Genomic DNA, 72,089 nt, shown 5'->3' on the forward strand with positions numbered 1-72,089 from the left:
AACAACAACGTCGTACGAGGTCTTGAAAGCAGAGAATCGAAGTTAACTAGATTGAATGAAAACACAATTAAAGCAGCTTGGCCTCTAAACTCAGCTAGCAACAGCAGATCATGTAATTGGATTCCAAAGGCCAAATCAACTTGCGCTAATTAAAGGGAGCATAAAGATTGGTAGTTAAGCAGGCATGCATTTTAAAATTAATTAAAGGCCATGCATGAACTGAACGAAACCGAATATCGAGAAACAAACAGAAAAGTCGATTGTAATTATGAGTTTTCTCGAACTGCTCAAGTTGGTATCAATAAATTCTAATTTCATAGTACAAACAAGCTGTCGTGCATGGTTGCTCAAATTTCTTGAAAACCAAAACAGGTTCTGTCGGTGTTTTTTTTTTTTTTCGATTTTTGGGCACAGGGAAAATGGCATATGGAGGGCTAGTTTTAAAATTTCCGAGCTGCATTCCTCAGTCGTACCATATATTGTCATGTTAAATTCATTCTTTTAATTAAGCGGCTTAGTTTATTTTTACAAATAAAATGAAATTAATTGATATAGAAGATAAAAATTAAATAAAATATCGTTAAAATATTTTTTTTAATATTATTTTTATTTTAATATTTAAAAAAATTAAATTATTTATTTAATTTTATGTGAGAGTTTAAAAAAATTATAATAATTAAATAAGATGATATGAAAAAGATACAATACACGTAACTCATACATTTAATCACAATAATCAAGCGAAATATATAAGATTAGTGCTACACGTATATATAATATTATATATATAATTATATAAGTAAATTTATAAATATAGATAATAATTTCCTTATGCTTAAGGCTATTTCCTCAATTTATAATTAAATACGTACACCATATTATATGTATATATATTATATACATGCACCCTAAAGCCATACAACTTGTAGCAACGTGAATTGAGTACAAAACTGAGCCAGAGATGGAGCCTGAATCATAATTTGAGAGTAGGTAGCCATTTTCAATGGCCTATAGTACTATTATCTCAATTTGACAGTATATAAATTTTTTTGCCAGAAGTTAATGAAATTTGTACATAAAACTGTATGAATGAAGGCATGACTCATTAATGCAGGTGATCTGCACGCATGCATCATGCATGGGTAGTATATATATTTCCCTTTTTTTTTATTTATTTTTATTTATTTTTGTTTGCCAGCCATGCAGCATCATGATCACTTAAGTACGTATTAATTAGTGGTACTCAATAAGACATGTAAAAAATGGTATAATTTATCATGTTAGTCACGCAGTCTCCTAATTAGCCCTACAAAAGAATTATATATAAACTATACATATCCCCCGGCCCCTAGTCCACTTGATGCTTTGATGAGCCTCTCATCGTATAAAATATTAAATGGGACAGATCAGCATATTAAATGGGACAGATCATCAGTAACATATATACCAAAACAATTAATAATTATTAAATTGTAGCCTTTAGCACATATACATACATATATATATATTATATATAATTGCATCAGCCAAACTTTAACAGTAGTCCTTTTCTGAGAAGAGTAATTGGATAGACATTATGTCATAGGGTTCTTCCTATACTCCCACGCATGAACGGGGCCACCAATCAACAAAGATTCTAAAGAGTAGAGAAAAAGAAAAGGGGAAGCTATAAAGAAGAAGAAGAAGAAGAAAGAAGATCAGTCCCTCATTAATATACACTTTCACTTTATTTATTTTTATTTTTAATTATCCAAACCATCATCATATATAAGAGATATTGTTCTAATATTTAGACCAAGCTAGGTAGGAGGGAAACCTTTTTTTTTGGGGGGGGGGGCCGGGGGGATCTGGAAACCCACAAGTTACAACTTTTGGTTCCCACTAATTACAACTGTTTAATTTCTTTCTTTCTTTCTTTCTAATCAACTGGTCTTCTTTGTTCCTTATTAATAAATATTGGATCGTATTTTCATGATTTCACAGCTTAATTACTAGTACTTAGCTAGTTGATTGGTACAGATCGATCGAACAAAGCATGCACTAATATATAATCTCCCTAGCTAGCTAACCAATCGAACGGTCATGCTGATGAATGCACATCGTACTGAGGAGAAAAAAGAATATCGGATATTTTCTGAGCGGAAGTGGCAGATGGTACCTTTCAGCTTGGCGTTCACATGGCTACGGGGGATTTTGGGACCCTCCGCCTCCATTCATGCATAGACATTGTCCACTTGGAAAGTGTGACATATTAACTGTAAACCCTAGAAAGAAAAAAAAAATGAATAATTAATGGCTAGAGATCAACATATTAATTATATGATCATGTACATATGAAAGGTTTCGATCATTTTCCCTGATCTTGTTCGGATTACACAAATTTTATTTGGGAATTTATAAAGAACGTTCAACCTTATAATTAACAAAAAAGTACGTACATGCAGTCTGTCTTTTTTTTTTTTTTTTAATTTTATGTTTGTTTTGCATGGGCACCGTGGCTTCATCTTATTCAAAGACCAAAAGCCTATGAAAAAGATTAAGTGCTACTATAAATTTACTTTACAAAAAATGTTTATGATTAATTAAAAAATAATACTTATAAGTTCTATCAAAGATAATTAAGAACCCCAACCACATGAAACTGATCAGTAATACTCTGTCCAAAAGATGTTGGAATTTCCTTAATAATAATAAGAGGCTAGGTTCGCTGCCATGTCATCATGCTATTTTGATTTAAAATAATTTAGAGCTAATATATAAATATATATATAATATATTCTCCATCACTTAGAGCTATTTTAATTAATTATAGGAGAGAAGTGCATTTCACATGCATGCATGGTGATGAGGACAATCCTAGCTAGCTGCTACATCAGGCTCTGCTTGGCCGACGAGAAATTTATTTGCAACGATGTTGAATATAAGTCACAAATATTATATTATTTGTATTAAGAATTAGATCGACCGATCGCAAGAAAAGTATTTTCAAGAAAAAAAAGTGATCCCTGATCAACACAAACAAGTAATTTTTTTACCAGAGCTAGCATTGCAATTGGAACAATATTATTATTAATTTTCAAAAAATGTATGTCTTATACAATTTCTAATTATTATTTTCTAGTTTATAAATGGTTCAGATTTTACTTCTCAATATTTGTATATATATGTTATGTTCAGATTTATATTCTAAAATTAATATTATAACTAATTGATCATTTACTTCATTATATCTCAACTCAATTAACTCATCAAGTCCTTAAATTAATATACATACACATACACAAACACACACACACACACACACACAGATCTAGATCATTTTCCAGTAACAAATTAATCTGACTTTTCAAACGGTAACCAAAATTTCTGAAAAATTTCATCCCGAAATATTTCCTATCCATCAATCTCTGAAAAGAAAACGAGAGCTAGAGAGATAGAGAGAGAGAGAGAGAGAGAGAGAGAGAGAGAGAGAGATAGATAGAGAGAACAATAATAGGAATCGTTACTTTCAGAGTACACTTAATACATGATCTAGCCTCAAATTCAAGCATCATGTCTCAATCCAAAAATTCAATCTAATTCGACATACACACAACAAACTGATCAAGTGTGTGTGTGTGTGTGTGTATATATATATATGATCGAACATGGAAACTTGAATGAGAAGCATGCAGATATATATAGTACTGATCGATCATGTTGGTGCTGATCGATGAATCTTATATATATAAATATATATATATATATATATATATATTAAAAAAAATTAGTGCATATATGCAAGTATATATCTTGGTAAGTTGCCATTTATAGCTTTGATGGTACGACTCTTAAGTGTGTTGGGGGGGGACCTTAAAGAGTTGCTATATAGTTTGGTACAAATAATAGATGGGAAGAACCTCATGAGTCATGAGGGGTCAGATCTCTTTTTTCAAGGGGTCCATACCCATCACGCACTGGTTCTCTTCGATCTCTCTTATCCCATTTCGCTTTATCCGTGTGGTCATTTATCACCAATTATTAAAGCTAATATTCTTCCTAAGGTGCAAAATAAGCTTTGGATCCTTAACCCATATATATATACCCCAACCTTCATATATAACTACTAATAACTAGCTAGTCTAGCGCTATACCCCCGGCCTCCTAATTTCCCAGTTTGTTATTTCAAGTTATTTTAGGTGGGTGTTGTTATATTATATTTATATATAGGGGGCTAGCCTAGGTGTCTTGTTGGTATTGGTTACGTGAAACCTAACGGGAAATCTGGATCGATCCCATCTTAATTATTGTTCTAATTATTTGACCTAATGAAGCAATTCACATGCATATATTATATCTCTAATGCGAATGAATGACTAATGAACGTGCATTGCGTCTAAAATATATCTTCCGTGTCTTGGACTTTAATTCATAGTTGTTGTCATGCATTGGTAAAAGGGAAAGAAAAGAAAATGCCCGGGAAATCAAAGTCAAGACCATGCATGCATGTTGTTTATTTTGTAATTGTCACCTAAAACACTAGGAGTCTCAGCTAATTTGATGGGTACTTGAGTTAAAATAATTTGGAGCTAAACGTCGTGTTAATTAATGCAGATCGACATAAATATCATCATAATTCATATATATATATATATATATATTTACGTGAGAGAGAGAGAGAGAGAGAGAGAGAGAGAGGAAAATTAAAGATAAATAATTTAGCCATTTAAGAAACACTACTCAAATTATCTTTCAGTCATGTGTGTGTGTGTTAAGAAAAACAAGTCGATCGAGTTTACAACTGAAACTTCTTTAAATCATAATATATGTAAGGCTTTGATGATCTCTTTAATTTCTCAAAAATGTGAGATCTTATTCAATGAAGTTAAATTTCTAAAAAACATATATATAGGGCATGTGTCTATATATATATAGTCTATATACCAAGTTTCAAAGCACATTGTAATTTGTAAGTTATCGGCCAGGAAGGGCGAGCATGCAATATTATTGATTAATCTTTGATCTTTTAACAAGTGCGTGCTGCAATGGAGGGTTTGAGAGGGATGCATTAATATTGAGTACCCCTAGTCCAACTAAAAAGGCAATTTCCGTCTTTGGGTTCATGTTATGGCCACAACTCTTACCCTAAATATCCTAGCTTCTACTTGTGAATTTATGTATTTCAGATTGATCTCTTGCTTTAATTAATACGATTGATCCAAAAGGCATGAACCCAGAAAGTACCATACTGGACAAAGGATCCACCAACTATTTTGTATTTAACTTATAATTAGCTCCCCTTGGAGTATGAGTAATGTTACGTACAGTTATGAAATGTGTAAGTGTCATACAGTCGTTTTGAAAAAGAGTAAGGTCTACTATTAAAAAATTAATTTCTTTTTATGTGAGTCCCGTATTTATTCACTTTTTTTAAAGTGACTGCACGACGCTTGCACACTCACGACTTCATGTCTCATTTCTCTTAGAGTATATATGTTTATAACTAAAATAAAAGTCAGAGTCAATGTTTTTGGACTAGACTATTAATTCTGGAAAGGAAATTCATGCATCAAGAAGTTTGACTCCACGAAATCTTGATCTGGTAGCTAGAGTGATGACAAAGGTGATTCGGATATATGATCATTCGGATTTGACAAATCTTATGTTGATTTGACAAATTCATCAAGGCATATCAACATAAATATGGTAAGAAACAGTAAAGATTCCTCGAGTTAAGGCAATATTGTGCTCGTGTTAGTATTTTGATTATAGTTTTGGCTAGAAAAAGTCTAAACCCAGGCACCGCTCGGGCCTGCCCGCGGACGACATCCGACGTGGAGAGAAACACACCGTTTTATTACTCCAAAATGGTTCGTTTAGAAACTTGTGAAATAGGATATTTGGCTTCTTCAAACGATGTGTTTTACATTTTATGATCTTGTTTCTGCCCCCTGCTCAACGGCTCTCCCAAGCACTCTCTCTGTGCGACTGAAGCTTCTTATCCCAACCCTAACGTTTCTCTCCCATGCTCGATGTCTCTCCCAGGCACTCTCTCTATGCGACTTCATCCCTCACATCCCAACCCTAACAACGACTTCATCCCTCACATCCCAACTGAACTGTGACTTCATCCATCTTCATCGCAAGCCTAACTCTCTTTTTGCGACATGACCTTGGTACCAGGTATCCAATGTTATTCTACTTTTGTTCCTTTCAAAAATTGTTGGTCCTTGATTATTTTCTATGGCCTATTAGCGCTGTATTAAAGTTAGCGTTGCTTTGGGAATTGCAGGATGGCTTAGTCCATGGGTGGGGTCTTGACTTTGCTCTTAGAAAATGTGTAAACGTGAGTTGCTTGCCTCCATTCTTTGCTTCACCCCCTTTTACTCTTTAATAATTAACAATACACAAATGCAATACTTTACTAATAATATATGTTATTTGAAAACAGCCTGCCCATGAGAAGATTTGAGTTGTGTAGATTCACAATAGATTGTTCATCAAAATGTTCCCTCACTTGGTTACCAGGTAAAAGGAAAATCATTGGCTACTGTTTATATTCTCAATTATTATAAAGAAATTAAGAATTATGAATGAGAAACTACTTTAGACATAATAATCTCAGTTACAGCACTCAGTAGCTCCTGAATTTTTTGTGAATTGTGATTAATATCAACCAATGTGGAGTCCAAATATGTTTCTGTTGCAAATTTTGGTACCACTAGGCATTAGTGTCTCCTTTAGATGATAAACCATTTGTAGCACCAAGCTCCCCCTGAAATGACAGTTTTCCAAAAATATGGGACATGAGCTTATATCAGTAAAATTATCTGCAAAGATGTTTAAATCAGAGCTATCACTTCTAAGGTCATGTGGGGGATGTTTCAAAGATTTAAAAAATACTTTTAAGAGGGAATTGATGTCCTCACAAGTGATTTTAACAAAATATTTTGGTACTGAATTATGTGAGATTGTTCACAAGTTACTTTTCTTCTTAAATGTGTTAGATTCTAAACAAATTATTTTTTCAAGTTAATAAAAATTACCAACTATAGTTTTCTAATATTAGCAAAATTGGCATTTTGAAATTCTGGTTAGTCATTAAGTTAGAATTTACTTTTGGGAATTTCATTCATCAATTGACTATTTACATCTATTATCCATTTTCATATAAAATGGTAAATAGCATCAGTTTGGTTTTGGATGGCTTACATGTCTTATATGAACTGGATGTCCAAACAACTAGAAATTCAGAATACTATGGAGCACTCATCCACCACCTTTCTTTAGTTCACAATAAGTTTAATGGCATGTGTAATATTTCTTTCTTGCCATGTTTGTTGAGTATATTACTAGCAACTACCTTATTTTTTAAAAGTTTATATCTTCACTAGTTGTCAAGGTTATGGTTTTATAACCAATGTAAGTACAACAGAGCATAAATTATAAAAAATTTGATATGGATTGTCTACTGTACAACTAAAAGGTAAACACAATTAATAGTGTTTAATTGTTTATGTTTACATATTAAAGTTTTATTCAAGATTTTGACATCAAACATACTTGATTATTTATGTATAATCAGGGGTTACCATACTACAAATATTTCAAATGAGCAGATAGTGGTCAATACAAAGAGCAAACCCTTGTAAAGAGAGAAGTAGAAGTATTAAGGAAAGAGAAAGAACTTCAAAAGAGAGAAGAAGAGATTGGGAAGAGGGAGTTGGCACCACACAATGATCAAGCCCAACTTCGCAGTCAAAAAGCCGACATGCGGCATGCACGCACACTATTTCGTGTGTATTAGCTATTATCCATAGTTATTTACTTGTATTTGATACGCTCAAAGTGATGAAGACTTTGTATTTGTATTTTATACAAACTTAACATTTGTAAGTCGAGACTTTAATATTACGTATTTGAGAATTTAACCTGATTTTTATTGGATCTTCAACCCGAGACTTTATTGTGAATTGTATTTGATCTTCGATTGATTGAAGTAGTGTTTCGGGTTAAAATAATTGGTTAGAATATTTGATAGGACTAAATTGCATGTTTATGAATTTACTTTTTTTCACCTGGATAGATAGAGCAGTATCAAACTCAGCATCACATAAACTCATAAACTAATACTAATAACATTCAATCAAAACCACATAAATTAAGTACTTGGATACAAAGTCAAATTTACATAAATAGAGTATTTGGATACAAAATGTGGGCTCAAATACTAGGATACAAAACCTGAGCTTGGGTACAAAACGTGGGCTCAAATCACCACTAATACATAACATACTCCAACATATCACCACCAACATATAAATTCCAACAAATCACCCCTAACACACAAATGCCAACAAACCACCTCAAACACAAATTCTATCAAATCACCACCATCAACACACTACTCCAATAATGGATCTCAAAGTCTTGCTACAAGAAGTTACTTGGCTGCATTCCATCTGTAGTCTCCGGTTGTATTCCATCTATTCCTAGTTGCATCTGTGAATATAATAATAGATAAAATAAGACCAACATAAAAAACATACAAATATAATAAAATAAAGCACATTAACTACTTTACCATCCAATGATCACTTGGTTGCTCCATGGATATAGGCTGGCACTTAGAAGTGACACAAAAGGTGGTAATCACACAAGAGGCACTGGACCGTAGGAACTTGGCATGTAGTTTGAAAAGTTTGGATAAAATGATCTCGATATGTCCTAACATATAGCAACATAATGTTAATCAACCCAAATGGGCAATGACTACACATAAAATAAACACATGCCAACTATTGAAAGAGGTGTACAATATCTAGGTTGATGGATTAATGATAGGAGCTGTCATGCGGGATGCGTCTTATTTCTCTTTCTCCATCTACCCCAACAATGAGGGTGGTTGTCAAGAATGAAAGCAAGATGCACGCACCTACAATATTATATTAAAATGACTTTCAATAGTTCTCGTGCAAGCAGCAGATCAAGGTTTGAATCTTGTAAGAGGTTTAGATTTCTTCAAGAAAAATTATATTGTTTTGTAGATAGTTTATTTCTTACAAGAAATTCGAATATTAGTATATATTACTAGAGATATTATTACAAGTTGTCATCAAAATATAAAAATATTTTGGTTATCTATCTGCATGAGATAGGTCGTCTAGCATTGATATATATACAGATATTATTTTTCATGTGTTTACTGTAATTAATGTTGCAATTAATATTTTTTTTTCTATTGCACATATATGGCATCCATAAGTCAATATATCCCTTTAGGACTTAAGCATCATAATTTATTCTATGCTTTTGAAATTAAAAATTTATTCTATAACAAAAGTCAATATGCGCACTATCGAATGGACTATTGATCCTTTAATCAGTCTATTAACAAATATTTTGGCTTAGCTTAAGTTTTTTAATACTTTGTTTTCCATTTTCCATCTTAAGATTTTATGCCAAAATTTACAACCAAAATAGGACACTTGAAAAGCTATATTCTCATCCCATTTCAAAAAAAATGGACAAATCACGCATATATAACCATACAAATGCCACTGAACTAAGAACAAATGGAACCAAAATTTTGTTTTGCCTTCTAGGAAATTTCACAAATATCATGAGAGCAAATCACGAGTTCTAAGCCTCTAAGCCTCTTACCAGTCCCAAAGTCATAGAAAAATAAACATAAGAAAAAACTTTTAAGCCTCTTACCAAGTTCAATGTCGAAATGTGGGTAGGTGGGTTGTTGCAACTGATCAACGACGGAGCACTATGCTGTGGAAGAGAACGAAATTGGGTTGCGTTGTGTTTCATTTTTTGGATTGAAGCTTCTTCGTACCAATATCGCTTGAATGAAAAGATCTGAAAAAGCGAGAATAAGAAGAAAATACCGCTTAAATGAAAAATCTCAGATTTTGGATTAAAAAACTCCGCTTGATTGAAAAAGCTAGCTTAAATAAATGAAAACGCTTCTTCTTACTGCTTTTTCAAATCTTTTCTTTATTTTCTTCGTTTTGTTTTTAAATATACTTGATGTAATGCCCCCAATTTTTCTAACTATTGGAGATGTTTTCATTGACATTGCAAAATGATAACATAACAATAACAAGAAAAGAACTATGAGAAAACCTTTATAGATAAATAGAGTTTAAAATTCTAAATTTCACTCGAACTGTTCGTTCATAAAAAAAAATGCCACAAACTAGAATTCAAACTATTCCATAACACTTATTCCACCACAATCTTAATCTAACTCTTCCACATATCATCTAAGCTCCCTTTTGTCTTGCTCTTTTTTGACATCAATAAAATAAAATTTTACAGGTGGGATGGTATGTCCACGGCTCGGTAAGTATAATTCATTAAGCTAGGTGTAACATATGAGCCTCATTAAATAAACCAATACATCAAATAAATAATAACCAATAACATTATTAATACACCAAAAAAATAAAATGCTTATACTATGTAATTCTAAAATAAAACTTTCTTCGTAGGGAAACCACCCCTTCAAATGTAGATATCATTCTCATAATCTCTTATTCCTTTGGGAATTACACATTCATCATTCAGTATAGTTATCATTCCCCTTTCTATATAGGGTCTACACATTCTCATTGTCTTTCAGTGTAGTTATCCTCCCTTCACATTCCTCATTTAACGGGTCTATACCTTCTCGAAATCCTTCAGTATAGTTATCTTCCCAAATAAAAAGTAGTAAGAGAAACATGTTATCATACAACTCATATAACATTTGGTGTAACTATAATATACATAAAGTTTCTACAATTATATCATGACTAGTGACATAAAAGTTTAGGCTCAAGTTACACATTTCATGATATAACAATTTATTTGAAGATGCTCTAATATTTCTATATGATGCATAATAAATTTTATGTACAATACATGCTTTTAATTCAGAAAAATTCGGAATCTCTAATAAAAATGCAAGATTAATTAAACCAACTTACCTCGTGATTCCAAAATACTACTTGTCACAGTTGTACTACTCAAAACCTAAATGATATAGAGTAAATATAAAAACATACTCACCTTAAAGTCCATCTCAATATAATACTGATTACATATAAAAAAACAGGCATTAAAATAATGCTAACTGGACATCAATCATCTTCATAACAATATTCAGAACATGCCTTATTACTAATATCATAAATTTAAAACCATTTAAAAATCTATCCTACTGTACTTAACATTTCGATTTACGGAAAAGTTAGAAAAAGATGGCATAATAAGGATACTTGTGTCTTGATAGTAATATGATATACTAGAAAATACGTTCATGTATATTCAGAGTGCACATTTTGCACTATAAAAACTACCTCATTGCTTTATAAGAATTATATTCCCCATATCTTATTTCTAAACAAATTAACATCCAAAATCACCTACAATAATGATTTTCATCAAATTTGTTTTCTTTTATCAAAACTAAAATAGTTACATAAAAATAAAGAACCTATGTATGTATAAAAGAAAAAAAAATTATAATATGCACTAAAGTAAGGAAAATTCAAATACAAACGTGATGACTCAATGAAAAATTATTGAAATCACAGAGAAATTTTAAGAAAAAGTAACACCATGATAAATAAAAATAAAAATCACGTTTAGAAGAAAAAACATAATGAGTACAAGATAATGAACTTATAGAAATCCATCAAGTTGTAGGAAGATTCAAGAGATAAAATATTCTGAGAGAGAAGTGGTAGGGATTTTGAAATCCTCTTGGATGAAAACTTCGGAGTTTTTATAAGGGTAAAACCACTCACTTGAGAAGGAAGTCGATGGCCAGAAATTAAGAGAGCTACGTTATGGATCTAAACGACAGATGATTTCTCTTAATGAACATTTATGAGAGGAAAACAAGAGAAGTTGTAAGCTGTGCAATGTGAAATGAGAAATTGAAAAGATGTGGCTGAACTTAAAATGAAAAACAGAGGAAGAAGAAAGGAACAACTACTGTGCGTAAGAAGGGAAATAAAGACAAAAGCCCTAAGTGAATGGTGAGTTTCACTTAAATGACTTTATATATTTATATTTTTTTTTATTACAAAAACAAAAGGTGCTGGGAGGTGCTAGGCCAACAAAAGGGCTGGGTACTACAATTGTTGACGTGGCATTTTGCCACGTCAGCTGTGTTCGCGAGCAAGCACAGATTTGTGCCTGTCTATAGCACTATTGTGGGTATCATAATCACGCATAAGACTCCAGTTTGGAAAGCGGTTTTAGACGTACACATCGTAATCACAATTATGTTATGCCTGATTAACATTTCGATCCTAAAATCAACCATTTTCCCCTTCAAAATGTCAATTTACATTGCTTTTGCCTTTTATGGAAAGAGAAATAATTTGTACAAGCCCTATATAGACAAGTCCTACAAAGTCTCTTTGCATAAAAATGGAACCCCACCTCAAAAAGTGTAAAAACAAAAAAACCTCTTTTTTTTTGTGGGACCCACATTTTTACAAAAGGCCTGTGTGTGACTTATCTTTTTGGGACTTGTACTTAATATTACTCTTATAAAAATATGTCTTTTTTATTGGTGAATTTATGGAAATATTTCAGTTTCACGTTTAGAGATGATTTTGATTTTGATTCCGGCTAGATTTTTGGTGGGAATATTCTTATTTTATTATGTATTTTATTTTTATGCAATAATTATAATTTTTCCTTTCTCAGAAAAAATTCTCGTAATCTCATATTTACTTAGCTATTTCAGTCTCGCTTTTGGGCTTTAAAACTTGATTTCAAATTTTATCAATAAACTTTACTCTTAGGCTGCATTTGGAAGTTGAAATAAGTTGAGTTGAGTCGTAAATAATAGTATTTCGTGGGTCTCATTGAGACGAGTTTAAATTTTTTAGGTTGAAATGAATTTAATTTTTTAGATTGAAATGTATAAAGTAGATTGGAATGAATTTAACTATTTTATAGAAAATTGAAAAAGTAGTGATCCCATCAATAATTAGTTTGAGATGAATTGATCAATTTGGTTCAACAACCAAACATAGCATGAGAATCTTCTCCTTATTTTGCATATTTTCCCAATATCAATTCTTAATTCTTTTTTTTAGAAAGAGGACGGTACCTCTAGAATTTATTAAAACCCTCACGTATAACGGAGGAAAACCGTGGTTACAAGAACACTATACTTAATGAAACAAATCATAAGTGGAAGCATACAGATTGACTAATAGGAAAGAAATATCCCAAGGGAAACAAACTAGCCCCATCGCCCAAATAAAAACAAAGACAAGAAAAATAGAGACATGCCATAACAATTTACACTTTACAGATATATCGAGAACCAGCTTTGTCCATCTTCAGTAACCCATGAAGCAGCCATGGCAACTTAGAAAAAGACACCCAAGAGCTCGTGCACCCCTCCAATCCCAGTCTTAGCCAACAAACATGCTGGGGCATTTTCTTGCTGATACACATGACTATCAGTTACATTCATGCTCCTCATCATATCCATAAGCTCCTCCCAAAAATCTTCTACATACCACAAACCACGTACTTATGTTTTCAACCAATTAATCACAATACTCGAGTCTGGTTCTATGTCTAAATTAACAATTCTCATTCTTTTAGCCAATATCAAACCATGAAAAACAACCATAAATTCCGCAAACAACATTGTTCCTTGGCCTAGAGAAACCGAGAAAGCTCTGACCATAAAATCTGAGGAATCACAGATTATTCCCCCCTCCAGCTTGCCTCAGATTACCTTAGCGACTACTATCAGTATTGAGTTTGTATCTACCTAGACTTGGCCAAAACCATTGCACCACCTTCAACGTTTTACTTTTAACCATTTTAGGAAGAACATTAAGCTCTTTTAAAATCACCTCATCTCTTCTTGTAAAAATTTTTCCCACCTTTAGCTTCTCACCTATTTTGGCAATCCAATATCGAATACTCCTCCAAACCTATTCAACGGACTCTACGATACCATCCATACGTGCTTTGCACCTTCTCATCCATAATCTCCAAGTGATACATACGTGCTTTGCACCTTCTCATCCATAATCTCCAAGTGATAATAGAAGGAATGATCCCAATGAGACACCCATTGTTGTAGATTTAGAAGCTCTATCATACCATCTGCAAACTATTTCTCTCCATGACCGACCCTCCCTCAAGATAATTCCAACCTTCGACGCATATTTCCTCCATGTACTCTTAGCAAATTCCCCATCAGCCAATACCCTCAGAAGCTCCATGATCACAATAATTACATTTAGAAACAATAGTTATTTCAACTTTTCTAACCCGATCATCTACACTCAAGGCATCATGGAACCCCTTCCACATTGTTGTAGCCATGAATTTAGGAATATTAGAATGCCACACCCAGTCAGCCCAAGCATCCTTTGGCGTTTTAATTTGGACACAATCGCATGCACTTTTGGTACTAGATTTTCCATCTGAAAAGGGGGTCCAAATTAGCACATCTGCACCATTTTTCCTCCTACCCAAAACCTTCAGAATCTCTTCCAAACGATCAAGACCTACCAAGTGATTTATATGCTCACAATTTCAATCATCCTCCAGTATGCAATCCTTAATTTTCAGGGTCAGATTATCAACACTACGACAATCATCACAAAGCGGACCATCCTTTAGCCAAGTATCACACCAAAAGGAAATATTTCTTTCCTTGAATTTCCATCTTGCAAAACTTTTGGGATGCATCGAATTACCATCCCTCAAAAACTTGTACTAGCTGAAGAATTAACTAGAGTGATTGAGAGTTTTTAACATACTTGGATTTGAAAAATCGAGTCCACAGATTGTCTTCCGTGAGGAGCTTCCAAGCAAACTTCATATGGAGCAATTTTTATGTCTTTTAGATTTCTCATGCCAATACCCCCTTCTTTTTTTGGTAGGCACACCACCTCTCATGCCTGCCAATGCTTTTTCAGTTTCCCCTCGTGAAGACCCTAGAAAAAGTTATTGAAATACTGATTCAAGCTACTAATAACAGACTTGGGAACCTGCAAAATACATAGAAGGTGAATAGGCATGCTGCCAAGTACATGTTTTAATAACAGAACCTATGCCCCACTTGACAACGAACTAGCTTGCCATCATCCAATTCTATCTCAATCTTCCCCAACATAACATCAAAATGGATTGCCTTAAGCCTTCTAGAAATAATGGGAACTCCCAAATATTTAAAATGCAATGTACTTTCAGAAAAACCAATAACTCGAAGTAACGTCCGACGTTTAGCATGAGTAATATGCTTAGAGAAAATAATCGAAGATTTTTCCTTACTCACAGTTTGACCCGACCATTTTTCATAAATCTCTAAAGATTCTAAGATGCCTTTTAATGAAGACTTATTACCATTATCAAAGATGACAATGTCGTCTGCATATAAAAGGTGATAAATAAGAGGAGAGTCTCTATGATGATAAAATGATTTGATCTTACCTTGATGAAGTTTTTCCTTCAACAATCTAGATAATATTTCCTCCACCACTATGAATAAATATGGGGAGATGAGATCCCCTTGTCTAAGCCCTTGCTCCCCTTTAAAAAACCCTTTGAGACACCATACATGACCACCGAGAACCAAGGAGACGATACACAACTTCTGATCAAATCACAAATCTCCAAAGAAAAACCAAAGGCACGTAAAACATGAATTAAGAATTCCCACTCTATGTTGTCATAGGCCTTTGCCATATCGATTTTAAGGATAACATTACCACCATAAACAGGCCTATGAAAGCTATGAGTCATCTCCTGTGTCAAACTTATATTATCAAAAATGCTTCTCCCAGAGTTAAATGCTCATTGTTTCGGAAAAATAAAATGAGTAAGAGGGGGCGATATACGAGCAACCAAAATCTTAGTGCAAATTTTATAGAACACCGAACACAAGTTGATAGGGTGGAACTTATCGAAGCTATTCGGATTCTCAATTCTCAATTCTTGTTGATTAGCTAACCGTCATAATAATTTAATTATGTCCGATGTCATAGGATGGAGTCGAAGTACACAAAAGGACGTATAATGGCATAGAGACATTGACCAAAAGGCTCCACACACATCCAGGATGGCAAGCAAAACGGCCTACAGTTTAAGAGATAGTAGATTATCTTATCAGATTAGAAAAGATAAAGAAGTGATGAATGATCATAACAAGAGAAATGTTATGAATAGATTATGAAATGACCCTTTATATATTATATATAATATAATATATATATATATATATATATGAGTGGTTAACAAAAAGAGAAAAACAGAACTCCTACATTTAATGATTATAGCTCGACACTTGATTTCTTTCTAAGGTCTTGTTTGGATGTTGATCAAACTGAGTTGAGATGAGTTGAGTTCTTTATCAATAGTTGTGAGTTAAGATGATAAAGTGAGTTTTATGAAGCCCACCTAAGATGAATTTAGATATATTTATGGGAAGTTGAAAAAGATTGTGGGTCCTATATGTAAAAAGACGTTGAGTTGAAAAAAGTTTTGGGTCCCACGTATATAGAGGTTTTGAGTTGATATGAGTTTAGTGATTTGAGAGTTTGGATGTTAGACTCATTTTAAAATTAAACTGAATTGAGATCATCTTAATTCAGTATAAAATACAAACGGAGCCTAAAGATGAGTAGGTAGAGTATCTATAGTTTGAGCAAAAAGTAAAGTACCTACAATTGTAGTTTCAAAGTTTTTGCACAACCCTAGTCAAAGGTATCTATAAATACCAATTAATTAATAGAAAAAGTTAGTTACATGTACATAAAGTCTTAAAATCATATTATAAACCTTAAATGTTCCAACAACTAATTAAACATTAATGATATTAAACTTAGGTACCAAAAAAATGTCATAGAAATTTACAAATGCAATGTAAAGTACTCACATGCATAACATGAGTTATTACCGATAACAGGCCATACAAATATCCCTATAATAATTAATATGCATACTAATTGGTAAATTTCTAATCTTCCCTCATTAGAAAGTGGGATGAGAGTCCAAATAGGAGAGGATGGATGTGAGGGGTGCAAACGTGGAACACATTCCAAATTTTGATCCTCGTGACAAAGGAATTAGTGGTGTCAACTGTCAAAATCTATTCCCTAATCATTACTTCCACCACTAAGCCTCCCCTACAGTTAATAATTTTTTTTTTTTATTTTTTTTTTATTTTTTTGAAAAAAACAACAGTAAAATAAAGAATTCTAAATTTATGGGTTTGAGTGTTTGACAAAATGTAAACTGCAAATTAACTTTAATTAGCATAGAAATAGACAAAAAAAAAAAAAAAAAACTTACTCACAAGGCCATGCACAAAAAGAGAAGAGAGGGGATAATGTGGGAAATTCGTGCAGGAGAAAAATCGAAGTGCGGGTCGTGTTGGGCTGGGGGGAGAGGAGTGGAGCGGGTCAAGAGCGGACAAAATCCCCGTTTAAACGGTGCGTCCTTGTGGGTCTGTCTTGTAAGGAATATATGTGACACTTTTTCTTATTTTATTTATTTATTTCTACGTTTTACATACACTATCTCTCCCTTCTCCCCCAATACCCAATATCCTCTCAATGGTGGCTTTCCGGCTCCACCGCCACTTTTTTCTCTTTTTTTTTTTAAATTAATTGTAATTATCTTTTTTAATTTTATGAGCTAATAAAAATAAGAGAAATAATAATTATAGTCGTGAGTATATAAATACCGTACAATCACTTTAAAAAAAAAATAAATACGAATTTACATGAAAAAAATTATTTTTTAATAGAAAATCTTATTTTTTTTAAAGCGATTGTACGACGTTTACACTCTATACAACTACATGTAATATTACTCTAAAACTAATAATACTTAACCCTTAAACTATGGGACATTTAATTATCATTGTCCGCTAAGATTATGCAGAAAGTAATGACCCCACTAAACATGCCAGGAAGAGTACTTATCGATCACAGTTCCACACACAAACCCTTAGAAAACATTTCACTTCATGCTAAAGAAAGTGATGGGATTTTCCTAATGAGGTTTTTTAAATTGCCCATTTGTTCCTAATTAAGGACTGACTTCCCCCATATATAATTACTTTGTGTATAGGCTTCGATGCCGAGTTTTCTTTTTTTTTATAAATTGCCCATTTGCAAATTTTGTGTAATGTTGGCACCATAAGCAAGTTGCATTAAATTAGTAATTTCAACCAACAAAAAAAAAAGAAAAAGAAAAGATAAGAAAAGAAAGAGCCATGTTCTTAGCACATGTATCTTAATCTTCTATTCTACCCAAAAGAAATTAAAAAATAATAACTCAATAAAGCAAGAGAAGGGAAAAGAAGTTTGAACAATAAAAAGATAATGAGGTGGGGAGGTGGGCCAGTCCAAGCCGTCTGAAGGATAAAATGGAGGGGGCATCTGTTTCTTTTGATTAGGCATCATGAGTCACGACTCACGAGTCATGAGGCGGCGAGGCTGTGGGGTCGAACCCTCAATGCGCGAGGGGTTCTAATTCAATTTTGCGCGCATGTTTTTCTTTTCTTTTAAAGCGTGCCTAACCCCCCCCAACCAATTCCTGCCGGCTGCGGGTCGTCAGCATCATGGCTCGGCTTCTTTCCTGCCCGAACCTCGCCGAAAAGACACGCCTGCCGGCCCTGTGCCGAAACAGTGTCCCTGCGCCCAATCAAAAAAAAGAGGAGACGATTGTGTAACTGTGTTGTTAACGTAACGTAATGGGCCTCCATTTGTATGCGTCGGCAGCATTTGCCGGCCCGCTTTTAAGCTAATTACAAAGGTATCCTTCACCGGAGGAATGACTCACAGACAGAGTGTTATATAATTTTTATTAAAAGTTAAAATACTTTGCCAAACATTAATAACGTTTCAAGACTGAAATGATATATTATCTCCTTATGATTATTAAAAATCTTGGAGGAATTTTAATTTCCCAAAGGTCGATTGAATAAAAAAACGCATTGCATACATATATGTCAAAGTGATATGGTTTTGGGGTGGGATTTTTGGCTTCACTCTATTGACTTGGGGACAAGGAGGAGGTTAATGGAATCACAATTAATTAAAAATTAAATTGAAAAATGAAATGAGGGACAGGGAATTTAAAAGGGAAATTGAATTCACGGAATTGTTGACAGGGATTTGGATCATTTCTCTCGATTTTATATATTCTCTAAGAAAATTTTTTTTTATTAGTCATTATTTATCATCATACACAGTATAAAATCTCCATATTTTATAAAAAAATATCTACATATCCTATAAATTATAAAAAATATCCACTTATCCTATAAAAAAAATGATAAGTGTGGAGTGTATGAATGAATATTGGCTGATGCATAGTATTTCTAAAAAATAATATAAAAAAAACATTTAGGGAATTAGATAAAAATATTATTTAAAGTTTTTATTCAAATCTAAAAGTTTAAAATGAAAGGTAATATTACTATTTAAATGAATTTTTTAAATTATATTAAATATTCAATAAATATTTAATTTTTCATTAATACCTTGAAATAAAAACTTAGGTACGGTAAAATAGTAGAATATCAAGTACAGTGCAATGAGTTTATTTTTAGATTTTCCGAACCAAGTGAGAGTGTATAAAGTATTAGCCGCTGAAAGGGTATTGGGGGGCTATAAAAAAGGAATGTCTATGGCATTATTGGGTCCTTACTGATCAGAACAACGTCCCAGTCACTTTGATCTACAAGCTGCTTTCCTCACCAAACGGAGACCCAGGAATCGAATCGGAATTTGGGAATTCAGGGCATTTGTGTGGTTTCGTCTCTCTCACCCTCTCTCTCTCTCTCTTTCTCTCTTTAAGGTGGAGAGTGGGGGGAATTTCAAAGGCGAAGGGGAAAAAAAAAAAGAAAGGCAAAAACCATAGTACTATTATATTTAGTGTATTAAATTGTTTTGGGTTTTGTTTATATAATATATATAGGTTTGAATAGGAGCGAAAAGGGTCTTTTTCTTCAACAACTGCAAGCTCCTTCGAAACAGCTGCTGCAGAGATTTTTATTTTTTCTTTCCTGCTTTTGAGGTCTCGCTCGCCGTCTTTGGGGGTTCGGCACTGCCTTTTCTCTGTGCAAATTGGTGGCGCATTAAAAGCGGGGCTTTTACTGAGCTAAGATTGGTTTTAAGGGGACGCGCAGAGACATTTGTAGCTTGAGATTTTGCCCATTATTTGGACGCAGTTAAGGCACTTCCCCACCTGCTAAATCTTGGGACGAAGAATAGTTGACACTCTGTTTTCTCAACCGTACTATCCTCCTCTACTCGTGCGCTCTTTCTCAGTCTTTCTCTTTCTAAAGCCACTAATTTTTGTCATTCTGAAAACAAGGAAAAGGTAATATTACTGTCATTTTGTGTGGAAGACAGATCTGCGGTTGCTTCAATCTTTTCGCGAAAGAGACCTCTCGAAGAAGTTGAAAGTGGTATGGAGTTCGCGTTTTCTTTTTTGGTTCTCTCTTTAGTCTTGTTCGTGAAAAACATGTTACGACTCTGCCCCTTTTGTATCCAAGCTTCGTAATTTGCTTCTTTTTTTGTTTCTGTTCTCCTTTCTCCTCCATCGTTTTTTGGACTTTGTGTGGAAGATTATGTTTTTTTTTTTTTCCTTTTTTTAAGAGCTGAAGGAATTTTCTGTTAATCGGATCTGGGGTCTTATTGGCTTTCGTTTTCTGGGCCTGCGTTGGATTGTAGATTTCCTTTGTCTCATTAACTGTCTTTTATGTGTTTCAGATCTACCGGGATTTAGACGTTGCCTTTGGAGAAAAACGGAGACAATGTTGCCTCAGAAGCAAGCAGAGGAAGCAATAGTTCCCAACATTAGCGAGACAGAACACGAGGGCAAGGATGAAGAGAAGGTGGAAGAACATTCCGTGTTCAGCGTCAAGAACTTTCTCTGGCATGGCGGTTCTGTCTGGGACGCATGGTTCAGCTGCGCTTCCAATCAAGTAAAACCAATTACGCAAACCATAAAGAAACACTGATTTTTAGCTTATTTCTTTCAAACGAATTAATAAATTTTGGTTCTTTTCTTTCACAACAGGTTGCGCAAGTGCTATTAACACTTCCTTACTCTTTCTCTCAACTGGGAATGCTATCAGGAATCTTGTTTCAGGTATTCTATGGAATCATGGGAAGCTGGACGGCTTATCTGATTAGCGTACTCTACGTAGAGTACAGAAGCCGAAAGGAGAAGGAAAACGTCAGCTTCAAGAACCATGTGATACAGGTTGGTTTTGCTTCTCAGAATCACCAGCACCACTTATTCCCAATCAAAGCAAAACCGCTGGAGAAAAAAAAATTACTCCGGTTACTGTAGCCCAACACTTCTGTCTTAACTATGTTCTTAAAGCACACTGTTTTCGATTGCAGTGGTTTGAAGTGCTTGATGGCCTTCTTGGTCCGTACTGGAAAGCAGTGGGGCTCGCTTTCAACTGTACTTTCCTCCTCTTTGGATCGGTCATTCAGCTTATAGCTTGTGCAAGGTAAGAACCTTCGTCAAAATTCACACTCAATTGCGGTAATTCTTGTCTGGTTTGTTGGATATCAACTATTTTTTTGGTACCTTCCTGACGAGTTACAGTAACATATACTACATCAACGACAATTTGGACAAACGGACTTGGACCTATATTTTTGGTGCTTGCTGTGCTACTACAGTGTTCATACCTTCCTTTCATAACTACCGGATTTGGTCTTTTCTTGGCCTCGGAATGACCACGTATACTGCCTGGTACTTGACCATAGCCGCAGTTATCCATGGGCAGGTAATCAAACCTCAAAGTCCTTGAGTTTTAGCCATGTTTTGTGTCTTGTAGGAGTAAAAAATCTCGAGTTTTTTTCTCTTGCGATCTTGCACCAAGAAATGAAAAAAATAAAGAAAACTGTAATTGCAGGTTGAAAATGTGTCACATTCGGCGCCATCAAAACTAGTGCTATACTTCACCGGAGCAACCAACATACTCTACACGTTCGGTGGTCATGCTGTGACTGTGTAGGCTTATCTTTTCACCCCAGCATGTTTTCCCCTTGCTCTTCTTTCACTTGTTTCTACACGGCTTCTGTCTGCAGCTTTTGCCGGCCATCTCAGTGTTGGCGACCCACAGACAAAATCATGCAATCAACTTTTGTTTGCCGGGAAACAACATTACCCTCTCCCTCCTTTTCTCTAGGCAAAATGCACAGTAATGTCTTGTATATATTCTAGTTTAATCAAATCCAAACTGTATTCTTTGCTTAGTCTAGATTCTGACCTTAACCTAGTCTCCTTTGTCTTTTCCCACGAGATATTATTATCGGTGTCCTACACAAACATAAATAGTAATCAGAGACTGGGATTGGGGACACTTTGGTAAAATCACTTCGTTACTTACATATGTTCCCAAGCTTTCACATGAGCTTCTGGCAGTTGTCTTGGGGATTGACGTTCGTGATGATTGTTAAATATGAAAAATGAAAATTTTCATGTAGTGGAGTTAAAGTATCTGGTTAAATTAAAGTGAAATGCTTTTTCCAGAATTTGGCCGTCCCTTTTTTTTTTTTTTCCCCTCCCTAGATTTTATTAAGCAAACTGATTCTGAAATGTGAATTCCTCTGAAAATTAATGTTTCAGGGAAATAATGCACGCCATGTGGAAGCCCCAGAAATTCAAGTACATATACCTCATGGCCACCCTTTACGTTTTTACACTAACCATTCCTTCAGCCACTGCCGTCTATTGGGCGTTTGGTGATCAGCTCCTCAACCATTCTAATGCCTTCTCTCTCCTCCCCAAGAATGGCTTCCGTGATGCCGCTGTTATCTTGATGCTTATTCACCAGGTTGTATTACTTAACCATAGGAGCCTTGTTTTTGGTTTTGTTTTTGCACAAAACAACTGCCCTTACAAGAATGAATGATATTTTCACTGGAATCTGACATTCTGTTATATTTTATGAAATTGTTTTGCAGTTTATAACATTTGGGTTTGCATGCACCCCGCTCTACTTTGTGTGGGAGAAGGTGATAGGGATGCATGACACAAGGAGCATCTGTTTAAGGGCGCTAGCAAGGCTACCGGTGGTGATACCCATATGGTTTTTGGCGATAATCTTCCCATTCTTTGGTCCTATAAATTCTGCAGTTGGGGCTCTTTTGGTTAGCTTCACTGTATACATTATCCCATCTTTAGCACATATGCTAACCTACAGAAAAGCTTCTGCCCGACTGGTAAAATCTCCTAAACAACTGGTCTCTGATTCTGTTTCAGGCTTTCACTCTCTCACTCACACCGTCCCCACGAAGGCATTTGCCTCTTTTTTCCACTTTGGCCAAGACCTTTAGGCTTTACTAGTGGCAAGTTGTAATTATCTTGATCCGTTAGGGGTAGGTTTAGCATCGGAGATTTAGTGGGCACCCGGCTTTGATGGGCATTCCCACATTCTACAGTTGCAGAGTGCCCACAAAAAGTTTAGAGATGGAGATTGTGAAGCAAGTGTACAAAAGCATTCAAGGCTCTGATATGGAAATATTACTATAAAGAATGGAGATAGGTGGCAAGTCACTTTCATTTGGTTATAAGCTACAGTCTTGAGTATTGTACCATCTCTTAAGATGAGCTGGCCGACTTGACTAACTTGTTTTTCAATAATTCAATTAGGCCCATTTCTGCATAATCTGTCTAGAAATTCACCAACCTCTTAAAATCAATTTGTGGTACAATCTGGGGTGGCTGTTGCCTGTCCAGGTTTTGTGTTTGATGCGAATTCTCAATGGGGCCTTAAATAATGTGATCAAGTTTGGTTCACCTTTGTTTGTTAATTTTTTGTTTACCATTTTTCTTGCAGAATGCTGCTGAGAAGCCTCCCTTCTTTTTACCAAGCTGGACTGGCATGTATGTGTTCAATGCTTTTATAGTGGTTTGGGTTTTGGTGATTGGCTTTGGGTTCGGAGGATGGGCCAGCATGACCAACTTTGTGAGGCAAGTTGACACATTTGGGCTCTTTGCCAAGTGCTATCAGTGCAAGGCCCCAACACCAGCAGCAGCTGCCCCTCATCACTGAGATCACTCAAGACAGACTCTCTCCGCTCTTTCTTTCTTCCTTTCATATTCTGTATCATACATGGGGAAGTAGTAATATTTCCTCTACATGTGATGTGTGGTGGATTTTTTTGGATCTTATATTTTTTTTTTTGTCTTTAAATTAGTTCCTATAAAATAGTGTGTGATGATTCCCTTGCTATCAAAGAATAGGTTTTACTTGAATCAGATATATATATGTTTAGGTTATCTTTTGCTTTTTCCTCTCTTTGTTACCTCTCTTTTTCGTGTTGACATGTTGTTGGGATATTATAATATATGATTTTTGTTGCCCTTCTTCGCTGTTATAACTTCCAATCTCATTATTGGTAGCATGTTTCCAAAGCGCATCTTATATATATATATATATATATATATATATATATATATATAGTGATGGCATGGGCCTCCTCTGTTTCTAATTTTTATTTTTAATATCCACTTGGCCTGACATCATAGGTTGAATATGGACATGTTTGAATGGTCCATTTGACCTAAGGTTCCATTTGAGAGGATGGAAGTTGGACATGTCCCACCGATAGAGCATGGGTTGCACGTGGGTTCATTTGCTAGTCACGTGCCACTCTTTGCTCCTTGATATTCTGGCTTCAAAAAATTAAAAATCACATGTTAACATATGCATGAAGACCACCTCCTTTCCATATATGGTTGGTTGAATTATGCTATTTGTTTTTAATTTTCTTGTCAATTTTGCCAGATATTCAGGGATAGTCTTGCCGGTTCTCTGAATATGTTATTAACAAGGGTGGTGCTAGCGGGCCGTCTAGCACTTATTGCTAGTACAAATGTGTAGTTTGTTTTTGTTATCATTTGTAAATATTTTTTTTTTTTGAGTAAAGCTATTCTCACATCTCTAGGTCCCGCTTCCGGTTCTGTTATATTTTTTTATTTAGTGATTAAGTAAGTATTTTTTAATAATATTATAATTTTTTTAATTTTTTTTAAAAATATTTTACAGTATTAAAAAAATATATGTATAAAAAAATAAAATAAAAAAATACAACATTTTACACTAACTGTAACTCCTGGCGGAACTGGGAGCAGTGGTTGTAGAGCCATCTTTTTTTCATATCCTTAATCATTAAAAAAAATTTAAAAATATATATAACTTTATTAATAATTATTTCTTTAATTACTAAGCAAAATAAATAAAAAAAATTAAAATATTTAAACTATATCTTCGAACGGTAACATTGAAGAGGCTAATGGTATTTTTCTATTAACAAATGGTGGTGAAGTAGAGCTGCTATCCAGCCTTCCATACTTATTCATCCTACTTGTTAGGGTAGGTTTGGGATAAAATGAGAATTTTGTATTTTGTTTGAAAGATTAAAATATTATGTTTTAATATTATTATTTTTTGAGATTTGAAAAAGTTGAATTGAAATTTGAAAAAGTTGAATTGTTTATTATATTTTGTATGAATATTTAAAAAAGATGTAATAGTGAGATGAGATGAAAATTTTACGTTTTGTCTTATATCCCAAATCAGCCAGATCTCTTTCTTTCTTTCATTCTATTTATTTTCTCATTTTTGGGTTTTGGCTTTCTACCACTCTGATGGACTAAGTTGTCGTTGTAGTAAACGCATGTCATTGAAAACATTTTAGCCAGTTAATACTGACATGTGAACCACACGCACCTCATAGACAGTGAATGTCCAATGTTGGCGTATCAACGCATCCTCCAGTTGCTACATTTCTATGTTCCCGATTTTCTTAACTGATAATCAAGACAAAATGGTCGTGAAAGTCTCCTACAGCTAGTCCAGGCAAACAAGATGCAGCACGCATCGATTCATTGTGACTTTTAGTTGCAGACTTACAGTCTGATAATTATCAGACTATGCTAAAACCGCTTCAAGCGGCTTCCCCTTAATGAAAAATGGGTGGAAGCCAATATTTAGCTCTGAATCCCTCTTTTTTTATTCCACTTATGTTGCATTTGCTTTTTTGGAATGAATGTTGAGGACTTCCATCCCATTGAATATGTAACCACTTAGTTTATCTATGAATTTGCTTGCTTAGAAAAAAAATATATTGACACGTGCTGCCCATATTCACTGCATCCAATTTCTCGTCCGAGTTTCCCTTCTTGTGTTTTGCCTTTCCTTCTCATCTCTACTTGTTCCTTGAACTTTTCCTAATTTTTTTAATATACTTTGTTTTTCTCTATCTTTGGGCTTTGACGCATAGATGTGCTCGTTTTTACTTACTACTTCACCCTCTTCTTATGCTACCACTGTACTAAACCCACTAGGCACCACCTTCTCTCCCCACTTTAGGCAGGTGATGCTCAAACACCATTGCCACTTCCTACAATGGCAACCCCACAGTTATAATGGTAGTCACAAAAGGACCAAGAGAAGTGCAGCTTGGCACCATCTTGAACCCTCGGTCTTCTTAGAAGGTAGATTAGAAACATGAAGAATAAAAGGATTTGCTTGGTTTCTCGGTTCAATGTGGTGGGAATCGTCAGTCATTGAGCTTCACACATCTTTGCTCACATAAATTTAAGCCCAACATTCCAATCAACTCGCTTTCACAGGCTCCGTTAGGTGACCTTTTTGGGCTGGACCATTCGTCATATTTTTGCTCTTATGTATAGCCCGCCCACATGCACGCCCAGTTCACGATATTATCGGTCCATAATTACCGAATGTACGTATAAATAATTGGTTTTACACTATAATAAAACTCTGAATTTTAAAAAATAAATAAATAATTCCTGAAATTAAAAAAATATTAGCAAAATCATTATTTTAAAAAAAAGAAGGATACTACATTTCTTTGTACTGTACTTTTAATTAAAATGACACGTTCAGTGAAGTAAGCCAAACTTCAAAATTAATAATAATAAATAAATAACTATTTCTTATTTTATCAAAATTAAAAAAAAAATGAAAATTTCTGGATATAAGCGTTTGGGATGGTTTAGATTTCATATGGTGAAATGGTTTACTATTTAAGGATGTCATTTACTCATCTTTAGTCACAGCTGAGGTGGTAAGTTTTAAGAATTAGAGAGGTATTCTCAAGTATTTTTAGATATATTTTTTTTAAAATATCATTCAAATGCAAAATATTTTTTAGTTTTAAGGGCTTGTTTGGATACTTAGAATATTCAAGTATATCAATGAATAATAGTGAAATAGTTTGAGTTAAGATATTTTATTTGATTTTGGGAAAGTAGAGGGAAAAAGTTGAATAAAAATATTATAAATTTTAAAAATTGTTTAAATATAATTTTTGTTTTGAAATTTTAAAAAGTAGTATTATTTCTTGTATTGTGTTTGCAAGTTAATTAGAAAAAATTGTAATGATTAAGTTTCATTCGGATGTCGAGATGAGATGAAAAATATGTGAATAGTAGTGAAATAATTTGAGTTAAAATATTTTATGGAGTTTTAGGAAATGAGAGAGAAAAGCTTGAATAAATATATTATAAAATTAAAATGTTGTTAGAATATAATTTTTTAATATAATTTTTATTTTGAGATTTGAAAATTTTGTATTGTTTTTTGTATGTTTTTGGAAGTTTAGAAAAATTATAATGATGAGATAAAAATGTTAAAAATTTAAAATTGAAAAGTGTTTGTAATTTGAGTGATGTTTGGATGTTGAGATGATATGAGAAACAATTATGTTTCTCATATCATCTCAACATCTAAACGAGCCCTTAAGTAATGATTAAATGAAAAAATTTAATATTTGAAATTGAAAAATATTTTCCATTTGAGTGATGTTTGGATATAAAATATCTCAGAACACTTAGATATATTGTGTTGCCAAACGAGGCCTAAATCTTTAACTTGTTTATCTAATCATTACCTAATCATTATCCAAACACAGAATACAATAAAATTTTCTTAACCTTTCAAAAAAACAACTCAAAACATTATACAACTTTTTCAAATCCTAAAATAGAAATTATATTCTAACAATATTTTAACTTTATAATATTTTTTATTCAACTTATACTCTCTCATTTCCCAAAACTCTATAAAAATATTAACTCAAACTATTTTACTATTTTTCATAAATTATTTTACTACTATTCAATATTCTAAGTATGCAAACGATCCTAAATATTTTAACAACCAAATAAAAAACCACTACGGCATATTAAATATTTAATGTAATTAGAAATTATAAAATTCACATTTTTCTTTTGAAGATATACCTTGGACCGGGCATTGACTCGAATGTACACAGCCTGTAGAGTAATCTCACACATGTTCACGAAGTCAGCTCAAAAGCAAAATGTTCTCTCCGATTTCCCTCTAAAAACCTTATCCATTTTTGTCTTCTCACTCTCTTAGTGCTCAGCCATGGCGTCTCTGGTCCTCGGAGATCCTCCTATCTCTTCCCAATTGCTAACTATCCCATCTTGCAAATCTTTCTCTAGGTCCAAAACCCTAGGTGCATCGCTCTCCGCTCCTTCGATTTCTTCTCTCTCGATTTCTACTACAATTCCTCTTCCAACAGTCCCCCCAGGTAACCATTTATATATATATATATATATATCTCTCACGCTCGCTCAATCTTTCCCTAATATTTTCGTTATACTTGTGTTGATGTTGTGTTTTGCAGTTCGAACAACTCCACAAGGCCCAATTCGTCTACCTACTACTAGGAAGAAATGAGGGTTTCGGAGTGGAGGACACCTTTGATGCTAAAGTGAGTATGAGTTCCTTGAGAGAATTATGAATTGAAGTGTCAAAGTGTCTGAACCCCTCCCCTAGTTGAAGGAGGGGGTATATTACCTGGTCGGGGCGATCCTGGAGAAGGAGATAGTGGGTGTGCTGCTCCGTATTGGAATCGGGTGTCCCTGCCATCTCCCTGCTACGTAGCAGACTTGCTAGACTTGATCGCAACTACTATTGACAACCCAAGAGGCACATCATGGTGTGCCCAGTCCCGGGATTCATTAAATGCAGAGTGCATTCCTATCATGGCATGTCCGTTTCCCTCCTATTAAATGTGGTGTGGCCCTGGTCAAACAGCTCTGCCTTCCATCTTCTGGCTAGCACGTGTCGCCTGACTGCTTCCTCTCTCGAGCCCCCTAGGCCGACCTAGTCTGGCCCAGCCCTTGTCCTTAGGCCCTAGAACTGTTCGGGCCTTGTGGGCTAGGTCTACTCCCCCTGGCCCAGCCCTGGAGATTACTCCCCTCACAACTTGTTTAGTGTAATGTGGCAAAGGCGATAAGAAAACGGCCAAAGGAAAACGTTTCAATCACTCCTTTGGCGACATGTAATAGCTAATAGTACTCTAAAGTGTAACAATGTAGATGGAATAGTAATAGTACACTATTCATTAAAGGAAATTAAGGTAATAGTGCTCTCTTCGAGAGGGAGCTCCTTCACAATAACGATGAAACTATGCAAAGTAAATGTTAACATAAGAGCCCATGGCTTCTCCCAACTTGCGGCCCACGTTTCCTGAGTTCGTATGCTTTTACGAGCCCACAACCCATTTCCCTCCTCAACCCATTTCACTTGTTACATCTTCAGCCAACTAGGGTTCTCTTCCTCGACAGAACACTTCAACTCATGAACTCCTCCCTGTCGGTGTGTCACAAAACCTAAGCTTAATTCTTTGATAAATAATCATCGTTAAGTCTTATCATTATTTTTATCTTTTCATTTTCAAATTTTTTTTTAAATATAACCAGTCTGAGGCGTAGGAACAAGCACAAAGGGAAAAGACCTCCGAGGCAACTGTTTCTCTGTCTCCAACAAAGAAAGATCAGTTTGAGGATGATGCAAGTGTCAAGATTGAAATTGACGAGTCTTTCTAGCGATTCATGTAGCCAGTAAAGGGCTTCTAATTTCATGTTATCCTTATCTATATGTGATTTCTAACCTTCGAAACTCTCTGCATTGTTCTTGGTGTTGTCATTATTGCTTGCATGATTCCTAATTTCGCCTTTGACTTTCCTATAAACTTCTGGGGGATAATACTTGTCAAATCTCTCTAACCTTGTACCGATCTCAAAAGAAAAAACCATTTTCTCTAGTTAGAGAACATCTAATAAAGTATTTACGTGACATAATTTGTTTTTAAAGATTAATTTTAAAATTTGAACCTTACAAATCAAATATTACAATTTAAATGACGTGCTCTACACATCGACTTGAGAATAAAATAACTATTAAATATATCTAATTAAAAATGTATGTTTTGTAGCTCGGAATAATTCTAAAAGGATTACATGAATAAAAATTATAAAGATGTAGTGTGGCATCCTATTCTAACGATTCTTTTATATGATGCCGAAGCTCAACTAGTTACATTTACAACCCAGGCCATGGCCGCGACCCATGCTTGCCCCCCGCCCGCTTTTTATATTTTAAGAATTTGATCTGCCTGCCCGGTAGCTTGTGTGTGCTGGGTGGATCGACTAGGCAGATCGGGTACAACGACCTGTCCACCCAAACCTAGCAAGAAGACACTAATGTTGAATCAATGTTGCTCAATTGCGACTTACTAAAGAGCCCTTCCACTCATCATCCCTACACCACACATAATTTTTTATTTTTATTTTCTACTTGGATCGACTCAAATGTTCAAGCAATGTGACAATTCATATGACATCTGAAGTGTAAAGCTGCCAAAATTACTACAATTAAGAAAATTAAAAAAAAAAAAAACTTATTAAAGGTGCTGGCAACTCTCGGTTATACTCAATGAGAAATTCTATAGATTAGCAACTATAGTTGATCCCACACCCCACACCTGATGTGGTGGGTTTTATTTTATTATTTTATTTTTTTCTTTCTTCCCTACAGCTAAAAGAATTCCTCTCAAAATAAAAGTGAAACATTCTTTTATTCCCATTAGAATTTTGCCTCGCAAAACCCCCTCCTCCCTCACCAGTGTCTTACAACCAAAACAATAACGATCAATTTATGTCCTTTCTCACAACTTTGGTCCTTCCCAGTGACGAAAAAGAATGGCTCAGACCTTTCAAACTGGAACTCATAATCAACTTCCTCCAATTTCTTGATGGGGTTCTTTGTGTTGCAGTTGTAGTAATCATCTTTGTTCACAACCAGCATAGAGTTCGTCCCTTTCTTATACATAAAGAGTTAAAGACTGGAAAAAAACTAAGGACAAACAGTACTCAAAAGAATAAATCAACCAAATGATCAATCAGTAAAAGGAAAAAAGAAAGGTCGTGATTCTGCATGAAAACTAAATTACCTACCGAGAGTATCATTGACTTGGAACCTGTTTCTCTCAGCCCAATGACTGTAGCTCTTACAGGGGTACAAGACCCACCCATCTCTTCTGCCTACATAGAATTTGTAGGCAAGGGAAGATGATAGAAAACAAGAAAGGAGAACAAAGGAAATGAAGATATGCATCTGAAGTTCCATGTTGGGGGTAGGTGCACTTTTTTAGTGAACCCAGTCTGCCATGTGGGGTGTGGGGTGTGCGCCCAACAATTGGCTGATACCAAGATTTTTCCATATTGAATTTGGGCAATGTTTGATCCTTCTGAAGCTTTCAATAAATTATGAAAGAGATTTATAAAGGTTTCATGACCAAATAAGTACTTGGTGTTTTACATAATTTGGTTCCCTTTCTTCTAGATTGAATAAAAAAACTCGAGATTTAAAGGCATGTTTGGGTAATGAAATAAGATTAAAATTATGTGAACAATAGTAAAATGATTTGTGAATAGTAGACAAATAGTTTATATTAAGATGTTTTATTAGGTTTTGGGAAATGAGAGAGAAAAAAGTTGAATAAAAATATTATAAAGTTAAAAAATTGTTTGAATATAATTTTTTTATTAAAATCTAAAAGTTGTCTTAATTTTTGTGTTTTGTTTGTAAGTTTAGAAAGTTGTAGTGAAATTGAAAAGTGTTTAATGTTTGACCAATAATATTTGGGAAGAAAATTATGAAAAGCTAACTTCTTAAAGATGACCTGAACCCTCCCATTTTAGAGAAACTATTAACGAAGGAGAAATAACGAGTAAAATTGTTGTTATTTTAAGTGTGCGAACCAGGATAGTCGCCCTGAGTAGGCGAGGTGAGTGGTTCACTGTATTTGAACCCAACCCCTTTTGTGTGTTGAGAATATGTTAAATATCCAACTATTGATCCAAATGCCTTGCGACTGTTGAATACTACTTTATTTAAACTTTTAACTTTTATGATCATAACATTCCACTACGCTTCCTTTTAACAGCTTCACTCATCTATCAATATTCAATGACTTAACACTGCCCATACATAGTACCAAAGTATTTTAATCCAACCTATAGGTTGCCTCCTTCGTGATTTGAACTCTTGACGTGGTCTCTGCTCAAATTTCAATTGTTAAAGATCCAATCATTGATTTAAAAGTTCTAGACCTATTAAATACTAATTTGATTAAACTTTTAACAATCAGAATCGTAATGGAATAGTTGTTTTCATGATAAAATTCATGGTGTGGAGGTTTTAGCCTTTTAGGTACGAGTAGTACCACTTGTCCAATCTTCCCGTCTCGATTGTTGGTCTTGAGCTTGTTAATTTGGACATGAGATGGTTATATGGATAATGAAACCGTCTTTGACTTCTAAGCTTCATCCTACATCCGAAGATAGCATAAAATATTCAAAAAATCTTCACAACCTCCTAACATTTCATATTCTACATTATTTTTAATTTTTATTATTTTTTTCTTTTATCAAATATTTATTATATGAATAATGAATAGAAAATTTGAAATTATTTAAAAAGAATAAACTCAAAAGAAATTTTAAAAAAAATATTAAAATTTTTAAAAAATATGGAGTATAGAGTATGATAGAGGTTGTGTAGCAAACCTCTAAAATATTATGTCATATTTTATTCTCGCCAGAATTTTGAACTACTCCTCTTGAATTATGGTTCATACCTTAAATAAGATGTAGAGTGTTTAGTCTGTCTTTTCTTAATGCAAAACAAACTCCCACGAAAGCGATTTCTTGGAAGAAAGTGTTTCTCACTTTCTCCTTGCCGCCTATCTTGGTTCCTTCTGCTATCGTTTCCTTTTTCGTTCTACTGTTTTAAAGGCAATGAGTATTCCTCATATCTGTCCGTATAATGCACACATATTCCTTTTAGACCTTGTCGTTATCAGAGATACCAGAAGAGAAGGATGAAGTGGACCCTCCCTTCATTCACAAAGAAGCTCAAAAGGAAAAGGATCAAGCTCAATCCTCGTTTATTTTTACAATTTATTTTAATTTATTTCTTCTAATTATTATAATTTTTTTAAATTTTTTCACAAAATAAAATAAACAATTCAATTTTTTTAAATCTCAAAATAAAAATAATATTAAAAAGTTATATTTTAACATTATTTTATTTAACTTTTAATTTTAATCTTATCTCAATTTATCTATAAAAACAAATGAGTGTACTCAATATCGGTCTTCTTGTTCTTCATTTCTTCCTCTTTGACATGGAGGATACCCGTTTGGAAGCCTATTTGGAGGAGTACAATCACAATGGTTCGCAATAAAGTCCATGGAAAAATATATCTTGTACAATCAAACTACTATAATTGACACTTTGTACCTTCAAATTATATAAAAAAAATTGACACTTGGTATAATTATTTAAGATCTCATCATCAAAAAATTATAATTCAATTGTGGTGTAAAATTATTTGTCGTTTGAGATAGAAATGTGACAGTTTTGATAGTTTAGAGTGCAAGGCATAAAACCCTGATTTTAGGGTGCAGAGTGTGCTTGGTCAAACTAAGTTTGCTTAAGAAGATTGCTTCATGGATGGAGAATTTGGCTTTAGAAATAGGAAGGTCAAATATAGCAACTGCAAGTTGAGGGAGAAAACGTCATTTAAGATATTGCCTGGATGTGGGTTATGGAGATGCAGGGGAGGGGATGGAGATTCAGGTTGAATTTCAGACGGATTAGTATATGTGCAGCTACCTTACAATACATGCTTATTTGCGTATCTTAGAACGGCTAGGGCAATCTCTATTCCAATGTTAAGCTGTACGAGATTTAGTTATAGCAAAATGAACAAACATGAACATGATTGTAAAATGAATAAAAGGAACTAAAATGAAAAGGAAAACCTCGAAACAGAGGAGCATCCATATAGCCCACGAAACAGAGCTATAATTAAACAAATATGTACCAACCTAGAAGATGCTCCAACTGAAGGAGATTATCAACACTTTTTAGTAACTTTGGTGTTTCAAGAAGTATGTATCTGTTGGCAAATAACACAGTGATCCGAGATTAAACTTTCCATGACGCTTCCCTCTTCGATTGCTAATCTGTTTGTTTGCCTGTTCCATAGGTGAACCCCGTAAGTCTCCCCACTTAACTGAAGCAGCTTGGCTTTTACCCATTTGGAATTGGCCTGGTTTTTTGGTGCCTGGAAAAGCCCGCTGATCCTAAGCCAATCCACCGGATAGAAGGCCATTGATGGCAAGACTGTGAAGTTGTAACCAGGTCTCCTTCTTACTCTCTCAACCACCCTGGAAACCAAATAGGGACCATTATGCCCCCATTTATTCCCATCAAATGTGTATGCAAATTCCTGCATAAATTTGAACATAAGTGGATGATTCATTAAATTACTCTTTGACCCCTCCAACTATCACCAAATTCACAATGTGCCCCCGAAACTATTGATTGCATCAAAGTGGACCCTCTTACTTTTATAACGTCCCAATCCCCCCCTTCTGTCTACGATGAGAGTTAAATCAAACGGAAAACTCACCCACGTGCTTCTCACATGCTAATCCTTCATTGCAAAGACAAAATCACCCCTCACTCCATCGGTTTCCATTTCCCCAAACTGAACTTCATATTCAAAAATCCCCAAATCCATGGCCAAAACGACTCGTTTTATTAATGCCGAAAAATGATTTTGTTTCAAAGTGAAGTACGTCTGTCTTGAAGCCATTAGGAGCGATGGAGAAATAAGCTGGGGTCGACTGCAAAGAAGGTGGGCAACGATGAACCCTAACAAAGCTGCCGACCACGGTGTGAGCTGCCGACCACGACGTCGGCGTCCCCTTCGAGCTGTTAGTGACTCCATTGCAGAGGAGTTTTTTTGTAGAGCTCTCATTCAAATTGCTTTCTCCATCGCAGGTACCTCAGTGATTGTTAATATTGATAACAAATCTCCCACCTTGATGTAGTTCAAGAATGCTATAAATGACTGTACGTTGTAAGGTGAAAAAATGATTCGAGTTTATTGTAGCTCAAGAATGCTATAAATGATTGTACATTGTAACTCAACAATGTTCCAATTTAATTGCCATGATATTGATTCGATACCATGCTTAGATAATGTTCTAGTTTAGTTTGTTAAAATTCTTTTCTCCTTTTGTATAAAGCTGCAGTAGTCTGTAAAGAATAATATTGATTCAAGTCTATAGAGTATAAATTTTTTGGCTCATCAACCTCTCTTTTAACTGTTTCATTTCTACACTCATAATCCTGACATATTTCAGCAGGCTGTGAAAGATGTCTACTGGTTCATCTAGCACAAGCTGGGGTGGTAAAGCACCACTAGATGGCCCATTTTGCCGTTGCAATCTACGAGCACGTCTAAGAGTGTCAACTACGGATGATAATTACAAAAGGAAGTTCTGGAGATGCCCATATTGGACTCCTGGTTGTCAACATGGGAGTGGAGACAGGTTTTGTACATTTTTTTATTGGATAGATGATGACCATTGCTCCACGTGCGGAGATGTGGTTGGCCAGGTACGAGATAGACTCCGGATACGGAGTCGTGAGTTCAAGATTGAGAAATCCGAATTGGAGGCTTACTTAGTGATGGAGAGGGAGCGTAGGGAGCATATCCAAGAGTTATGCAATAAGTTGAAGGAAAAATCTACGGAATTGGAGGCTAAGTTAGTGATGGAGAGGGAGCACATGAAACATATCCAACATTTTTTGTATGAGGAGAAGGAAAAATCTAAATATTTGTACAAGAAATACAATAATTGCACATGGTGTGGTGTCATTGTAATTGTTCTAGTTGTTGCTGTTATCTACATGAAAATGTCTCATTATGCTGATGAAGGTCGTCATTACTTGATGATAGCGTAGGATTGGTTAATGTAATTTTTTGGATGTGTATTGACTGTGGTTGTTGTTTTGAATTTAATTGTTGTATTAAACATCACTTGTTGTATGTAATTTGGTTATGGAGTGAATTTTGTGACAACAACTTACTGTGTTGATAATTATTAATAATAATATCACCCTACATATCAAAATCCCTCAATTGGAACAGCAAGTCAATATTGCCAACAAATAATGTCACTCTAATAATGTTACCCTACTATATACCATTACAACAAAAGTTTTCCAATAACAGTAATGTCATTAAGCCCTAACTACACCATTACAACAGCAAGTCAATATTGCCAATTTGGTCACTTCTGTTTTCCATTTTTATCTTCGTTCATCCTCTCCACACGTGAAGATGACTCTACATTCTTCCCTTTTTGCACTGATGCATTAGCCTTGGCAGGAGGCACTTGGGTGTTGGGTGGCAGTTGACCAACTTTGAATTGCATGCCTCCCCTTCCAAGATTGTCCCAAGAGCACAGTCTTCCTTGTGCTGGATTGCTTGTATCAACGTCTAAGTTCACAAACACAGGTCTACGTGTACTAGTCTGTGAGTGGTGGCCCCCAAGTCTTGCAGACCGCCTCCTGGGTGGTCGTTTGGCCAACATCTTTACACGACCCATATTGACTTGCAGTTGATTACTTTGGCCTGCCTGCGAAATCTCTGACAATGGAGTTTGCACTGTTGGACTTGTTTGCCATGTTGCCTGTGAAAGCGACGAATGTGGAGCGTTTCCAGTTTGCATAGATTGGGTTGTTGGCTGTGAAAGCTCTGACATTGGAGATTGTGAAATGACCTAGTACCACATTTAAATGTAAATTAACATTCTCAACATTTTCAAGCAATATGTAAATGAATACCGTATAGTAAATAAGGAAGAAGTAGCCACTAACTTGTTCATCTGGAAATGAAGGAGCTTGAAATTCTGCTGCAGAAGTGGAGGAGGGTGTGCCTGCGTTCCCACGCGGACATTTTCTTTTGTTGTAACCAACTTAATTACATCTCAAACAGGTCATATGCACACCAGTTTTCCTCAACTTGTTTGCTCCTTGTCGATCGTCCTCATTTCTTCTTCGATGTTTCTTTGGCCTCCCGGGTTGTTTCCTAACCTCAGGAGCAGTGGGCTTCTCGTATGTGGTAGTGAGCCACTGATCCTCACTTGGCATAGGGTAAATTAAAGGCTCGTATGCTGCCCTCTACATCTCCACACTATAGTAATGATGCACATATCCCTTGAGATCTTGGTCAGAATACACAATACATGTGTATGCATGCGGGCATGGAATACGTGTGATGTCCCATCTCAAACATGAACAGGTCCTCTTTTTCAAATCAACCACATATTGCCTACCAGTATTGTTAACTTCAAACTGACCACATCCTGCATACGTTGGAGTACAATAGATGGACAAATCATGCATAAGTTCAAGCTTTGCAACTATCCGAGGCGTGATTGTATTCTTCCATTTACTAATTGCTTCCCTTTTCAACTGATATCGTCCCATCAGTTTCTTCCGTATGGTCTCCACCATAGTCACAATTGGCTTATCACGTGCTTGCAGAATATACGCGTTGAAACATTCACTAAGATTATTCACTACCAAGTCAGACTTTGAAAATGTGTTAAACCATGCTCTAGACCATTGTGATGGGTCTATAACCTTTAGGTAGTCATATGCAGGCTGACTGAGGGCTTTCAGTTCCTCCATAGTGTATGCTGTGACTGCCTGCCACAATTTCTCCTTTAAAGCCACACCCCTGTGGCCAATATCTCGAAAATTGGCATATAAATGTCTGACACAAATACGACTGTCATTGTAAGGCACCAACTCCTCCATTGCTGATTTTAAACCCTACAAAAAATATTCAATGAGTGGCTCATTTAATAAGTTTTAGTTAATAGAATATATTGAAATATTTATAAAATTACTTTTTGTCTGTCACTGATAAATGTCCACCCGCCTTCAGGTTGCTGTCCAAGATCGGATATAAGTGTCTCAATAAACCATCCCCAACTATCCTTTAACTCTGCCTCCACAATGGCCATTGCAATTGGGTACATGTTATCATTTGCATCCCTACCAACAGCACATAGGAGCTGCCCCTTAAATGGTCCTTTCAAGAAACAACCGTCCAAACCAATCAATGGTCTACAACCAGCCTTAAAACCCTCTCTACAGGCTGCCAATCTTACGTACATCCTTTAAAAAATAGGAGGTAACTCAGGAGCTATTTGTTCCACCCTAACTAACAAACAACTACCTTGGTTTTTTTGTTTCAAGGTCTCACAATAGTCCCATACCTTGGCATACTGTTCTCTATGGCTGCCAAATATGGTAAACTGAGCCTTCGCTCGAGCACGATACAACTTCATTTTAGGAACTTCCACTCCCCACTTTCTCTTAATCTCATCAGCAAGTGCTTTGATAGGCACATTAGGTTGGCTTATAAACAGTGGCATCATCTTATCTGCAATCCAAGATGATGTGACAATGGGGTTCTTATAACTCCTACTACACTCATGTCTTGGGTTCATAGACTTTATCTGAAAAGTTTGTTGCCCTCTAATCCAAGACCCATAAACCCGGTAAGGACATTTAGGGGTATTGCAGACAACAGTAACCGTATCCCCATCATTCTTTACAAATTTTATCGATTTACCTATATTTAGGTTCAACCTCCTTATTGTCTCTCTAAACTGTACTGTAGATCCAAACTTCATTCCAACAGATATTTTTGGCTTCTCCAAGTCAACAGCTTGAAACTCGGGAAACTTAAAATCATAATGTCCTTCATCACCACTATGGACAGGAGATTGAAGGACGTCACTTGGTGTCATATCAGAACAATTACCTGCTAATTATTAAAGCAAGCACTGTTTAGGAAGTTCTGAAAAATGAACACTAAATTAATAAACAAGAAAATAGAAGAGTATTTTATACCTATGTCATCCTCCTCTGGCCACCTTGGACCACTTCTGTCTTGATTCCTCCCTTCATCCTCCTCATCCTCAGCATCTGAGGAAGATTGTGGCTCTTTATCATCAATTGTCACTTGAGACTCAACACCTTTACTCCTTGGTTGTGCAGGCTTTGACCTCGATGTTCCCACTGTATTGACATCAATGTCATACAACTCATCCTCACTACTCAACACTTCTTTCCAAAATGGATCATTAAGTCCAAGGCGACGTGCTTCTGCTTCCTCCTCATCCTCACTCACATCCTCCTCGACATGATGATCATGCAAAAAAGACTGGTGCACTGAAGTTCGAGAATGAGACACAAGATACAAATGAGCCACTTGTTGATCCTGAAGCGCAGCCACCATAGACAGCACATCATGGTCAGATGTAAGCAATTTAAGACCATTGTGCATCCCCAAGCTAGGGTGTCTATAGTAGACTAGGTCACCTGGATGGTAACCATACTTGGCCATAATCGTCTGTATCTCAATCCATGATAGTTGATCCTCATCATATGGTTCATGGTACATATCAGTCTTACCCCCAACATATTTCTCATTCTGCCGCCTATCAATTATCCCACCATGATGGACTTGAAATAACAAATTCCTCGTAGCCATCCTACAAAATATTGTCTATTAAATTAGTCATGGACCGTAGTCAATTATTAGACCAACCATAAAGTAAACAAAAGTAAACTATTGGATCAAACGGATAAATTTGGTCATTTTCCTATGCAAGAGACCACCTCTGTGGTCCCTCTGACACAACCCGACAATAAAGATAACAACAACACACTCATGTTATTGTGTTCTCAAACTGGGACAACTAACGCCACTCAGCAATGCACTAGCGTCATATTAGAAAGCATACAACATTGGACCCACCTATGTGCAATATTGGAGGGGGACATAATAAAAAATAGTACACTTTGACATTCTAAATTACTCAGTTTTACACGAAAAATATACAAATTCGATGAAGACAAAGATGAAGTCATTTTGAGATGGACTCACCTCTGCGACACCCACTGCGCGAAGAAGACAGATACCAACTCAATGAAGATGAACGAAAATATTTTATGAAGCCACTAAGATTGGTGCGAAGACGAACGAACACCAATGCGAACAACAATCGATCGATGGTCACTGGTTTCCGAGTTAGGGTTTTCGAATTACGGATTTGGGGATTTTTGAATATGAAGTTCAGTTTGGAGAAATGGAAACCGATGGAGTGATGGGTGATTTTGTCTTTGCATTGAAGGATTAGCATGTGAGAAGCACGTGGGTGAGTTTTCCGTTTGATTTAACTCTCATCGTAGACGGAAGGTGGGGATTGGGACGTTATAAAAGTAAGAGGGTCCACTTTGATGCAATCAATAGTTTCGGGAGCACATTGTGAATTTGGTGATAGTTGGAGGGGGCAAAGTGTAATTAACCCTATATTATAAGAGAATCAGAAATCATTGATCATAATGGGGATAAGAGTACTGCAGTGAGAGAATTGTGGAAAGCTTTACTTGAATTAGAAGCTGAGTTATCAACACGTACATGGAAGAATAAAGCTGGGATCATCAGATCCTAGACAAACTAATATATAAAGTTATACTAATCTAGTACGGGATTGATTTCTCTATATTCTAACCTCTCTTTTTTTTCTTTTTTTCTTTTTTTTTTTTTATCAAATTCAATAATATATATTTATATATATATAATGTATATAAAACATGCACGTACGTGCATTTTCACTTTGAAATTTAAATACTTATACGTCGTTATTATTTATCATGAGTATTAATGATACTACTTCCACAAGCATTTCAAAGGACCACTCTTATGCAGCTTTCGGGTTGCACGTAATGTTACTTAAAAAAAAAATACAGTAATTCACGCCAAATTACGAGGGCCAAAATAGGCAATTAACATAGAATTAGTACTGTACCAAAATTTGCTCCTTGAAAGTATTACCCAATTCAGTAAGGATTTGGAAGCTTAGTTGGGTATATATGTATCTCCACGTACAGCCTGCAGAAGTGCGGGGCAAGACCCCAGCTTTGTGACAACAGCAATAGGGTCAACTGCATACAAGGCTAACCGAGAAAATATAGTGAAAATCAAATACATCCACAATAAGATTACTCACATAAATGAAAAAGTGACATAAGTTAAGTAGGACACAATTACTCTAAAGAAGGAAATCAATTTCTATAAAATGAAGAGATCTCTACAATATACGGACTCTCTACGACTTCTCTATGTGTGGTGTCCTCCACGCACAGTGACTCCAAAGGATCTTCTTTTAAAGGAGTCATCATCTTCAACCTCATGAAATCCTAATTTCCTCCATTGTATTGAGAGATATATGAAGCCATGAGAGACTATAAAATCACCATCATAGTGGATTTCTCCTCTAAACAACCCGTGGACCCAAACTTTTATGCCGAATTACGTAAATCAATGTGTCTATCTCTTTATTTATATTTTATGTATTTATTTACTACGCATTCTCATTGATATGCGTTCGAGCACAGAATCGACGCCCAAACCACCATTGTGGGCCTTTTCGGTTACAATATTATGGCCCGAATCACCTCCATGGGCCAGGGATGACTCTTTCCTTATGTTCCAGCCTGATGTGCAAATTTACGCATTAACATTCTCAATCTCCTGATCATCCATGACAATCTCACCACCATACCTAACTATAATCTAGTTTCGACTCCTCTGCTAGCCCCAAATCCCTCACCACCTTAAACACATTCATTTGCTAGTCTGCGTACATTGGCCATTTTGCTATGGGTACACCATGCCACTACCTCTCCAAGATTGAGTTCCACCCACAATGTGACACGCACCCTACATGGCTTTGTGGGCCAAGACTTGATCCACATGTGGAGCCCACCCACATATCATCCCAGTTTCTCTTGTCCATTCCAAGAATTCCTATGGCAACATCTCTTATAGACTCTCATAGTCTGTAGGCAAGACATTCTTATTGGAGGGGATAAAATATATCAGTCCCATATTGGATTTCCAAGTCCAGCCCAATGTGAGAGGATTCATTAGGAAGGAAGAAAGAGAAAATGAAGGAGGGTACAAAGAGCCGAGAAAGGAAAATAGTGTCAAGAGGAAAAGTGACGTAAATGAGAGATTATGCGACATAAAGCAAGGGAGGAGTAGATGATAGAGGGGGGATTCCAGATGAATTTTGGGAGGACGAACTTCTTTTTCTTTGAATTCAACCTCTTCAACCTCACGAGAGGGACTAGAGTGACTGGATTTCCACCAGAAAATAAAAATAATATTAAAAAAATATATTTTAATATTATTTTATTCAACTTTTAACTTTAATCTCATCTCATCTTTTATCTCATCTTATTTCATCTGTAAAAACAAACGAGAGTACTCAATATCGGTCTTCTACCCATTTGGAAGCCTATTTGGAGGAGTACAATCACAATGATTCGCCTTTAATAAAGTCCATGGAAAAATATATCTTGTACAATCAAACTACTATAATTGATACATTGTACCTTCAAATTATATAAAAAAAATTGACACTTGGTATCATTAATTAAGATCTCATCATCAAAAAATTATAATTCAATTGTGGTGTAAAATTATTTGTCGTTTGAGATAGAAATGTGACAATTTTGATAGTTTAGAGTGCAAGGCATAAAACCCTGATTTTAGGGTGCAGAGTGTGCTTGGTCAAACTAAGTTTGCTTAAGAAGATTGCTTCATGGATGGAGAGTTTGGCTTTAGGAATAGCAAGGTCAAATATAGCAACTGCGAGTTGAGGGGGAAAACGTCATTTAAGATATTGTCTGGATGTGGGTTATGGAGATGCAGGGGAGGGGATGGAGATTCGGGTTGAATTTCAGACGGATTAGTATATGTGCAGCTGCCTTACAATATATGCTTATTTGCGTGTCTTAGAACGGCTAGGGAAATCTCTATTCCAATGTTAAGCTGTGCGAGATTTAGTTATAGCAAAATGAACAAACATGAACATGATTGTAAAATGAATAAAAGGAACTAAAATGAAAAGGAAAACCTCGAAACAGAGGAGCATCCATATAGCCCACGAAACAGAGCTATAATTAAACAAATATGTACCAACCTAGAAGATGCTCCAACTGAATGAGATTATCAACACTTTTTAGTAACTTTGGTGTTTCAAGGAAGTATGTATCTGTTGGCAAACAACACAGTGATCTGAGATTAAACTTTCCATGACGCTTCCCTCTTCGATTGCTAATCTGTTTGTTTGCCTGTTCCATAGGTGAACCCCGTAAGTCTCCCCACTTAGCTGAAGCAGCTTGGCTTTTACCCATTTGGAATTGGCCTGGTTTTTCGGTGCCTGGAAAAGCCCGCTGATCCTAAGCCAATCCACCGGATAGAAGGCCATTGATGGCAAGACTGTGAAGTTGTAACCAGGTCTCCTCCTTACTCTCTCAACCACCCTGGAAACCAAATAGGGACCATTATGCTCCCATTTATTCCCATCAAATGTGTATGCAAATTCCTGCATAAATTTGAACATAAGTGGATGATTCATGTCAAACGCCAAGAATGCGTTGTTTAACCTGCTCCATTTCTTGGACTCCATATCCATGCTCTGTGCTCCAATTGAGTTCTTCAACCCAGTCAGAGGTTTCAGCACAATGAAATCGGTGTCCATGTAAATGCCTCCATACTTGTATAAAACTGCAAGTCTCAATAGATTGGATAGATTCTGAGCTAACGGAATCTCGCCGGGGTCCTTTTCCCCCCTCCTAATCCCATTAAACCAAGCTTTGGCCGGCGTGTTTTTGAACAGAAATGGCAAGTCCGGTGTCACTGCGACGACTTTGAATCCCCGGTCAAGGAGCGGTTTTAGAATCCTGTATCCTCTTGCAGAGTCCATGCTTTTTGACAAAATCATTAAGCAACCTCGAGGGTGAGCCTTGAAAAGGCTGTCCATCGCCAAGAATTCTCTCTGCCCAAACGACCCTGCCGGGGAAATCCATGTCATGAAGAAGTGAGCCTCGCAGTCACGGTTGAAGAACTCCAGAACCCGACCATGAAACAGCCGTGTGATGTTGTTTGACTTGAAAATGTCAAACTTCGATATATTTTCCCGCAACCAAGCAATCCTGTCTTCTTCTGTGACATTCAGTGGAGGAACCGGAAGATCCTTCTCATCGTCAAGTACTACTACTTCATGATGATTATCAGTCTCTTCTTGCATGGAACGTATTTGAAGGACTCCGATACTCGATCTCAGTCGTCCTAATTCGGTTCTTTCATGTGCCGCCAACTCGCCGACGATTTGCTAGCTTATCGGAAAAAGTAAGGGACTGGTGGGAAATCTCAGAGGCTATGCTGTCGGTGTAGATGATAAAGATCAACGCAGCGAACGTGATGGTAGAAAAGATTCGCAGTTTGGCACGGCTGAGGCTGAATACCTGGGAATCAAACATCTTATAATTCCCTGTAAATTTCTTGAGTCTGACCATCATGTGAGAGTTTATTTAAAAAGAAGCTGCAACAAGTTACGTAGAGAAAAAACTACCTCCAGAAGAAATTTCATGCCACTCAGACCAAAGTTAAATCTAAATATATTGAAACAAATATATATATATATAATTCCACAAAGACTCTGATGATGTTTCTATTGAATAACCTTTCTAGGTAACGTTGTCGAAGCTATGTAAGCAATTAGCCTTGTGATGGCTTTGAAAGTCTTGATTACAAGTTTTTTTTTTCTTTTAATTTTGATTTGAGTTTTATTTATTTTTTTATTTTTTTTTTCTGGGTAAAAGTCAAGTCTGGACAATTTAAAATAAAGCATGACATGGAATTTGATTTTAAAGTTCAATAATACTGAATTTAGCAATAAAATAATTGGCCAAATGAAACGCACGCTTTTTTTATTTTTCGCAATTATTTGTTGTCGCATTAAATTAATTATTAAATTCGAGATGGAGACATCGTGGGGTTTGCATAATTTTAACAGAAATTCTATATACAACCGGCTTGAGGACCCGCTGCGGAACCGATTCCCACGTGGCAGGAGAAAACGACGCCGTCTCTTTTATTTTTATTTTTCCCTTCGTTCCCTTCATTTGAATTTTGATTTCCCTCCCCGCTTTCGATTTCTTTCCCCCTTTCCAGAACCCATTCATTTCCTCCTCTAGATTTCTTCTTCTCCCAGAAATCCCCTTCGTGGCCCATCACAGACCTAATTCTTGCAACTCATTCCATCGTTTACAATCGAAATTGACCCACGAAACCAACGTAAGTGGTCCTCAAGCACGATGTCTGTAGAATCATTCGTCTTCATCAAGCATGGCAACCAAGCACGATTCCTCTTCCTCAAGCACGATTTGTCTTCATCAAGCACGATTTGTCTTCCTCAAGCAATATTTCCCCCATTCCCACGAAAGCCCCACCTTCCCACTCGAAACTGCAGTCCATTCGAAACCGAAACCCTAACCATTATCCAACCCGCGACGTAATCCCTTGAGGTAATTTGTCAAATTCTAACTCTAACCCTAACCCTAACCCTAACCCTAATCCCTTTGGTATTGAACAGGTTGTTGGGTACTTTGCTTGAGAACAGCAGAGTGCTAGAGTGGATCTGTCACAGGCCATCATCTCATCGAGGAGGTAATATCAAGTTCTTACCTTTGGCCAAAAAAGAGTTAATTTTAACTATAAATTCTATCAAGTTCCTAATTAATTGATCAGCACCATCGGTTTGTATCCTTTTTATGATACTTCTTTTCTATTTGTTTTGCTACTTCAGTTAATTCAGTAAGGTGGTGAATTGGATGAATAAACTATTCATCATTTGCATATATATTGAACTGATAGCATTATGAGAGTTGTTGGGTTGGTTGAACTATTTTAATGTGAACATTTGCTAATATACAGCACCCATTTTTCACGAATGAACTGAGATTTTGTTAGAGTTTTCTGTGTAATGCCAAAATAAGTTGCTCTTGCAAGGCTTGAGCTTTTCTAGATTTTTGTGCCAGTTGATCAGTTATTCCAATGTTGGCTTATTCTTTATTGGCAAAGTCTATATATTGAGGTATTGCTAAAACTCAGGTTTACTTCTTTCTTTCTTGAAATTGCTTGGCTCTACTTTGGAACTTAGTTGTGAACCAGCAACTATGTTGTCATGTAAAAACATCATGTACTTATCAGAGAACACAACATGTCAATTTTAGAATTTGCCAACTCTCAAATAAAATTAAAAAAAAAAATGCTTCTCCCACATAGAGAAGCTACCGAGAGAATCTACTGATTTTGTTTTTTTTTTTATTTAATGGTTAATTTTTTTTTAATGTGTGTGATTTTTTATCAAATGTTTCAAGATATCGAGCCTGATCTTTCAAATCTCAGGCTATTGTGTCCTTTCATTTTGCCAAGATTGAAACTTCCCGGTCTGAATTTTCACTCCATTTGATTAATTCAAATGCTTAGAGTATTTGCTCTCATCCTTGGTTACACTTTAGTGCTTGTAAATAGTTTTCTTTGTGACAGTGGGACTTTTTTTTTTCTCTCTCTAATTTGCTGTAAAGGCTCTTCATAAGGTTGCTGGTCTATGTTCATAGTTTATCCCCATTCAAATAAAATATAAATTTTGGACAGAAAATAGCAAGTCACCGAGCATTAGAGCTACAACTATGGACTTCAAAACGATTGCTTATTCCTAGACTTTAGCTAATCAGAAACGTGGAGATCAGTTTTTTAGATCAGAAAGCGTGATAAAGGAATCTGAGTAGAACAATCAACTTCCATATCAAGTTTGGATGGAAAGAGAAAGCACTTTATTGGTCAAGTACTTGAATAAAATAGGTCAAGCACAAGCATGTGGAATTTGAAGATATCACATTAATATTCAGATTGTACTATCGATATCACATTAATATTTGAACATTATTCATTACAGATGCAATTTGGATTGGATGGATCACAACGGGTGTAACCTGACGGGGATGGATCACAACTGGCGCAATGAGATGTTTTAATTTTAATATTCAGATACTATGTTTTGGAATGTAAGTCATGGAATGTATTGGAACTGTGTATTGGAATGTATTTTGATGTGAGTGTATTGGACTATATTGGAACTGTGTACTGGAATGTAAGTGTGCTTTGAATGGCCATATATAGCAAGTTGGAGTTTTGTGTACTTGAATGAGATTTTTTGAAGCAAATGGGAATGAGTTTATAGCAGAAAATCATGTTGCAGTGGCAAGAAAAATATTCAACCCGATAGCTTCAACCTTCCTTCCTCTCAACTCTCATCACCTTAGTCACTGTTTTACCTTGTTCGAGACCACCTCAAAAAGTATCTCAGCCACTACAGCAGAACTTAGATGCCTCAAACAGCAACCAGCAACCTATGAAACTCAGCAATGTAGTAGCTAAGAGAGATTGGAGCAACAATAACACATTTGGGTCTTCATACCTCAAGTACACGACACCTTCAACCAACAATACTAAATTCAATTTCTTTCTTTTTGTAGCTGTCACCACAGGGATCGTAGACCAGATGAAACCACCCAAGTGTAACAGAAGCTCATACAAAAAGCAAAAGCAAAAGAGCAACAGTAGTAGAATTTCAGACCATATCAAGCTACTATTTTCAAACTTAGAACTGCTACTTACCCTCTCTTCTTCTCCTCTGTTGTGGTTTCAACATTAAGGCATCTTATTACAACATAATGGAAACCAACCTAGCCGATTTAGTCATCCAAAATTTGAGGAATATCAGCTATAAAGGACTGCAACAGCAATAACTGAAAATTATGTCAGCATTAACACCAAAATTTCAGTTATCGGGTAGTGTCAAGCCAGTAGTCCACAATCTTTTCTTTTGGCATCCCTTCTTCCTTTCCTTCTTAGTTTTAGTGTATAATAATCTCTTCCCGATCAATCATGTTCTAGTGCAGCAAGTAGAAGGACTTAAGAGAGACTCAGCCTCCATAATGGCCACTACAGCAGTATATCTATTCTCTGTATATCAATTATAATAAGCATGGATCAAACAAACTATATAAATATACAAATATACATATGCTATGGACAGAATCTGTGACAAACAACAAACATCTAATTACAAATTTTGAAGCAATCCTATTACAGACTAGTTAGATTAAAGAACATCAAAAAGTTAAACTAATCATTCATTTATACAAAACTCAATCCCAAATCACTTTAGAAACTTAAGCAAAGTACAAATTTCACAAAATTCGTTGGTGAACTCTGGTAAGCACCATCTAATTAGTCTAACATAAGCCTACAAATTTTACAACATATACCAAGTTCCAAAATCACCTACATACTATTACATAACATGACACAACAACTACAAAAGGCCAATATAGCCGGAGTAATCTGCGTGAACGCAATATTTCAACTTCTTACTCCGGAGGTCCCAACTCTCTCTTCTCGATCTCATCTAATCTCTTACAAAGCTCAATCTCCCTCCTCTTGATGTCTTCGAGTTTCTTCTCAAGCTCTTTTTGGCTCCTTGACAGCTCATTGTATCTTTCTTGAAGTTGTAATCCCATACACACATCAATTGAAAAATTAAAACAAAAAAAAAATGTTAGCAAGTTAGTGGGGACATCAGGAGAAACAAATGAACTTCATTGTTGTAGCATATAAGACAATGCAGCCACATCAAGGAATGAGCAAAATAACAAAGACACAGCTTCTCCAAAGGGTGAGTAACTTTTCTATACCACCCACAATTAAGAAACAAAATAAAGTGTTTTCCATTTTATTTATGAAAAACAAAAATAATAATATTGGCTTAAACACACAATAAGCTATATTTCTCACCCTTGAAAATCTATTTCTTTTTCTTTTTCCCTTACAACCAAATGCAGCAAACAAAAATTTTGTTTCTGTCTATATCAAGTTTGTATAAAGTGACATTGACCTAACAAAAACTCAAGAATCTGAAATGCACAACATCAAACTAAAGAAACAGAGTATTTTGGTCAAAAATTAATCAGTGTGTCAACTACTGGTTCCAAACTTTTTTTTTTGATACGTAACTACTGGTTCCAAACTAAAGATACAGTTGGTAGTTCTAAGCAATTTATTAGCATTGGCAGCTACTGGTTCCAAAGGCATTCAATTTACAAGAATGCACCCAATCTGCAGACTACAAGAATGAACAGCTATTTCTAATTAATCAGTGTAAAAAGGGTGCATCAACATTTAGCCAATTTGGTAAAGGAACTTAAGTTAGCGGTGGATCATTGCTTTCCGTTACTTCCCAATCATTATATATGTAAAAAGCCCTTGAGCTCAACCTTATCTTGTTATTTGGCCATGACAAGAGGTCTAATTTTATATATAATACGGTACTAATTCTGTATCTTTTTTTTTTTTTAATATATATATTGATTTTGTCTAGAACAATACACAAGAATTAACCACAAACAGAAAAGTCAGAAAAAAACTATTGAAATCTATTTTGTAAAAGTAAAATGTGTTATAGAATAGCACATTTTATATTAAACTGAATTTTTGCGTCTACAAATATGTAATTTCATTCTCAGCACATAACGGTTCCCAAAAGCAAGCAAGCACGAACAAGAAGCCATCAACAAGTTGTGATCACAAGCATATATGGATTAGTAATCAAGAATAAAAGCCATCAACATCGCTACAAATCTAATTCAAAAGCTTGGATTTTCACAATATGGGTGCTAAAACAATCCATCAAAAATCATAAAAAAAAAATCACCCTTGGAGCTAAAATGTATGCTAGAAGGAAAGTAAAACCAAAATTACACTTACTTGATGTTAGGGTTAGGGTTAGGGTTAGGGTTAGATTTTGACAAATTACCTCAAGGGATTATGTCGCGGGTTGGATAATGATTAGGGTTTTGGTTTCGAATGGACTGCGGTTTCGAGTGGGAAGGTGGGGCTTTCGTGGGAATGGGGGAAATATTGCTTGAGGAAGACAAATCATGCTTGATGAAGACAAATCGTGCTTGAGGAAGAGGAATCGTGCTTGGTTGCCGTGCTTGATGAAGACGAATGATTCTACAGACATCGTGCTTGAGGACCACTTACTCTGGTTTCGTGGGTCAACTTCGATCGTAAACGATGGAATGAGTTGCAAGAATTAGGTCTGTGATGGGCCACGAAGGGGATTTTCGGGATGTTATAGAATTTCTGATTTTATTTTTTTACTCACATAATAAAAATAATTTCACACATGTTTGTAAGTAAAATATGATAAAAAAAAATTAGATCAAGAATAAGATAAATATATAATACATTCAGATTCAGTTAGGATAAGATAAATACATTCTTTTGTATTTTAATTATGCTTTATAATTTTAATTTTTTAATATTTAGTCATGTTAGAATTGCATGTTAAGATCTTTATTAGATGAGTTATTCTATTCTCAAGCACCCGATGCACATTAATTTAAGCATTGCTTAAATAAATGGAAAGATTTAATTTATTTTAATTTATTTTTTAAATCAAATTATATATATATCACGTAAGTGGTGTGTGGTATAGAGACCTTAGTATAGTTCTGGAATTCCGAGGATGTTGCCTTCCAAGTTTACTGCATCTGTATAATGGATAATTCTTTCACATGGAGTTGTATAATTGGGGTCATTTTTTTCAAGAACTTGAATTGCTACGAGCACTCCCAATAGTTTGTGTATATTTCTTTCATAATATAACAAAATTTATTTTTTCTATTTTATAGATTATTAATTTTTACAATATACCATACACCTACTCATCTATTTTTTTTATATCATTTAAATATATTTTTTAAATATCTTATTAATTTAAAATATTATTTCTAACTATCAATGAATTAATTATTAATTAATTATTCCAAAAATCGATCGGAAGCACATGGGACAAAAACAGGTTAATTCCTTTTTTTTTGGAAAGAACATAATGTGCACTTTAATTAATAGCTAGCTAGTTAAGAGCAAAATGGTAATTTCAGGCTTCGTATATATATTAGTTTTGGAATGACGTCAGGATCAATGACAGTTTGGCCATGTTCTTAGAATCTTTGGTATTTTGTCTACAATTTTATATGTCAGGAAAGTCTACAATCTTTGGTATTTTGTTACAAACCAATTTATTTCAATTCACATTTTATCCGAATAAATTATTATTATTATATATAAATAAAGGTTATGAAGTGTTCATCGTTTATGTTCAAACTTATTACCTTTATTCTAATATCATATAAAATTATCATTGATTCGATAGACTCTCTTCAACGATTAGTAGATCTATCACATTGAATATATAATTAATTAAGATAAAATATAGAGTTTTAGGTTGTGTCTGGATGTTGAAATGAGTTGAGTTAAGATGATAAAATATTATTAGAATATTATTTTTTAATATTATTATTATTTTGAGATTTAAAAAAATTAAATTGTTTATTATATTTTGTATTGGAATTTTATATATATATATATATATATATATATATGCTCAACTTTTCTTTGTTTGGCATCAATATTAATTAGCCATGTTCTTGGCATGAGAAAGTCTCTGATCTTCTCTAACCCTTTGATTGCTCTTTACGTAGTCAATATACAGTTTAAATTATCAAATGTCTCAAACGTGTTGAGACAGTCAACACATAAATATTTAATCAACCCCACGCTTCTAATTTATCTCCTTTGATTCCCAACATAACTTCAGACTCTAGAGAATCAATTGTTTGGTAATTAAAATTTCACGATTAATTTCAATTTATCTCCTTTGGAAATGGATCAAGCTCAATCTTCGTTTGTTTTCACGATTAATTTCAATTTATCTCATCTCATTTAATTATTATAATTTTTTCAAATTTCTTCACAAAATAAAATAAACAAATCAACTTTTTCAAATCTAAAAATAAAAATAATATTAAAAAAATATATTTTAATATTATTTTATTCAACTTTTAACTTTAATCTCATCTCATCTCATTTTACCTATAAAAACATGCGAGAGTACTCAATATCGGTCTTCTTGTTCTTCATTTCTTCCTCTTTGAGGAGATTATTTGACATGGAGGATACCCCGTTTGGAAGCCTATTTGGAGGAGTACAATCACAATGGTTCGCCTTTAATAAAGTCCATGGAAAAAATATCTTGTACAATCAAATTACTATAATTGACACTTTGTACCTTCAAATTATATAAAAAAATTGACACTTGGTATCATTAATTAAGATCTCATCATCAAAAAATTATAATTCAATTGTGGTGTAAAATTATTTGTCGTTTGAGATAGAAATGTGATAGTTTTGATAGTTTAGAATGCAAGGCATAAAACCCTGATTTTAGGGTGCAGAGTGCGCTTGGTCAAACTAAGTTTGCTTAAGAAGATTGCTTCATGGATGAAGAATTTGGCTTTAGGAATAGGAAGGTCAAATATAGCAACTGCAAGTTGAGGGAGAAAACGTCATTTAAGATATTGCCTGTAAGTGGGTTATGGAGATGCAGGGGAGGGGATGGAGATTCAGGTTGAATTTCAGATGGATTAGTATATGTGCAGCTGCCTTACAATATATGCTTATTTGCGTGTCTTAGAACGGCTAGGGCAATCTCTATTCCAATGTTAAGCTGTGTGAGATTTAGTTATAGCAAAACGAACAAACATGAACATGATTGTAAAATGAATAAAAGGAACTAAAATGAAAATGAAAACCTCGAAACAGAGGAGCATCCATATAGCCCACGAAATAGAGCTATAATAAAACAAATATGTACCAACCTAGAAGATGCTCCAACTGAATGAGATTATCAACACTTTTTAGTAACTTTGGTGTTTCAAGGAAGTATGTATCTGTTGGCAAACAACACAGTGATCTGAGATTAAACTTTCCATGACGCTTCCCTCTTCGATTGCTAATCTGTTTGTTTGTCTGTTCCATAGGTGAATCCCGTAAGTCTCTCCACTTAGCTGAAGCAGCTTGGCTTTTACCCATTTGGAATTGGCCTGGTTTTTCGGTGCCTGGAAAAGCCCGCTGATCCTAAGCCAATCCACCGGATAGAAGGCCATTGATGGCAAGACTGTGAAATTGTAACCAGGTCTCCTCCTTACTCTCTCAACCACCCTGGAAACCAAATAGGGACCATTATGTCCCCATTTATTCCCATCAAATGTGTATGCAAATTCCTGCATAAATTTGAACAGAAGTGGATGATTCATGTCAAACGCCAAGAATGCGTTGTTTAACCTGCTCCATTTCTTGGACTCCATATCCATGCTCTGTGCTCCAATTGAATTCTTCAACCCAGTTAGAGGTTTCAACACAATGAAATCGGTGTCCATGTAAATGCCTCCATACTTGTATAAAACTGCAAGTCTCAACAGATTGGATAGATTTTGAGCTAACGGAATCTCGCCGGGGTCCTTTTCCCCCCTCCTAATCCCATTAAACCAAGCTTTGGCCGGTGTGTTTTTGAACAGAAATGGCAAGTCTGGTGTCACTGCGACGACTTTGAATCCCCGGTCAAGGAGCGGTTTTAGAATCCTGTATCCTCTTGCAGAGTCCATGCTTTTTGACAAAATCATTAAGCAACCTCGAGGGTGAGCCTTGAAAAGGCTGTCCATCGCCAAGAATTCTCTCTGCCCAAACGACCCTGCCGGGGAAATCCATGTCATGAAGAAGTGAGCCTCGCAGTCACGGTTGAAGAACTCCAGAACCCGACCATGAAACAGCCGTGTGATGTTGTTTGACTTGAAAATGTCAAACTTCGATATATTTTCCCGCAACCAAGCAATCCTGTCTTCTTCTGTGACATTCAGTGGAGGAACCGGAAGATCCTTCTCATCGTCAAGTACTACTACTTCATGATGATTATCAGTCTCTTCTTGCACGGAACGTATTTGAAGGACTCCGATACTCGATCTCAGTCGTCCTAATTCGGTTCTTTCATGAGCCGCCAACTCGCCGACGATTTGCTTATCGGAAAAAGTAAGAGATTGGTGGGAAATCTCAGAGGCTATGCTGTCGGTGTAGATGATAAAGATCAACGCAGCGAACGTGATGGTAGAAAAGATTCGCAATTTGGCACGGCTGAGGCTGAATACCTGGGAATCAAACATCTTATAATTCCCTGTAAATTTCTTGAGTCTGACCATCATGTGAGAGTTTATTTAAAAAGAAGCTGCAACAAGTTACGTAGAGAAAAAACTACCTCCAGAAGAAATTTCATGCCACTCAGACCAAAGTTAAATCTAAATATATTGAAACAAAAATATATATATAATTCCACAAAGACTCTGATGATGTTTCTATTGAATAACCTTTCTAGGTAATGTTGTCGAAGCTATGTAAGCAATTAGCCTTGTGATGGCTTTGAAAGTCTTGATTACAAGTTTTTTTTTTTTTTTTCTTTTAATTTTGATTTGAGTTTTATTTATTTATTTATTTACTTTTCTGGGTAAAAGTCAAGTCTGGACGATTTAACATAAAGCATGTCATGGAATTTGATTTTAAAGTTCAATAATACTGAATTTAGCAATAAAATAATTGGCCAAATGAAACGCACGCTTTTTTTATTTTTCGCAATTAATTGTTGTCGCATTAAATTAATTATTAAATGCTTGCCGAGATGGAGATGTCGTGGGTTTTGCATAATTTTAATGTGTTTGGAGCGATCTCTTCTTGTGAAATATAAATTTCACGTTACATTTATTTAAAAGTAAGTTATTTTATTTTTTTATTCATATAATAAAAATGATTCCAGACATATTTATAAATAAAATATAATAAAAAAAATTAGACCAAGGATAAGATAAATATATAACACATTCAGATTCAGTTAGGATAAGATAAATACATTCTTTTGTATTTTAATTATGCCTTATAATTTCAATTTTTTAATATTTAGTCATGTTAGAATTGCATGTTAAGATCTTTATTAGATGAGTTATTCTATTCTCCGATGCACATTAATTTAAGCATTACTTAAATAAATGGTAAGATTTAATTTTTTCAATTTAATTTTTAAATCAAATTATATATATATCACGTAAGTAGTGTGTGGTATAGAGACCTTAATATAATTTTGGAATTCAGAGGCTGTTGCCTTTCAAGTTTACTGCATCTGTATAATGGATAATTCTTTCACATGGAGTTGTATAATTGGGGTCATTTTTTTCAAGAACTTGAATTGCTACGAGCACTCCCAATGGTTTGTGTATATTTTCTTCATAATATAACAAAATTCATTTTTTCTATTTTATAAATTGTTAATTTTTACAATATACCATACACCTACTCATCTATTTTGTTTTCTATATCATTTAAATATTTTTTTTAAATATCTTGTTAATTTAAAATATCATTTCTAACTATCAATGAATTTGCAATATCTTCATATGCAATATCTACTCGTAAACAATATGATATACGACATGATAAAGACATTATTAATTAATTATTCCAAAAATCGATCGGAAGCACATGGGACAAAAACAGGTTAATTCCTTTTTTGTTGCAAAGAACGTGATGTGCACTTTAATTAATAGCTAGCTAGTTAAGAGCAAAATGGTAATTTCAGGCTTCGTATATATATATTAGTTTTGGAATGATGTCAGGATCAATGACAGTTTGGCCATGTTCTTTGAATCTTTGGTATTTTGTCTACAATTTTATATGTCAGGAAAGTCTTTGCCTTCTCTGAAGGTTTATCGCCTAATTTTAATCATATTGTACGTACGTATTCAACCGGTAAACAGTGTTAACATGTATGCACAAATGGAAGAGAATATAATAAATATAAATTAGCTGTCCGAAATTATCTCCTCTACCTCGATCCATGTTTTTGTTACAAATTACCAATTTATTTCAATTCACATTTTATCCGAATAAATTATTATTATTATATATAAATAGAGGTTATGAAGTGTTCATTGTTTATGTTCAAACTTATTACCTTTATTCTAATATCATGTAAAATCGTCATTGATTCAATAGACTCCCTTCAACAATTAGTAGATCTATCACGTTGAATATATAATTAATTAAGATAAAATATAGAGTTTTAGGTTGTGTCTGGATGTTGAAGTGAGTTGAGTTGAGATGATAAAATATTATTAGAATATTATTTTTTAATATTATTATTATTTTGAGATTTAAAAAAATTAAATTATTTATTATATTTTGTATTGGAATTTAAAAAAATGGTAATGATGAATTGAGATGAGTTGAGATGAGTTTGGTAACCAAACTCACCCTTACTCTTCCAATTATAAAACAAATTAATTTCTTTGATGTTAATATATCGGACAATCGATCGAAACCGGTAAATTTACTCTTATATATATATATATATATATAATCTTGCATTAACTACAAGATTAATTACATTTCAGAGGACTAATAAAAAGAAGAGGCCGATCGAGAAACAGTAGTACCATGGCCAAATTGATCAGCACGAGTCATGATCATATATACAATTGCAACGCGCGTTTATGGTTCATCAATCGTGATGATCAAATGGAGATAATTATAAAGGCCATGAATCTTCTTCATCAGTACTGTTTTTCCTCATGTGTATTAATGATGGGTCTACGTCTTATCATAATTTAATGATTTAGACTGAATTAGGGCATGATTTTATAATTGAGAGTTTTATAAATTAAATTTAACATATGTATATATTCATGAAAAGCCTGATATATAGTTTTTAATTTGCATTTATATTTACTGCATCCACATATATATGCTTGGTTTCAGATCATCCAAGATGGGCTATCACACATATTATATATATGCTCAACTTTTCTTTGTTTGGCATCAATATTAATTAGCCATGTTCTTGGCATGAGAAAGTCTCTGATCTTCACTAACCCTTTGATTGCTGTTTACGTAGTCAATATACAGTTTAAATTATCAAATGTCTCAAACGTGTTGAGACAGTCAACACATAAATATTTAATCAACCCCACGCTTCTAATTTATCTCCTTTGATTCCCAACATAACTTCAGACTCTAGATAATCAATTGTTTGGTAATTGAAATTTTCTGTTACTTTTAAAGTTCCTGATAATTTTTTTTAAAAAAAATATGTTTTGTCTTGATTAGTTTTGTGAAAGTTGGTGATAGAATGAGAAGCTGTTTGGGAAAAAAAAAAAAAAATCTAAATTTTATAAAGATTTTTTATTTTTCCACAAAAAGTTAGGCACATGATTTGAGAAAAGAAATTTTCTATTATTAAGTCGTGTATAGAATCTGAATTTTAAAATTTTAAAATTTTAAAGATAAATTTTAAATTTTACATACTAAATCTTATAATTTAAGCAACGCTGTTGATATATTTTATATACCGACTTAAGAATAGAATAACTCAAAAAAAAATCTTAGCTTAAGAGATATAGAATTTGTTTCATGTTAATTTAAATGATGTTTTAGCTATAGTTGAAAATGTATTTTAGAAGAATTATGAAAAATTGTGGAAACCTGCAAACATATTCAATTTTGTTTGTTTTGTCCGAATTAGATTTATTATATTCTCAATCGTACAAACTAATATAATTTCCTTTCAAGTGATGCTTATCGATCGGACTACATTGATCTTGTTATTCTCATCTTTAAGTACATGTTGCCGTAATGAGAAAATACATTCCGTTAAGTTAAGCAAAATAGCAAGGCAATAAGCATTGTAAGGCAAGTATATATTCTGTATCATTGTGACATTATCGTGACTTACAGCTTCAGAAATTTATAATTAATTAATTTCAAGTAATTTGGAGACAGCGGCTCGATCGGCGCGCAAAGCTAGGGATGCAGTTTTGTGTGTTTTTTTTGGAAGAGCAGCCTACATATAGTTTTTAAATAAAGATCATTCATATAAGTCTATATAATTATATTTAAAAAAAATTAAATTACAATAATATCTTTTTTACAATAATTATTTTTTCTCTTTTACTCACGTTCATCAATAGAACTGTAAACCCAATTTTCCACTCAGGATTGTAAATAGAATTTTTTTTTTAAAGACTAAATTAATAATTAAGCCACCTATATATAGTGATCATGTAGCTTTGTCTATTATATATTAGTTTAAGATTCAATATTAATACGGAATTAGTTGAGATGTCTAGCTATCAGCTGCGACCATTATTTAATTAACATTTTCATATTTATTTAATAAAGAAATAATAAACTCCCGGCCCACTCCTTTCCAAATACCAACTGCTTATAGATCAAAAACTCATCCTAATAATTAAGATTTCGCTATTTTCCGTTTTAAAATATAATATAAATCTTAAAAATACTTTATAGTATCGGCTTAAATTTTTTAGAGAAATATTGTATTAAAACAAATCTCCTCAATTGGAGCTATTAATCTATACTTTACCTTATTGATTAAAAATTTCATGTGCTAGATTCACTTATTAAAAGGAGTCTAGCTCACACTTAAAGAAGTGTTAATATATAATATAAAGGAAACAACTACTCTCATCGAGAGTTGGGTCCTGATAATTTTTTTTTTTTACGTAGTGATTAAGAAAATACATGTGTTTTTTAATGATATTGTGAATTTTCTTTTTTTTTTTAAATGTAAAAGGGTATAAAAAATAAATGAAAAGAGTAATGTTATACACCACACTCTCATCCTATTTTGATCATACTAAGTAGTATGTGGCACATTTATTACCATTAGATGATAAAGAAGCATGCAATAAATGATCATTTAATGATAATAAATGTGTCATATCTTACTTAGTGGGATGAACGTAGGATGATAATATGATATATAGATTTTTCGTATTTGTATATATATAAATTTAAGGGATCATGTGATCACACCAAACGGTGTATCCCTTTGATTGCACCTGATCTCTATCGTGATGGTTTTTCATGTGAGGTGTTAGTCGAGGAAGTGTTAAGAGATACAATCGTTCTATCACAGCTTGTCAATAGTTGTGTCATTTGTTAATTAGTGCCTTGTGATCTATAAATATGGACCATTTTGCCCAATTTCGTTTTTCTTTTTCCAAATATATATATATAGAGAGAGAGAGCATTGCTAGGTACAAACGATTTGGTGCACCAAACTGCATATCAACGCTAACATGACACTTTTTTATTGAATAGAAAAATAAAAGAATTTTTTTTTTTTAGAGAATAAAAAAATCTTCTGTCTTGTGAAAATCATTTCTAGTTTTAATTTGTACCGTTTCATTAAACGGATGCCTTACATATCAATATTAATGTGCGATTTGGTATACGAATTCGCTTGCTTGAAGATTTTTCCATATATATATATCATATGGAGAAAGGAAAGGATCGATGGAATTGACATTAATATGATCTATATTTATCTTGGAATTTTAGTACTTTATCCGTCCTTATTAATATCATTTTATTATCGGGTAAACTAATTTAGGTTTTTCTCGTATACGCGAAATAATACCAATGGGCAATATGCATCCACCCACTTGTGTTATTAATTCATGTAAGAATCTGTTGTACTCTGGTGGCATGATTTGATGAGTAACACCGCCGGGCATCTCGTGATCGCCATAAATTAATTAAATGATTAGTAGCACTTGGGACAGTGGACTTGTTTGGATGTGTTAATAATATTAGTACAGTATATACTTAATAATAAAAATCTATGCTGCCTCAAAGCACAGCACGTGTTATATACGTACGACGTCACGAGAGCCTAACTAATAAGTAGATATATAATTTGTTACTGTTTACTAATGAACACTTCTTTTCCAGCTTTGTTACTGTTTCATGTAACAACACCACGTCTTCCATCTGTATTATATTATTTCCCAGGTCAAAGCTCGACATGATCATCAATGCCTTCCAGCTATATTTATTTTTCAATAACATTTTTAAAACATTTTTTAAAAATATATATATATTTTTAAAATTTTTCTTATTATTTTTTTAATTTTTTTATTCATATTTTTTTATCATTTTAAAATATTTTAAAAAAAATATAAAAAAAATCAATTCGCTAATAGTTACTTCTTAATTATTAAATAAAAAAAAATTAAAATATATGATGTGTAAATAAAATGGGTAAAGTAGTATTTTTTTTTTTTTTTTTATAGATATTAGATCAGAATATATTATAAGAGAATCAGAGATCATCGATCGTAATGGGGATAAGAGTACTGCATGATCAAGATCTGCATGGGAGAGAATTGTGGAAAGCTTTACTTGAATTAGAAGCTGAGTTATCAACACGTACATGGAAGAATAAAGCTGGGATCATCAGATCCTAGACAAACTAATATATAAAGTTAAACTAATCTAGTACGGGATTGATTTCTCTATATTCTAACCTCTTTTTTTTTTTTATCAAATTCAATAATATATATTTATATATATATATATATAATGTATATAAAACATGCACGTACGTGCATTTTCACTTTGAAATTTAAATACTTATACGTCGTTATTATTTATCATGAGTATTAATGATACTACTTCCACAAGCATTTCAAAGGACCACTCTTTTGCTTTTGGGTTGCACGTAATGTTACTTACAAAAAAAAATAAAAATACAGTAATTCATGCCAAATTACGAGGGCCAAAATAGGCAATTAACATAGAATTAGTACTGTACCAAAATTTGCTCCTTGAAAGTATTACCCAATTCAGTAAGGATTTGGAAGCTTAGTTGGGTATATATGTATCTCCACGTACAGCCTGCAGAAGTGTGGGGCAAGACCCCAGCTTTGTGACAACAGCAAGAGGGTCAACTGCATACAAGGCTAACCGAGAAAATATAGTGAAAATCAAACACATCCACGATAAGATTACTCACATAAATGAGAAAGTGACATACGTTAAGTAGGACACAACTACTCTAAAGAAGAAAATCAATTTCTATAAAATGAAGAGATCTCTACAAATCTACGGACTCTCTACGACTTCTCTATGTGAGGCGTCCTCCGCGCACAATGACTCCAAAAGATCTTCTCTCAAAGGAGTCATCATCTTCAACCTCATGAAATATTAATTTCCTCTATTGTATTGAGAGATATATGAAGTCATGAGAGACTATAAAATCGCCATCATAGTAGATTTCGCCTCTAAACAATCCGTGGACCCAAACTTTTATGCCGAATTACGTAAATCAATGTCTCTATCTCTTTATTTATATTTTATGTATTTATTTACTATGTATTCTCATTGATGTGCGTTCGAGCACAAAATCGACGCCCAAACCACCATCGTGGGCCTTTTCGGTTACAATATTGTGGCCCAAATCACCTCTATGTGCAAATTTACGCATTAACATTCTCAATCTCCTGATCATCCATGACAATCTCACCACCATACCTAGCTATAATCTAGTTTCGACTCCTCTGCAAGCCCCAGATCCCTCACCACCTTAAACACATTAATTTGCTAATCTGTGTACATTGGCCATTTTGTTAAGGAGTGTTTATATATATGTATTTATATATAATTTATTCATATATAAACTATTATTTTAGAATATAATTTATTCATATATCGATTATCCTAAAACAGTACACGAAACGATACTAATATTAAAATATTTCGTTACAGTGCCTTAACTTCGGTATGATATTCAAAACTTTGCCTCTAATGCCAAAATCAATGTCGCATAGAAGTTAAGGCAAAAAAAGAAAAGGCAAAGGTTGAAAGTTGGTACCGAGTATCTAACATCTTCTCGTCATCGGCTTTCCCTTTTATAGCTACTCCCTTGTTGGATTTCTTGGTGGTTGGTTGCCTCTACCTTGGCTATCGTGATGTTGCATTTAATGCTATCGTTATTGTCGGCTGCAGGGGCTTGACCTCGGGGCCGAACACTCCCAGTCACATATAATGCAGTCGATCTTTCAAGAGACAAAATCCCAACCAGTCCACCACTAATTAATGTTTGACGACTGACAAACCTGTCAATTCCTTCTCTCTCCCTCGAATTTTTGGGTTTGTCTAAGCCTTCCCCCACTGGGGATTGCGGGCCCTAGGTGCGGCGGGCTTGGGCCCAACCTAGCTGAGTGCAAAGCCCCTTTCCAAGAGTAATTTTTCTCTTCTTTCTTTCTGGTCCTTAGTGGGACTTTTAGCACTTACGTGAAAATTTCTCTTAGAAATTATGTTGAAACTTATTACATAACCATGTTTGTTGTTGGAGAATGGGTTGCATGTAGAGAATGGGTTGAAGTGAGAATGCGTATAAGAAGTGTTTCCTGTTGTAGAACTACAGTTATAAGAAGTGCTTGCGTGTCCAAAACTACAGATTATTCACATTTGGTATTTTAAGAAGTGCTTGATGTCGGATGGAGCAGGGGGTTGTGCCCTTTTACGAGGACCTAGATTGGTCTGTGTCCTTTTACTCAGACCTATAAAAGAAAGATATGGAAAGGAGATCCCTTTGTTCTTTCCTTGGGTTGCAAATGGGAAGCAAAGCCGTTGGAAAGTTGGTTTATTAGTGTAGAAATCAGTGACAAGGCCTTGCAGGCTCTTCCTTTATTTTCACAAGTCCACTACTTTGCATTACGAGACACATTTTCTTATTTGTTTTAGAAGTAATTTTATAGAGGTTGAAGTTTCATGTAATACATATATGCATGCATATATACATGCTCGTCTACAAGTCGCGTGAAGGTAATAACTTGGAGTTTAATCATAAGAGGTTGGACTTTTGGGCATAAGTAGCTTGAATTAGTAACTTCCAAGTTTATGCGCCTCTTCTTTTGGGTTTATTCCAACTGTGAACTTTGGTTTTGAAAAAAGATCTAAATTTGTAGTTATAGATACTTTCGCGCCATTTGATTTTCTCTCGATTTCTTCTACTGCAATTTTTCTAATTAGTTTATATTCTTTTAGATTTATGTGCAGTTGTTAATTACCGTGGTATAAATGTATATATTGAGAAGCTTGAATAGAGAAAGGAGGTATTTATCTTACAAATTATGCATAAACTTATTTTGCAGATAACCATGTTTGTAGTTTGAGAATGGGTTGTTAGGTATCATACTTCTTTAAGCATTAAGGGAACAAGGCTTTCTGTGCTCAATTTGGGACTTTTAGCACTTGCGTGAAAATTATGTTTTTAGGCCTTGTTCATTTTCACAAAATTTTTCATCTCATTTCATTTTATCTTGTATAATTATTACAATTTTTTTTAATTTTTACACAAAATAAAATAATCAATTCAATTTTTTCAAATTTTAAAATAAAAATAATATTAAAAAACATATTCTAACAATATTTTATTTAACCTTCAACTTTTATCTCAACTCATCTCATCTCATATGCGAAAACAACTCTTGAGCATTCCCTTATGACAAATTATATTTCAAGTGTCACTACAAGAAAAATGGGCTTTTGTGGCCATTTAATTGCGCCGAAAATGTTATTTGTGATCAAAACAGACTCATTTTGACTGTAAATAGTCATTTCGCTGGAATTAAATGACCACAAATAAGCAGTTTTCTTATAGTGTGTTTGTGTGTGTATTTTTCTTTAATGTAAATGGCAAATGACAATAACCTATTTATATGACCTTCGGGAATTCCTGGATTTCATCCTGAGGCACCTAGATTTGCCTCGCAACGGTTGTATTTTGGTCAAGGCATACAATATGCTTGATGATATCAGTTCATGATCTAGTTGAAAATTACTCTCTCACAAATTATGCTGAAACTTATTATATAACCATGTTTGTAGTTTGAGAATGGGTTTTGGGTTTAAGAAGAGATCACACTTTCACTGAAAATGAGGGATATGCACTTTTGTCGTATTGAATCTATTTCAGAACTGGACAGGTCAGGGTTCTTTGGTGGAAGACGAAGAAGGCACAAGAGATTTATAAGTTTTGCATTGTTTGATCAGCTGTTGGCAAGCACAGGAGAGGTAAATTAAACGACGCCCGACCGGCCCGAAGGTATTCTCGTAAAGCATATATGCTAGCTTTACGTAGAGGTGGTATAAACAAGTCCCATAATATATGAAGAGGGAGGGGCAGAGGGCCTTTAATGAGAGAAGTTTCCTCGGTCACTTCAATTTTTTTTTTTTTTCCATTTAAGAGATGCTCCTCATTCTTTCCTTATTCGTTGCTCAACAACTCAAATAGTATATATTGAGACCGCATCTTATACTTTTCCCTTTCTCTTTTTCTCTCTCTCCTAACATAATTGATATTGGTTTCATTAAATTCATCTTCAAAATTTGATGAAAAGTACATGTTTATCATAAATTTAAAACCTCCCTATCCATGGATCATAATCCCACATTAGATTAGTCATTAAATTCATCAAAATAATAATATAATATTATTTTTTAATAATAATATTTTAAATTTTTTCTTTCATATTTTACAATTACACTAACCATATGTTAATTAATAATTTAATTTGATACTTAAATTATTATTTTTCAATTAATTTTTTCCTCAACCTAATTATCCAACAAACACACTTTGGCAACTCTTCTTCTACCCAATAATCATATATACAAATTAAAATCCACAATTTTTATATAGTTTTGTAGTTTTTATTCATTTTTAGATTTAATATATTTATTTGAGACGTAAAAAAACATTAAGTTTATAAAGAGAATAGTTTAAAAAATTACAAATTCATGTGATTTGAGAAACAATATCAATGCATAATTTTCTGTATAATTTTGTTTTTAGCTTCCCGTATCAAAACGACAATGTTGAAGGCCAGTCTCAATACACATTCTTATGCTTTTTACCATTGATTTCTTGTAATTACAATATTCATAGTTTCTTATTTCTTTTTTTTTTCTCTTTTTTTTTTTTTGTTGTGAATATAATTCGCAACAAATAGTCTTTTTTTGAAGTTTATATAAATTATTTTCCACCGGTTAAATTTGTGGAAATAAGTATTTTTCGTGGCAAATAAGTATTTCATGTGATTTATAGTTGTAGCAAATATATTTTATACCACTTGTTTTGGTGGAAAAAGCTCAACTGACAATTATATACCGTCGAAATTAGTTTTCTTCTCTCACGATTCACAATGAAATTTCCCACGACTATAAATAGTTTTTACCACGAAAAAACCCGCTAGAAATAGCTATTATTTTCGACCAATAGAAATTATTTCTGATCAATATAAATCTTTTATCGCCGATTATTTTAGATGAACAACCCATGAGTTGATTTGGTCGGGAATACTTTTTTCCCACCAAATTTGGGGGTTTTTCCACCCAACTACCTCCGCGGCAAAAACTGGTTTTTGTTGTGGTCACTGAAGGGCCCACTACCTAACCCATCCACTCGTTCAACCATGCACGAAGGGCCACAAGCAGGTGGCATGAACTTATATGGCGAGTTTGAACCTGCCACATCTTATGCTCTTGTATATACATAGAAAATAAAATAAAATAAAATGGAAAAGGAGATTGAAAAAAGAGTATGAGGGAGAGTCCTTGATGGCTACATCTTTACTATTATCAAATTGTTATTGAATGCATAACATACGTCCTTATTTATAAGTGAATTGGGTTAGAGAAAGAATGAAAATACAATGAATCAATGATACTAATTATTGAGTTACAAAATAAATTAAATATAGTAAAGAATAAATTATATTACCATGCATACTAGAATATTATGAATATATTTTATAAAAAGTATGATAATATTCTAGCATTCCCCCTCAAACTCAAGATACTGATGAAGACGTCATCTTGAGTTTGTAAATAAGATCACGTTGTTGGCCAGGTGGACGAGACTTGGGGATCTAACTGACGACCCAACAAAAGGTGTCTTTGTGGCGCGTGGCATAAGTGCATGAATGGTAGGCAGAAACAAACTTTTGACGGACGTGTGGTGAATGAAAAATAACACAAAATAACACGTTAATACGAGACTTATCACAAACAACGATCTGTTAAGTGCATATAATAAGAAACTTCTAGAAAACATGTAGTGAACGAAAAAGAACATCAAATATCACGTTAAATATGAGACTTATGACTAACAACGATCTATTACGTATATAGGAAACCTTTGGAGATAGTCAATTTCGAAGGTTTACTTTTTGCGATATATGTTTATAGATCTAGCATATATCCTTCACAAGTAAGCAACCCTAAAGTTGCCCATTGGTCTCCTTTCCTCTTCTTCCTTTTTTTTTTTTCTACTCTCATCTCCTCCTTTTTTTTCTTCTCACTTGCCAGTCTTTTAACTTCAACTAAAGCATGCCATCTAAGGCCAAACCAGTTGGTCAACGTCATATGGCTGGTAGAACATAAAATGTCTCACATATGTTTAGGAAGTCAATTTTAGCACTTATCAAATGAGGAATCATGCATACAAGTACTAGTATATCAAACATGCCGAAGATGTATGTGTGTGCAAATGATGAACAGAGTTCGATTGTGGGCGTTTGATAGAGAGTACATATTGAAATAGTAATGTTACATACAGTCGTAAATTGTGCAAGTATCGTGCAATCACTTTAAAAACGAGTGGAATTCTCTATTAAAAAAATCAAAAACTCTATCTGCAGTCACTTTTGCGAATTCCTTGTGCACTCCATTAATGTAATTGACTGCATCACTTTTTTTTAATATAAAATAATTATTTTAGTCAATCGTATCAGTGAAATGTACAAAAAGTACACAAAAATGACTATATGTAGTAGAACTCTTAAAAAATTAATTTTTTCATGTGAGTTCCGTATTTATTTACTTTTTTTAAAAAAGATTGTGTAGTATTTATACACTCTACGGTTGCATATATCATTTCTCATATTAAACACTCTCACTAGACTTGCTAACAGAGTAAAATAGAATAGGGATATTGTTTCTAAAATTCTCCACGATCACCTTTGCTACGGAAGAATCATTAATTTTCTATTTTCCCGTGAGCCAAGCTCAAGCTTTTTTTCGATTTTTAGACTTGAGGAATTCATTAACTTTCTAAAATTTAGGTAAAACCTCAATTTTTTGGTGGTCAACAAATTATGAAGAGGCCCAAGCCCATTCACATCTAACCGACACTGCCATATGGATCGGGCTTAAGTATCAGGACGGTAGGCGAAAATCTAGGCCCGATTAAAACTCCGGGCCGAGCTTAAGCAGCTTAAAAGCCCTCCCTGGTCCCTGACAATTAAAGGACTCAGGTGGGACACGTGACGTGACAGCGCCAACCTTCATAACGAACAGTTGTGAGTCTTGTGACCCTTATCTTAATTTGTTTTCGTAATTCTTTATAAAGAAAAGATATTTATAACTATTTACATAATTATTTTAATAAATAAATATAATATAATATCTATATAAAAAAATTAAATTTTTATTAATAAATTTTATTATTTTTTAAAGTGATTACGCGACATTTTTATACTTCACGATTGTATATAGAATTATTCTTTTTTTAATTCATCTCATTTAATTTTTTCTCTTATTATTTAATAATTAAAATTTTCTTAAATTCACAATAAAATAAAATAAAAAATTTAAATTTTTTAAATTTTAAAATAAAATAATATTAAAAAATATATTTTAAAAATATTTTATTCCAATTTTTATTTTCATCTCATATTAATCTCTCAAAATAAACAAAGCTTTAATTAGAACATTCTCATTGGATTAGCTAAAAGCTAAATCTAATGAGAATTTAGTTATTAAGTCATAAAATAGCTCATATTGAAATAGCTATATTCTAAATATTTAGAATATAGCTACAGTAATATCTAAAATTATTTTTAAATTTGAAAGTAACTATTCATTCATCAAATCTATTTTATATTCTTTTTTTCTCTCTCCCTTTAATATCAATTATTTCTCTCTCCATTTTAAATGACAATTGAAAAAATATAATTAGAATACAATTACTAATTAATATATAATATTATGAATAGTAAAATATGATAATAAATTCATAATTAAAAAAATTAAAAATTTTTTAAAATTAATGTAATAGTTAAATATTAAATTTATCTTATATTTATTAAAAATATATTTTAATTTTAACTAATCTAATAAGATTACTCTCACACGAAAAGTGAGAGGCCGATTCATCCCATGGTGGTACGTGTCGAAACGCCACGTGGAATCCGGTCCATTCTTTTATTATTTATTGTCATTATTATATATTGGCCCAATAATGACCACCAGAAGTCAGATTAGCTATCGAAGTACAGAAACAAACAAACGAAAGCACAAAAATCCAAACTACTACTTCTCGAAGCAGCTGAGTCGAGCTTCGCTGGGTTGCCGTTGCTGCCACCGAGTTGCTGAAGAGTTTTGAGCGATGAGAACCCTACCGAGTTCAACCTCCAAGATCATCTTTGACAAGTTGGTTGTTCCACCCAAAGAGTGTCTTCTTCTTAGGCCCGAAACTTGTTCCCTGCTGCGGTCGCAGAAAGTTGTCAATTTTGGGTTATTGCATTTGATATCTGTGCGCCACAAGGCCGCACACCCGGTGGTCACTTCTCTCTCCTCGAAAACCCAGGTCTTTTTTGGACAGTTGCTTTCGGTTTTACGAAACAATTTTGTTTTCGTTGTTTCTGAGAAGAAAATGAGGAAGAAAAATGTTATTTTTGAAGTGTTGAGTTAGGTTTGCTATTGAGATAATTGTTAAATCACCGATCCTCCCTGAATGTAAAAGCAGATAGGATTTCTTGGCTGTAAAATATGGAAAAACGTTAAGCTTTCTTTTTCCCAGGTTTGCTTTCCATCTCTCTCTGGTATCAATGAACAGAATATCAGGCTTTTTGTTAAAATCTGTATGTATGTTTGTATATTGCCTATCATAAGATCCTTTCGATCCTTTGCTTTCTCTTATGGTTGCTGGGTTCATATGATCGTGTGCTATTTCTACGTTTTAAGGAATCTTATGAACGGTTTTATAACTCGGAGCTTCTTTTTAGTGTTTTACTTGGCAGCAGGGACTAGTTATCTTATTTGACTCATCTAGCCAGATAGTCTTTGGCATAGTAAATTGGTGGAAACCTTTCAAATGCTTTTTAACAGTGCAGATTGAATGCCATATTGACAAATTTTATTCCATAGGAAGGAATAAAAACCAATTGAATCATCGCAAAACAGAGAGACTGATAATTTGCTTCTTCTTCTTTTTGTTTGTGTCGGCGTGTGTTTGTTTCTTTGGTGATGCTCGTTGATGAAGTAACCGACAAACAAGAAACTGTACTCGCTTGGTTAATAATTTTCTTTAGCATATTCTGTTCTTTTTTGCTCTTTTTCCTCATTCCAAAAAGCTCTTCAGTTAGAAATCGATGAGGAAGACTCAGAAATGGATTCCTTTCGTGGATATTTAAGATTCTCCATTTGCTTTGATCTCTCCAATACTTGAATGGGGGCTAAATGGGGGTTTTCCATCAGAATAAAATATTTTGGGGATTACAAAAAAAATATCAATCTGACTTTTGTATCACATTCTCCCTGCAGGCAGACTTGGAAACTGCAGAAACTCAGAGTCAAGAAACTTGTAATTTATATCCTGTCTTTAGAATTTTCCTACGTTCAAGAATCATGTTACTTCCTATTGCTCTTTAGCATTTTGCCACTATGTTTAGACTCTCAATGCCACCTCTGCTGTGCAGGTCAATCAAAGACTGTTCATGTAAGATTTCAGTTACAGAAACGGTGTATATTTGGTGAGCAATTTCTCGTAGTAGGGGATGATTCTATGTTCGGCCTATGGGACCCTGCAAGTGCAATTCCGTTGAATTGGTCAGATGGTCATATGTGGACTGTTGAGCTGGTGAGTAGAAAAAAGATGAGTGAAAGACTGTAGAAATATATGAATTAAAGACAAATTGATGAAGTACTTTGTCATTGTTTTCAACTAGGATATACCTGCTGGAAAAGCAGTCAAGTTCAAGTTTATACTAAAAGAAATCACTGGGAATATCGTGTGGCAACCTGGTCCCGATCGAATTTTTCAGACATGGGAAACTGAGAATATGGTCACTGTTTGTGAGGATTGGGACAATGCTGAGTTTCAGAAGATAATAGAGGAAGAGCAATTAGCTGACCCAAATGAACACTCAATGGTTGACTCGGAAATGATGATTGTTTCTGAGAACTTCAGTCATCCAAAAGAGGAAGTGGTATCTCATGTGAACCAGGGATCTGCCATTGCATACGGCGATACAGCTCCAGATCAAAAACCAATTATAGAACCACACAAGGAAAAATTCATTGCCGATAACATTACTCTTCCACAAGAGAAGCCCAAAGCTATTGTTGCAGATAATATAAGCTACTCAAATGAGAACCCCAAAGTGAGTGCTAGTAGCAAAATGTTTGGTGCAATAGTTAGTGACCCAAAAGAGGAATCTACAGCTATCCCAAACGAGGTTGCAATAATAGCAGAGGAGCTTCTTGGAAATAATGGCAGTGTTTTGACAGTCGAAAACCCGGGAAGCACACACATTGAAGGAAATCTGATTAATCATGGAGACCCTGTTCTCGTTCCTGGTTTGACTCCATTGTCAAAAGTGCCAAATGAAGAAGCAAGCACAGATGAAAGTGAGAAAACAATTGCATTTGATGCCTCTGTTGGAGCCTATGAAGCTAAGGATGATTTTGTACCAGAGGTAACTGCTTGAAGAGTGTAATCTTTTTTTCTCTTCTCTTCTTCTATATCTACCTAAGCCAAAAATAATACTCCCTTCCCATAAATCACAACGTATTCAGGAGTAGGAGATACACGTTGCTGAAGTTGTATGTTCTTGAAATCTTGCTTTCCATAAAGAGGAACTTCTGAAGATGATAAATGGCAAGGCATCCTTTTTTGTTCTGTCAATATTGAATAATTGCATCTGATGCTTTGTACAAATCAAACTGAAAGGGTCAATCAATTAACAACTTTAGTATTTACTGTATGCAACAAGAGCATCTAAGCTACTCAAAGGACCAAGTTTTCATATTTGCAGATGAAATAGTACTATAATCTGGAATCAAAATTTACTACCTAGAATATTTGTCCAAATTATGCCCCCAAGTGTTCTTCATGCATTCTATCAGATTCAAAAGTTTTGTTTTACAAAGTGCACTCTACTTCAGTTACATGAAAATTGAAAATGGTAATAACCACTCAGCAATCCAGTGCATGCTGCCTTATGTTAGCGATTAGATGTGAGACTGCTTTCCGCTTTACTGCATTTTATTTTAAAGTATGCAACTCTCCCAAGACGGAAATTAATAAGCTGTTCTATTGTGGATGCTATTCTTTGCCATCTTGTCTTTTTTTTTTTCTTTTTCTATGTACTGAAACCTAACCAAATTTAGTTAGTGGAGAAGCAAGAACCAGATGGTGAAGCACCTCAACGAGCACCTTCCAAAATTTTCAATGATGAGGAAGAAAAGCTTGAGACAGAATTTGAACAAAAGCTTCATTTACCAAAAAGAGAAGAGCAGTCTTACTCAGAGCAAATCAATGATGATGTATTGCAAAATGACATGCAATGGGGTCGCAAAACACTGCAGAAGTTTCTAACTAATTTAGGATTACTTTAGGATCAACTTAAAAGAACTTGGGTGAAATCCTTCTGAAAGCAATTCAAGCTTATGACTGTGCTGCTTCATAGTGACCCAATACTCAGGCTAGAAGAATGAGGCATTATTGGTTGTTGATGTTGTTGTTGTATGTACAAATGAGCTTTGTTTCCTCAGCATGATATTGGTTGTAGACTATTGTAAGAGTGTGCTCTGGTTTTGTATTTCTTCTATGGTTAGGATGGTCTTATTCATACCGCTATATCTTTACAGTTTTGCAAATTGAACTGACTATAACTATTTGTTGGGAACCCAAAATTAGTTCTGAATGTCAACATATGTAGCAATGAATATCTGCAAAAGTTCTATGGATGTGATATCTATTAAATATACAATTTTGGAAGCACGAAACTTGGCTTCTGTTTATACACACCATCTTTTTCTCGATGATATTTGATAACC

At 34.4% G+C, this 72,089-nt stretch overlaps 7 protein-coding genes and 2 long non-coding RNA genes across 12 annotated transcripts; 4 read left to right on the plus strand and 5 right to left on the minus strand.

Moving 5' to 3' along the window:
• Positions 1–19,669: 19,669 nt before the first annotated feature.
• LOC108981007 (auxin transporter-like protein 2) lies at positions 19,670–24,383 on the plus strand. 2 transcript variants are annotated; one of them, XM_018952077.2, is made up of 10 exons: positions 19,670–20,290; positions 20,391–20,446; positions 20,751–20,965; positions 21,061–21,246; positions 21,390–21,502; positions 21,601–21,784; positions 21,914–22,011; positions 22,630–22,837; positions 22,968–23,225; positions 23,843–24,383. In XM_018952077.2, exons 3-10 carry the CDS (start codon positions 20,795–20,797, stop codon positions 24,056–24,058), a joined length of 1,434 nt encoding a protein of 477 aa, XP_018807622.1. In that variant the 5' UTR covers positions 19,670–20,290; positions 20,391–20,446; positions 20,751–20,794; the 3' UTR covers positions 24,059–24,383. The 2 variants fall into 2 exon arrangements, with proteins under 2 accessions (XP_018807622.1, XP_018807623.1); XM_018952078.2 differs by having other exon boundaries at positions 19,670–20,271.
• Positions 24,384–28,426: 4,043 nt separating this feature from the next.
• Positions 28,427–29,895, plus strand: LOC118348041 (30S ribosomal protein S31, chloroplastic-like). The gene is made up of 3 exons (XM_035688785.1): positions 28,427–28,582; positions 28,689–28,775; positions 29,782–29,895. The coding sequence occupies exons 1-3, from the start codon at positions 28,427–28,429 to the stop codon at positions 29,893–29,895; spliced, it is 357 nt and encodes a 118-aa protein (XP_035544678.1).
• A 1,072-nt stretch (positions 29,896–30,967) lies between these two features.
• LOC108981005 (early nodulin-like protein 1) lies at positions 30,968–31,477 on the minus strand. Its single transcript, XM_018952073.1, has 2 exons — positions 31,306–31,477; positions 30,968–31,167 (listed from the first exon to the last, which is right to left on the minus strand). The coding sequence occupies exons 1-2, from the start codon at positions 31,475–31,477 to the stop codon at positions 30,968–30,970; spliced, it is 372 nt and encodes a 123-aa protein (XP_018807618.1).
• Positions 31,478–34,301: 2,824 nt separating this feature from the next.
• LOC108981004 (lactosylceramide 4-alpha-galactosyltransferase-like) lies at positions 34,302–34,655 on the minus strand. Its single transcript, XM_018952072.1, has one exon. The coding sequence runs from the start codon at positions 34,653–34,655 to the stop codon at positions 34,302–34,304; it is 354 nt and encodes a 117-aa protein (XP_018807617.1).
• Positions 34,656–43,208: 8,553 nt separating this feature from the next.
• On the minus strand, positions 43,209–44,397 carry LOC108981006 (lactosylceramide 4-alpha-galactosyltransferase-like). The gene has a single exon (XM_018952074.2). It carries the CDS (start codon positions 44,395–44,397, stop codon positions 43,327–43,329), a length of 1,071 nt encoding a protein of 356 aa, XP_018807619.1. The 3' UTR covers positions 43,209–43,326.
• Positions 44,398–45,644: 1,247 nt separating this feature from the next.
• LOC118347950 lies at positions 45,645–47,352 on the plus strand. Its single transcript, XR_004801158.1, has 3 exons — positions 45,645–45,676; positions 45,745–45,818; positions 47,110–47,352. It is a non-coding gene; the product is annotated as an uncharacterized LOC118347950 (long non-coding RNA).
• Positions 47,353–48,257: 905 nt separating this feature from the next.
• On the minus strand, positions 48,258–50,319 carry LOC118347951. The gene is made up of 2 exons (XR_004801159.1): positions 49,980–50,319; positions 48,258–48,717 (listed from the first exon to the last, which is right to left on the minus strand). It is a non-coding gene; the product is annotated as an uncharacterized LOC118347951 (long non-coding RNA).
• A 2,490-nt stretch (positions 50,320–52,809) lies between these two features.
• Positions 52,810–54,405, minus strand: LOC108994894 (lactosylceramide 4-alpha-galactosyltransferase-like). The gene has a single exon (XM_018970292.2). It carries the CDS (start codon positions 54,314–54,316, stop codon positions 52,979–52,981), a length of 1,338 nt encoding a protein of 445 aa, XP_018825837.2. The 5' UTR covers positions 54,317–54,405; the 3' UTR covers positions 52,810–52,978.
• A 13,879-nt stretch (positions 54,406–68,284) lies between these two features.
• LOC108994927 lies at positions 68,285–71,999 on the plus strand. Of its 3 annotated transcripts, none has more exons than XM_035688532.1 (6): positions 68,291–68,616; positions 68,776–68,829; positions 69,573–69,612; positions 69,728–69,888; positions 69,977–70,726; positions 71,421–71,999. In XM_035688532.1, the coding sequence occupies exons 1-6, from the start codon at positions 68,416–68,418 to the stop codon at positions 71,646–71,648; spliced, it is 1,434 nt and encodes a 477-aa protein (XP_035544425.1). In that variant the 5' UTR covers positions 68,291–68,415; the 3' UTR covers positions 71,649–71,999. The 3 variants fall into 3 exon arrangements, with proteins under 3 accessions (XP_035544427.1, XP_035544425.1, XP_035544426.1); XM_035688533.1 differs by having other exon boundaries at positions 71,425–71,999; XM_035688534.1 differs by lacking the exon at positions 68,776–68,829 and having other exon boundaries at positions 68,285–68,616.
• Positions 72,000–72,089: the final 90 nt, after the last annotated feature.

Source organism: Juglans regia, chromosome 3 (genome assembly GCF_001411555.2).
Source record: "Juglans regia cultivar Chandler chromosome 3, Walnut 2.0, whole genome shotgun sequence".
NCBI classification, from domain to species: domain Eukaryota; kingdom Viridiplantae; phylum Streptophyta; class Magnoliopsida; order Fagales; family Juglandaceae; genus Juglans; species Juglans regia.

Bases quoted from the DNA above. Each gene is read 5' to 3' on its own strand.
- LOC108994927 (XM_035688532.1), top strand. From the start codon at position 68,416: ATGAGAACCCTACCGAGTTCAACCTCCAAGATCATCTTTGACAAGTTG. The intron at 68,830-69,572 runs GTTTGCTTTCCA...TTCTCCCTGCAG, and splicing joins TTAAGCTTTCTTTTTCCCAG to GCAGACTTGGAAACTGCAGA. The intron at 69,613-69,727 runs GTAATTTATATC...TCTGCTGTGCAG, and splicing joins AACTCAGAGTCAAGAAACTT to GTCAATCAAAGACTGTTCAT.
- LOC108981006 (XM_018952074.2), bottom strand. From the start codon at position 44,397: ATGCAAGAAGAGACTGATAATCATCATGAAGTAGTAGTACTTGACGAT.
- LOC108994894 (XM_018970292.2), bottom strand. From the start codon at position 54,316: ATGATGGTCAGACTCAAGAAATTTACAGGGAATTATAAGATGTTTGAT.
- LOC108981004 (XM_018952072.1), bottom strand. From the start codon at position 34,655: ATGCAGGAATTTGCATACACATTTGATGGGAATAAATGGGGGCATAAT.
- LOC108981005 (XM_018952073.1), bottom strand. From the start codon at position 31,477: ATGGAACTTCAGATGCATATCTTCATTTCCTTTGTTCTCCTTTCTTGT. The intron at 31,168-31,305 runs GTAGGTAATTTA...TGTATAAGAAAG, and splicing joins CCAAGTCAATGATACTCTCG to GGACGAACTCTATGCTGGTT.
- LOC108981007 (XM_018952077.2), top strand. From the start codon at position 20,795: ATGTTGCCTCAGAAGCAAGCAGAGGAAGCAATAGTTCCCAACATTAGC. The intron at 21,247-21,389 runs GTTGGTTTTGCT...TTTCGATTGCAG, and splicing joins TCAAGAACCATGTGATACAG to TGGTTTGAAGTGCTTGATGG. The intron at 21,785-21,913 runs GTAATCAAACCT...CTGTAATTGCAG, and splicing joins CCGCAGTTATCCATGGGCAG to GTTGAAAATGTGTCACATTC.
- LOC118348041 (XM_035688785.1), top strand. From the start codon at position 28,427: ATGGCGTCTCTGGTCCTCGGAGATCCTCCTATCTCTTCCCAATTGCTA. The intron at 28,583-28,688 runs GTCCCCCCAGGT...TGTGTTTTGCAG, and splicing joins CTACAATTCCTCTTCCAACA to TTCGAACAACTCCACAAGGC. The intron at 28,776-29,781 runs GTGAGTATGAGT...TCTGAGGCGTAG, and splicing joins AGGACACCTTTGATGCTAAA to GAACAAGCACAAAGGGAAAA.